This window comes from Labrus bergylta, chromosome 2 (genome assembly GCF_963930695.1).
Source record: "Labrus bergylta chromosome 2, fLabBer1.1, whole genome shotgun sequence".
In the NCBI taxonomy this organism is placed as follows: Eukaryota; Metazoa; Chordata; class Actinopteri; order Labriformes; family Labridae; genus Labrus; species Labrus bergylta.
In genome coordinates this window covers 526766-590000 of record NC_089196.1, presented here as the reverse complement: position 1 = coordinate 590000, position 63235 = coordinate 526766, and the positions used below count along the sequence as shown (strand labels likewise).

The following is a 63235-nucleotide window of genomic DNA, read 5'->3' as shown; positions in this document are numbered from 1 at the left end:
TGTTAGACTTAATGTGCTCTATATCTTAAGTGGCTCTTCAAATCAAACTGTGAAGAGACACTTTATAAAAGTTAATATTTGAGTAGCACTAAGTTTGATGTATTGTTTTTGTTTATCTTTTAGTATTGATGCATCCAAAGAAGATGGTTCCCTTGGAAGGTTAGTGAATGACAACCACAAATCTCCAAACTGCATCATGAAAAAAGTTGTAGTGAACAACAGGCCACATTTGTGTCTGTTTGCGGTGAAGAACATAGGAACTGAACTTGATTACAACTATGGTGATTCAAAATGGCCATGGCGTAAAAAGGTGAGCTTGTTAGATTATGCATTGGTCACCCTACATGATTTTTAAAGTTGTTAAGTTCACTTCACATAACGTGTCTCGTAATTGAGAATCTTTGAGTCATAGTCTTAGTCATAGACTAGACTAGAAAGTATTTTTTTCTAAGAAAAATAATGACATTGGAAGTGCCTAAAACTGGCCAATGGCTGTATTTGAAGACCATAAGATCTTATAGTACATTTGTGGGCAGTCCACATTAAACATCTTGGGTATGCAGATCATTCCTTTAGCAACTGCTGCATCACGCTTTCATTCTAATCAATGAAACTGTCTACACAAGGCTGAAACCAGCGCTTAATAAGTGGTGTGTTGGTGCTAAAGAGATCTGCTTTACGAACAAAAAAATAGGCCAGTCTTCTATTTCCATTTTTACATGAGTTTTTACATAGAAATGGATCATAAAGTCATGTCTCGTTTATATTAATTCTAGGCTGTAAGCAAGAAGGCTTCTGCTGTGGCAGTAGAAGCAAACACCTTCCCTACAGTGCTGACTTCCCATGAGGATTCAAAGGGAGATTATGCTGGGGTACAGGTAATGAAGTAATGTGGATAATGCCATTACAAAATATCTATGTTAACTTACTCAACACTATGCAGTTCCGAACTGTGTGGAAGGTATAAGCATTGTTTTTCTGGTGCAGGTTTTCAGTCAAAGTTGCAAGTTTTATCACTTTTTTTTTTTTTTTTTAACTTGATCAGTTGCAGTTGATTCATGTTGTCAGAGTTGCTGATATAGCTACAGTTGTAGGAAGTATTGAGAGAGGCGACATTTATCATTAATTCTTGATAAAGAGTAGTAACATGCTGTTTCAGAGATGGTTTTAATGTGAGCAAACTTTTGTGACCTGTAAATGTGTCTGGACTTATTATTTCTGTCAGAGCTCATTGCCATCTTGTTTTATATATCTTAACACCAGGTGACATACAAGCAGACTCCTGCAGTGGAAGAAGAGACCGATGTTCTTCCTGTTAATCTGTCTTCCCATGATGAGGATGAGGATGCTAGCCCAAAGGTAATTGAAAGAATGAATGTGGTTGAGTTCTGGTACAGGGTACACTATTTACTTGACTGACTAGTTTCTATTTGACTTCCATTTGGTCAGCTAACTCGTGATACACACTCACATGTTCCTGTGCATGTCTTCATGGGGCCCTCTATATTACTCTTCCTGCAAGAGTTTTTTCCAACTTTTCTCTTCCACACACACACACACACACACACACACACACACACACACACACACACACACACACACACACACAATGTCCTCATTGGGCCCTCCGTATGGACCTCTCTGTCAGTGACTGTTAACCTACAGGACAACACTTCTCACTATACAAACTAAGCGTTTCACAGTACAAATAATGCACTTTATGAGCAACTGCATGGTGACGAAAATATTTTGAAGTGAGATCCCTTTTTGGGCCTCTTTTTTGATGTCAAGATAGGGAGACCTATAAAAATGACCCTCATGGGGCCCACTGTGTGGAGCTTTCTTTCTGTGATTGTTTATCAATGGGTGACTCCTCTCACTTTTTTAAATTTACCATTAGTATTCCCAGTTCTAATTTTACACATTCTAAACTGCTGCATGATGAAGAAAACATTTAGGAATAAGAACTTTGCAGCCTCTTTTTTGAGGTTGTGAGAGTTTTTAAAGAATAATTCTACTTGGCTCAAAGTTTAATGCCCATCAGAAAAATGTCATCACATATGCAAACATTTCTAACTTGTGAATGTTTTTATGTCCAGGAATATATTCTGCTTTTTGTTTATACTGAGGGACTGTTGCACTGAAGTATTGTGCAACTTTTGCACTTTTTGAACCTGTGCAAAGGAGCCAAATCCACACCGTCTAATTCACAAAGCATGTGGGCTTTCATGTGGAGGGAAAAAAAAGGCTCTTTTCTAATTTCCTGAGCCTCATTACAAATAACCGCGAATTCACTAACACTGGTGCTACCAGCCCAGCACAGTTAGAGTGAAGTATGTACTGTCTGCTTATAGTAACTGCACCACAGTGTTTATAAGAGTTGTTATGCTCTAACACCCTGATTATTTCGTCTTTTATGATGTTTAGGAATTTACTGCCAGAGGACCATCCCTGGTAGATTATTCTGACAATGATGAAACTGATGAGAATTGTTTAAATGACCAGCCATTGGGTCCACATTATGATGAAGTTGTTCCAAAGTCCAGAAGGACAAAAAGCATTCTGGAAGGCCCTGACACTTTAAATACCAATCATTTATTGGTCAGTCATTTACCCCTTTAATCTTTTCCCTGTAATTGATTTTGATAAATTCAAACAAAACTGTATAACTGTACCATAATGTAACACTCTCCACAGATGAAAAAAGTTCCAGATTTTTCTGATTCCCTCTATGATTCAAGTGATGACAGTACAGAGGGCCCTTCTACTCAGTCTAAGTCTGAGACGGCTTCACAAAGGGTGAGTGGAGGCTGTTACCGTCCTGAAAGCCTTTTTGTTATTGCTCTGTGTTTTCACTTAAAGGTTAACCCCTGCCAAACTGAACACCTCTTTTAATAACTACACTGTTAGACATACATATCATTGGTCATATGGGCATCATTGCACATGTCTGTTGCTCTACTTGGTGAGCGTGGTGTTGATTTTTGTAGGTGCTGCCAATTTAGTAGTAATATTGTTATTGCATTCATTCATATTTTCTCAACAATTTCAGTACAGTTCTGCAAAGGGTTTGCCTTTTTAATTCTTACCTCCCCATTTGACGAACAAATTGGGATATATTTACTCCATTATTCTGACATAACCTTCGAGTATTTACTTCTAACATGTAGGTTTGTATATCTAAACAAAAAAGAGATAACTTACCCTAACATAACTCTTATTTGCAGTTGGATACATTACAAGATTTTCCTCAAACTCTCAGTGATTCAACTGAGAGTAATGTGGAAGAATTCAATGATGAGGATTCCACAAAGGACCATTCCGATGTGCAATCAGACATTGAAGTTGTTCCAAAGCTGAGAAGGACAGAAAGCATTCAGGTATGGCCCTGACACTTTGAATGCAAATAACTAAGTGACAGACCTTTCCCCTTTAAATCTGTCAACTGTAATTAATTGTAATAGTTTGCAAAAAAGGATAACTACACACTCTTTTTTTGTAGATGAAAAAAGTTCCAGATTTTTCTGATGCCCTCTATGATTCAAGTGATGACAGAGGGCCCATCTAAGTCTGAGATGGCTTCACAAAGGCCAAGGAGAGGCTGTTACTGTCCTGTAAGTCTCCTAATTACTTTTTTTGGGTAATCACTTTGAGGGTAGTGCCTCCCAAACTTAAAACAAAGTTCCTTTACTAAAGTTCCAGACATGCATATAGAGAGATGCAATCATAAAGACTATCATCATGAGCATGCCTGTTACTCTTGTAAGGAAGTTTAGTGTTTGAAGGTATTTTTATTAAATTTTTGAAGTCACTAAAGTTATCTACCCAGATATTGTAGTAGATTTGTGCTAGATCTTTTTTTAAATATAAATTTAATATTGATATAGTGAATTCTTTTTAAATGTGGGTCCCTTAGTCTGTTGTAACTTAACAGTATTTCTCTATAGATGTGAATTTATTTGACTGAAAGCACTCTGAATTTTACTCATCCTACTCTGAATGTACATAATTTTAGCATGTATTAAACCTCCTAGACTGTAATACATTTTAAACATATATAAGGTAGGGAGGAGGTTGAGTTATTAATTTAGGCTTTCTTTTTCTTCTTAAGATTCAAAAGATTCTTGTAGGATCAGATGCCTCAAGTGTAGACAGCGAAGAAGAGTATATTCCAGGTCCAATGGAGGAGAGCACAGACAGTGACTGCAGCTTGGAAATACCCATGACAATTAAATGAACGAAGTTTCTACTAGTCTTACAAGATGCAAGTCTTCCAGTCAGAGCCAGTCTGAGTCCTCCAGTCAGATCCAGTTTGTGTCTCCCAGTCAGAGCCAGTTTGAGTCTTCCAGTCAAAGCAGCAGCTTTGAAAAAAGCAACGGTCCTGCTGATGAGGATGCCCTTGAAAACCATGAAAACAATGCATCCATCTATGTGAATCCAGTTTTGAAGAAGGAGGATGGTTCAAGACTCTACAACAAGAAGCATCACTGCTTTTATTGTAAAAAAGTAGTTCAAAAAATGTTGAGACATTTGTTGCGTATGCACAATGATGAAATTGATGTCACAAAAGCGTTCAGTCTACCAAACAACTTCAAAGAAAGACGACTGCACTTAGATTTCATTAGAAACAAAGGAAACTTTGAACATAACACCAATGCTTTCGAGAGCCAGAAAGGAAAGCTCATTCCTTTCAAACAACCAAAGAAAAAGACTGAGGGACAAGAATTTCTACATTGTGTGTACTGCTATGGACTATTTACAAAAAGAGTGCTGTGGCGACACTTTCAGGTTTGCAAATTCAAGCCTCAGGAAAAAAAATCTAAACCAGGTAAAACAAGGGTCCAGGCACTGTGTGCTTTTGCTGAACGCGCTCCACCTGGATTTAGTGATGCATACTGGAAGTTCTTGAATGACATGAATCAAGACAAGATTGCATTAGCTGTAAGCAAGACAGCTGCATTCTGGAGTACGGCTACAGACTGTTCAAGAAGAACGAAAGAGTAATCAGCCAACATCAATATATCCGACAAAAGCTGAGGGAGCTTGGCAGGCTGATTGTGGCTGCAAAAAAAGTTGCACCAGTAAAGACTATAAAAGAACTCATAAAACCTGAGAAGTATGTTCATGTTGTAACTGCCGCAAGATGCTTAGCTGGCTTCAGTGATGAAACAGGCAAATATAAATGTCCATCACTGGCCAGAAAAGTTGGACACAGCTTACATGCTTTGGCCATGTTTGTGAAGTCAGAAGGATTGAAGGCCAGAGATAAAGAAATTGTCAAAGGTGCTGAGGAATTTGCTCAGCTCTACCAAGAAAGTTGGAAATTTGACATTGCAAGCCAAGCACTGATTCAGCTCCACCAGTCTAAGTGGAATTGTCCTCAGCTCTTACCATTCACACAGGATGTCCAAAGACTTCATTCCCAGCTGTCTGAAAAACAACAGCAACACTTGGATGCCTTGAAAGAAGAGGTTTCCCCCTCGAACTGGAAAGACCTGACAAAAGTGACCCTGTGGAGCAAGTAATTCTCTTCAACCGCCGGAGAGAAGGAGAAGTATCCAAAATGCCCTTGTCTGTGTACTTGTCCAGAGACCAATCAGAAACGCATGAAGATGTTAACTTGGCCCTTACAGAACTGGAGCAGAAGCTTTGCAAACATTTTGTCCGGATAACCATAGTTGGAAAGAGAGGAAGGAAAGTTCCTGTTCTCCTCACTACACTCATGAGGGAATCTCTTGATACTCTGGTTGAGAAGCGAGAAGAATGTGGGGTACTGACTGAAAATGGTTTCTTGTTTGCATTGCCTCATTCTGTCCACCACCTCAGGGGTTCTGACTGCATAAGACAGTTAGTGCATGAATGTAGTGATATCAAAAATCCCAAAGCTCTAACCTCAACAAAACTCAGGAAACAAATTGCAACGCTCTCTACTGTACTGAATCTGAAGAACACAGAACTTGACCAGCTGGCAGATTTCCTTGGGCATAACATTGATGTACACAGAAAGCACTACCGCCTTCCAGAGGGGACCCTACAGCTCGCCAAGATAAGCAAAGTTCTCCTGGCATTGGAACAGGGACAGCTCGGAAAATACAAAGGAAAGAGCCTGGATGAAATTCACATTGATCCAAACGGTACTTAGTCATAATATATTTTAATGCAAAGATAAAGGTTTGAACAGAGCAAGTTTGTAGTGGTTAGAGTTTGACTATAACAGCGCAATTTAAATTCAACTATTTATTTAATCAGTCCAGCTGTTTATGTTTCCCTTGTTGTACTCTTGATTGTCAGAGGTGAATCACTACACTTTCATCTGTCCAACTCATTCATACAGTATTTTGTCAATACACATTTCACAGACTGTTGAAATTGAGGCCTGTTCACAAGAGGTCATGGAAGGTATGTGTGAAGCATTGTTTTACACTGGTTATGAATGATCAATTATTGGATTGTAATATTTGTAACAGTTTTCTTTGGCTATGCAATGACAACAGGTTCCCCTACTTATTGTTAATTTTTGGGAATGCACATTTGGAAAAGTGACTATCTTATCACACAACATTTAGAGCATTCATATATTTGGTGACTTTTATAGAATCTTTAATTTTGAAAAAATGTATTTGTTATATTTTAAACTCCCCATCTGTCAAATTAGAAGAGTTTGCACAACTTTCTCAGTCACCTTAGTTTCACGTTATATACTAAATTATCATGAAAGAAAAGGATCAAATGCAGCCAGCTTATTGAAAGCTACTTCTGTCTCATTTATTTGTTTTAACTATTTTCTGTTACCAGATGCCAGTATGGCAGATGTCCAGGGGTCGGAAGATGAGACCAGCACCACAACACTACAAGAAAGCAGCTTTGCCCAAAACCAGAGGAGGAAGTTTGCGAAAAAGAGAGGTAAACATCTCAAGTCTGTTCAGTTAGTGCTATTTTATTTTCAATGAGGAACTTGGTTGACACAGTTTACAGACAAAACAAATTCAACAAACACAAACCAATTATGACTCAGGTCATCAATGGCATATGTTGTGTTTGTAAAATTCTTAAAGGACCTTAGAAAAACACTATTCATAAGAAATAAATGCACATTTCTACAACAGCCCTCCTGACAATAATGGTGTATAAGTAGGTGCAAAGGTTAGTGTGTTGTTAGCAGTGGGCTTAAGGGTAGAGGGGAGAAACCCTTTTAGTCTGAGTGACAAGGACCTATATAGATGTACAGAGGACATGGGGGCCTAGTGGGTGTTAGGTATGCGTTTTCTACTGCAATTTATAAGGTCTTCCTGTAAGTCTCTTGTGGATGCTGCTGAGAGGCTCCTGTCCCTGTCTGATGATCTTGTTCCTTGTCCTCACAATCTTGTTCAAGGGATTCAGTTCAGCACTTATTGCTCCAAACCACACTGGGTTGTTAAAGGTTCCTCAAAGCATCTGTAGAAAACTCAGAATACTTTTGGCTGGCCCAGAAACTCTAGAATAACAGTTTACTGCTGCTCTTCAAAATAAGCTTGTCGTTGATGGGGTTGCCAAGATATCTACACTCTTAAACATGCTTAGTTTTACTGCCTTTTACCGCCAGTGTCAGTTATAGTGGAGCTCCAAAAAGGCGTCTGCTTTAATGTCAGGCACAGGGGCTTTATTTGCATGTATTCTCTTGAGCACCCCCTCAATATCCCTTGGGCGAAAACTCTACATATATCAGTGTAAGGTTGGTACTCAGTTCCTCCCACTCCAGTTTGCAGCTGTGCGTAGGTTGGACTTCAGTGTTTGGAAAGCCAGCAAATGTCTTGACACCTTTCAAGACATCCCTGGTTTTGGCCTCTTGGAAAACCTTTGTCTTATAATTCCTGTCTTATTTCATTATTTAGCCTGCCTTGAATAAGTTCAGCCTCAGTCCTGTTGCCTGAAGCAAAGACTGATTTCCTTTTTGTGTCTTTCAAATTGTTAGTGGTCCTGGATTCTCACTTCCCAGTCAGTGTACTCATTGTCTTGCAAGGTCTCAGTGGCCTCATTGCACGGTTGCTTTTTAAAAATGGCCTCTCTTTGTACCTAGTTGCTAGCATTACAGAGGCACCGGAGTCAGAAGATGAGGACAGTGTGATGTCACTGCCAGACAGCACCTCTGCAGCATCTGCCCGAAACCAGAGAAGCTCTGCAAAAACTAGAGGTGAGCTGAGAAGAATAATGTACAAATTCTGTCCATTTATCTGTAAAAGACACAGGAACCATGTACAAATTATATAGTTGTATAAAATCTTTACTCTCTATTACTACAATTTTATAGTTGTCACTATGACCAATCAAGGTATACATGACAAAGATCAAAATGCAGCCAGCTTACTGAGAGCTACTTCATAGTCATATTTCATATTTTAATCAATAGCTGTCTCATTTATTTGTTTAAACTATTTTCTGTTACCAGATGCCAGGGTGGCAGAAGCCCAGGGGTCAGAAGATGAGGCCAGCACCGCATCACTACTAGAAAGCACCTCTACAGCGTCTGCCCAAAACCAGAGGAGGAAGTTTGAAAAAAAGAGAGGTAAGTACAGCACAATATACCACTGTTTTCTGTAAATGCATGGTTGTGACCTTGTGAGGGGGAAAAGATGTGAAAAAAGTCGCACAGCCAGCCTGGTCAGTGTCGCCGTCTTTTCCAGCACAGCGTGCACTCAGCTTTCAATACACACTGAATGGGGATGGGTTTTAAGCACGTCAGGTTGCAGTTAGTGGCTGCTGCACCCGCTGTAATGACAGCGCGTGTTTCAGTATTTTATACTGGTATATTGGTCGCACCGGTGTATAAGACACAGCCAACTTTTAAGACGAAAAAATAGGTATTAAAAGTGCGTCTTATACACCAGATTTTACGGTAATATTTTAAATCTAGGGTTGACTAAGCCATGGATAAGCTAACTTTAAAAGACCTCCATCACTTGGTCTTTATTAGGTTGTAGTTCTGTGACACTTGTGTGCAAAAGAGGTATAAGGCACCCATTTAGTTAATGTTTGGTTAAACTGTGTATATTTTTCTGACTGTGGGAGAGTCCTGTATGGTCTCTCAACCAAGTCAGTACTTCATTGGATGACCAGTTGAATCAATCTGATAGTATTTCAGTTCTAGTTATGATTTAAAGTTTTCAAAACTCTGTAACTTGTCCTTTTTATGCCCGTTTAGGTAAACAAACTGCTGTTAAAAGAAACTGGACACCAGAAGGATGTGCTGCAGTACAAAGACATTTAAAGAAATTCATTGTGATGAACCAAGTCCCAGGGAAGGAGGACTGCCAGCGCTGCATCGATGCAGAACCTCAAGCCCAGAAGAGCAGAGACTGGAGGGCAGTGAAATACTTTAAAAATTGAATTTCTGCTCTGCGAAGAAAAATAGAGTGAAAGTGTTTCAGTGAATGAGGAAATTATAACATTGTAAACTAAGCATGCAGCAGTTTTTTTTATGCTGTTTTCTCAAAATGACAACACTTTGGCTTACTTTATAATATAACTTTCTCATTATGTTGTAGCTTATTTCATCATGCACATTACACTGTTGTAATGTAATGCGTTCATTGTTTTGTAGTATGTTCAGGTTATAACATTATGAGCTTTTATTACATTAAAGTAATTACATCATGTGTAGTTACATTTTTAGTTTTAGTTGTTACATTACAATTTTTAGTAAAATATACTATGTGTAGTTGTAAAAGTCAAAAAACACACGCACATCACTTAGTTAGGTGCTGAGTCGGAAAAATACTACAGATGCAAAAAAGGACTCGCAAGACTAAAGCTCCCAAATATAAACATGTTTATTTGCTAAAAGTGCATTATCAGGGGCACAACGTTTCGAGCCGTCCGGGCTCTTCCTAAGGGGCTGTAAGGAAAAAAAGTGTGTGTGTGTGTGCCTGTGTGCCTGTGTGTGGGTGCCTGTGCGTGGGTCTCTGTGTATGTTTTTTGTGTGTGTGGGTGTCTGTGTGTTTGTGTGTGTGTGTCTGTGCATGTGTGTGTGTGTGTGTCTCTGTGTGCGTCTGTCTGTGTGTGTTGTGTGTCTGTGTTTTGTGTATATGTGATTCTGTATGTGTGTTTGTGTGCGTGTGTGCGTGTGTGTGTGTGTGTGTGTGTGGCTGTGTTTGTGTGTGGCTGTGTTTGTGTGTCTGTTTGTGTGTGTCTGTGTTTGTGTGTGTGTTGTGTGTGTCTCTGTGTCTGTTTGTGTGTGTGTGTGTGTGTGTCCGTTTGTGTGTCTCTGTGTTTGTGTTAGGGGTTAACCCTAACCCTAAAGACAACCCTACCCTACCCCTAAAAAAAACCCTCACATGGACTCTGCCTCGACGTGGCGTGAGGGCTTGAGTGCCTCCTGGGTCCTTGGGATTCTCCAGAATAGCTCTACCCAGTAGTGCTTACTCCTGTGTCGTAGGCAGGAGTAAACACTACTAGGTAGAGCTATTCTGGAGAATCCCAAGGATCCAAGAGACCAAACCAAAGAGTCCCCATACTTACCTTTCTGTCCCCATACTTACCTTTCTTCATAAGCCTTACCCTGACCTTTCTACTAAACCTGACCATTTCACCAAAACACTTGCACCTCCTCCTAGAACCGTCGGATCCAATGCAGGTAGGTCTGAAACACACACACACAAAAATTCAGGTTAATAACTATCACTGTTCAGGAGTTGGGAACTTCAATGTCAACATTTGTAATTCAATTGGTTTTAAGTTCATAACTTTGCCCAGGAAGGTGCTAGACACCTGGTTCTGACGGATCCAGAGTCGGACTGAGCCCAGCTACTCGTTTCTATAATTTGGCGGAGATAGCGCCACCTAGCGGGAAAAAAAGTATGGAAAATTTTTAATTGTATTACATATACTTATCGACTCCAAATGGCCTGAAACGTGCTCCTAAATACTTTCTGGGGGAACTTTTTTTTAACAAAACACTTAGTCATTCGGGTAAGACGTTTAAGGTCATAACTCCACAACGGTACGTCCAGACTCCATCTGCCATAATTCGGGTACACTGAACACGCATGACTTGTCCCTGAGTCTCTACGATCTTCCGTTCCCAAGATGTGGCCAAAACAAAGTCCGACCAATCAACTTTGAGCACTTCCCGACGTCATAGAGACTCGAGGGTGGTACCGTTGGCTAGGCCATGCCCCTTTTTGGGGGGTAGCATCTTGGTTCCAAATCTATGCGACCAACCAATCAAAAGTTATTAGAAATTTTCAACGTGCTAGGGGGTAGCACGTCGGTTAATACCCCCTTTTCCCTAACCCCCTACCCAATTTTCACTTACTATCATTTCACATGGGCGACCTTTTCACCTATAACTCCTGACCCTGATTACGGAGAGACTCCAAAAACACATCCGTCTGCCATAATTCGGGTACGCTGAACGCTGGTCTTATCCCTGAGACTCTACGACCTTCCGTTCCAAAGTTACAAATTTGGAAAAATTAAAAATAATTAAAATTTAGCCCCTACAGACCCAACCCGACGTCGTAGAGACTCGTGGGTGGTACCGTTGGAAAGCCCATGGTCGATATAGTGGCAACCACCAAGGTTTCCAGAACGCTACGACAGGTATTCACTGTAAGTATCACTTTATGTCTCAAAAACATGTTTTATGTCAATTTTGAGCTCAGCTTCACAAGATACGCTTAATTTGATTACTAAAGCTGTTAATAGCGTTGTGTTGCTCAGGGAATGTTGATTTTGATGTTATTTCATGTAACTGCGCTCATTTTTTACCAGCAAAGCTGTTTCATCTTATTTTGTCTGAATTACTCCTAACAGTATTTTTCCTTTGAAACGTCACTTTGAGTTAGAAAATTTAGTCAAGAACAGGTTTTCACTGCAAGTGTCACTTTATGTCTCAAAAACACATTTTATATCAATTTTGACCTCAGCTTCACAAGATACGCTTAATTTGATCACTATGTTGATTTTGATGTTGTTTAATGTAACTGCGCTCATTTTTTACAAGTACAGCTGTTTCATCTGATTTTATCTGAGTTACTCCTACTATCAGTATTTTTACTTTTGAAACAACAATTTGAGTTAGAAAATGTAGTCAGAACAGGTAAGTGTCACTTTATGTCTCAAAAACATGTTTAATGTCAATTTTTAGCTCAGAGTGTCACACAAAGACACAAAGCCACAACAAAAAGACAATGACAACACAGAGACATAAAGACACAACACAACAACACAAAGACACAACACAGATACACAAATACACAAAACAACACAACAGAGACAACACAACACAAAGACACAACAACACAGACACAACACAATGACACAAAGAAACAACAACACAACACAGAGACACAACAACATCACAGCAACACAACACAGATACACAACAACACAGTGACACAGAGACACAACAACGCAACACAGATACACAACAACAACAACACAGACACAACACAACGTCACAAAGACACAGCAACAGACACAACACAAAGACACAGACACAACACATCAGAGACACAGACACAACAACAACACAGTCAAAAAGACACAACAACACAGAGACACAACAACACAGACACAACACAACGACACAACACTGATACACAACAACACAAAGACACAACGACAACACAACAACACAGAGACAAAAAGTCACAACAACACAAAGACATAACAACAACACAGGCACAAAGACACAACAAGACAAAGACACAACAACAACACAACACGGAGACACAAAGACACAACAACACAGAGACACAAAGACACAACAAAAAGACACAACAACAACACAGAGACAAAAAGACACAACAACAACAACAACAACACAGAGACACAGACTCTGTGTGTGTATGTGTGTTGTGTGTGTGTGTGTGTGTGTGTGTGTGTGTGTGTGTGTGTGTGTGTGTGTGTGTGTGTGTGTGTGTGTCTGTTTTTGTGTCTCTGTGTGTGTGTGTGTCTCTATGTGTGTGTGTGTGTGTGTGTGTCTCTATGTGTGTGTGTGTGTGTCTGTTTTTGTGTCTCTATGTGTGTGTGTGTGTCTGTTTTTGTGTCTCTATGTGTGTGTGTGTGTCTGTTTGTGTTGTGTTTGTGTGTCTGTTTGTGTTGTGTTTGTGTGTCTGTTGTGGTATGGAAAGCCGATTGAAGATTTAATAGATATCCTTGATATCAAAACTCAGTTTCCTGTACTAGTGAAGTCTTTGGCCGCACTAGTTTACTAGTAGAACGTTGAAAGACTTACTAGTAAACTAGTAGAAGGCAAAAATTCCTACATGTTAACTAGTAAGGTGCAAAATATCTACTAGTACAAAAAATTGTGTGTCTACTAGTTAACTAGTGCACCTAAACATGTTTACTAGTTAACTAGTAAGAGCCAAAATGTCCACTGGTAAGATAGAAAGGAATATATATGGACCATACTAGGTAACTAGTTAGGATAAAAAGGTTTTACAAGTTAACTAGTAAGAGCAGAAAGGTCCACTAGTTGTACTAGAGATGGCTTTATTAGTCTTACTAGTTAACTAGTGCGGCTCTAAATGTTCACTAGTTAACTAGTAAGAGAACAAATGTCCACTAGTTGCACTAGTATCATTTTTACAAGTCGTACTACTTAACTAGTGAGACTTAAATATTTTACTAGTAAACTAGCGCAAACTAAGCAAATATGCATTTACATATTGCACACTAGTCAACTAGTTGGATTGCAGGATTAGAACTAGCTTACTAGTCGATATCTGTTTTCATTTTACTAGTTAACTAGTTAGACACTGTTGGGCCTCAGCCATGTGCATGGGACAAAGGACTCAGGCCTGTATTACAGTTCTCAAGCCTGACTAGAGTATTTTGGAGGGAACTGAACAAAGGGGTCTTAGCCCAGCAACCCCCCAACAGAAACCAATGAATAGGTGTGAAAAGTGGGGGGGGGTGTCTGAATTCTCTATCCTCATTGGAGGAGGCCTGAGGTAAATCCACAGGCAGCTCCAGTCTTTAAAAGCAATCGTAAGGCATTGTTTCCTTCTCTTCAAGTGTGGTCTGCCGACATCAGAGGATACCCTCTCCATATGATGGACTCCAGCATTCGAGACAAAGCCTTTCCTCCTCTTGGCTTACATAGGTTAAAACTCCAGAGCGGAGGTTGCTCAGTATAGGTAGCTCTTCACATGCTGAATTCAAGCATCAGAGGATTCAGTTGACTACTTCCACGGCATATTTTTAGGAGTTTTGGGCGCAATCAGATGCTATCAGGTTCGAGCAAAAAGAAGAGTTTCTTTCCTTTTTGATTTTTCGTAAGACGTCATTGAACCATCTAGACAGGAGTGCTGAAGGAAGCCCACTGATCCCTGAATCCACAAGGACACATAAAGAACTCGGCTCCTGCAACCAGAAGACCCTATAGAGCAGCACTCTGGTCGAAGATCTGAATCCTGCTACCCTCCTCCTACATCTGCCACGAAGGAAACCTGCCTGAATCTGTTGATTTAACATTCAACAGAGTGACGATTTAACCAACTTTGCAACAGTCACCAGGAGTTACCCCAAGTAAGAGCTTTGGTCTGGGCAGAAATAGTTTCAGAAATAGTTATGTTTCTTTTATAACCACTGACAATTATGCATCATTGTTGACGAGATGTCACATTCTGTTTATTATCTGTTGTAAGCTGCTGCATTTGTTTTATTGTAATGAACTGCTGTGTTCGTCTATGTATGTAATGCTATGCTAGTTTACCTTCAGTCAACGGCTTTCACAATCAGAAAGACCAGTGTACCCGCCGTTGAATCAAAGTCCGGCCACTGGCTTTCTGGTGTTTAAGTAACAGTTACTGAACTCAGCTCAGAGAGCTCAAACTATTTCAAAAGGTAGCCACACGGCTTCCTTTGTTGTCCACCATTTTGTCAACATGTGACGAAGCCACATGGTGCATTGTCTCTCTCCACCATCTCTCTCTCTCTCTCTCATCTACATACACACTCATCTACACACACACACACACACACACACACATTTACACCTCATCCACAAGCCTTGCTTGATAATGTTTGTTGCTTAGATTAGTTTATAATAGTTATTTGTTTAATTGAGTTCATTGATTTTGGTGTTGCTTTGTTTAAATAAATTCTGTTATAATTTAAGAGAGCAGTTGTTTGTGATTACTGGTGTATTTACATTGTGATGTAAGCTGGGTGCGAAGGCTTTGTATACGGATTTCACGCCTTCAATTTATTAAATATAGTTATTCATTATTAATAATATTAGTAATTAAATAACTAATTTGAGACTGATTTGAGTGATATTTTGGTTATATTTACCTGGTTACAGGTTGGTGTCCCAAAACGAGATTAAACATAGTTTAATGATATTTTATTTATATTATTAATAATTAAGTATAATTATTAAAGAATATAACCAAAGTTGACTTGATACAATCCCAACAAATGGTGCCCCGTGTGAGGCCTTCACTAAACCATCTTTATTGCACTGTAAATGCACAGTAATCCGAATTTTTAATCTTGAGAAAAATTGTCTTTTCTTTTGAAGATTTACTTTTCTTGCTTGTTGTTTTTTCAAAACAGACAGCAAGCTGTGGCTTAGTTTATGTTGTTATGTTGTTGAACATAATGATGCAGCCAGGGCGACTTTCTTAATGAACTAGTTTGTTGCTTTAATCCAGAGTTGTATCCTGAAGTAATTCTTCTAAAGAAATGTATTTGTCGTGAACATTCTCATTTTAAGCAAAGCAGACATCAAGTTGTGTTTTGGTGAGTTGAGTAGTTTTAATTTTTGTTTGCTCAACACAAATGCTAACTAGTTAATCTCATAATGGTAACTAGTAACACTAGTGAAGATGTATTTTACCTTTCTAGGTCACTAGTAAGATAAAATGTGTAAACTAGTAACACTAGTTGGAATATTTTTAAACCTACTAGTTAACTAGTGAGGCTCGGAAACGTTTACTAGTTAACATGTAGTAGCTAAAATGTCAACTAGTCACACTACTGAGGGTGGTTTTAACCTTATTAGTTCACTAGTAAAGCCATATACAGTTTTACGAGTAAACTAGTAAGTGCCTTTTTGTCCACTACTAAAACTAGCTGGTGTCTTTTTGGCCTCACTAGTAAACTAGTTGAAGACTTGGTGTGCCACTAGTAAACTAGTTGCAGACAAAACAGCATACTAGTGGACATTTACTTTCGACTAGTAAACTAGTTGAATGATATAATTTGACAAGTTTACATGCTGAACACTTAACCCTTTACTAGTTAACTAGTTGAACACAGATGTCAACTTATGGAAAGCTGATTGAAGATTTAATAGATATCCTTGATATCAAAGCTCAGTTTCCTGTACTAGTGAAGTCTTTGGCCGCACTAGTTTACTCGTAGAACGTTGAAAGACTGACTAGTAAACTAGTAGAAGGCAAAAAGTCCTACATGTTAACTAGTAAGGTGCAAAATATCTACTAGTTAACTAGTAAGATATATTTTGTGTCTATTAGTTAACTAGTGAGCCTAAAAATGTTTACTAGTTAACTAGTAAGACCCAAATGTCCACTAGTATCACTAGTGATGCAGTTACAAATTTTACTTGTTTACTAGTGAGGCTCTTACAGTCTACTAGTTAACTAGTTAGTGCAAAAAGCCAACTAGTAACACTAGTTCAGGACATTTTAGTCCTACTAGTGAGGCTCAAAATGGTTAACTAGTTATCTAGTAAGAGCCAAAATGTCACTAGTTACACTAGTAGTACTCTTTTTGGCATAACTAGTTAACTACTACGATTTTAAATGTTAACTAGTACTACTAGTGAAAGCCAAAATGCGTACTAGAAACACTGGTTGAAGTACATGCTAATGAGTGGGTGGGATCAGGGCATTCTCTGAACCTTACCATTGGTTCTCCATATAGACCTCCACCTTCCACAAATTTAACCCTTTGTAAGAAGGAGCAAGTGCTGTGAAGCAATGGCTTCTTCCCTACTTTCCATGGAGAGTAAAACATGAAAATGATATATGTATTAAATGTTAGAATTGTTTTTTTTAAACTTAAAATAAGATAGAAGATCATTTTAGAATTGTTCTCATGATTTTCTTTTTCCTTTTTTATCCCATCAAGACAGTATTTACAGAAAACACAAGAAAGAGTACGTCTTAAGGTCAGCAGAGTGATAAAAAACAGCCCAAGGTGCAATTGTAAGTTAAAAATGAATGTGTAAATATTTCATTTAAATTCATGCTGGAAAAAAGTTAATCAGATAAAATTATGGACTTTAAAACAACTGGAACTTGATACAGAATTTATGTTCTTGTACTTAATACGTTTTGATTTGGCCTAAAGTTGGTAAACTAAGAAAAATAAAGGGATTCAAGATTAGGGCCACGTAAAAGGAAAAAAAAAACTAAAATTTAGAGATTAAAATAGTTAATTTATGACAATAAAGTAAAATTTACGAGATTAATTTCTTGTTTAAGTCTATATCATAAGAGCAGCAGCCGCCTGTTCGAAAATGATAAACGTGGAGCATCTTGTTATAGTAAAGGTTTGACATATAAGGAAATAGGCTCCTTCCTTGTAGTCTGTAAAAACAGTTTGACAAATATATCCGATAAGTTGTTTTATCGGCACATCATCATCACATTGTCATAAAATATCAGGATCCTAAAAAGATACTGGAAGCAACTGTAATTTTCCGAAGAAAGAACCACACTGGCTTGGATGAAATTGTCTCTTTTGTGGCAGAGGAAAATGCTTTAGGGGTTCTCCTTTCATCATTTCTGCGCAGGCGGAAGGCTTCTCTATGATAGGCTGCAACCTAAAAATGTATATTTTCATAAATTTATGACTTTATTCTCCTAAATTTACATGTTTATTCTCGTACATATACAAGATTAATCTCAAATATTTTCTTTTTTTTCTTTACGATGGCTCTACTCCATCGTATAAATGAGCCCTAAAAATATTATTTTATTATGTAAAGTGAAGGTTAAAAATTGTACTACTTGCAAATGCCCCACAGATGGGGCTATACGTATATATACTGCTAATGTCTACAGTACTAGTACTACTAGTTGACATTTAGACTTTTACTAGTGCTACTAGTAGTACTAGTTGCACTAGTCGTACTAGTAGCACCAGTCGTACTAGTAGCACTAGTCGCACTAGTTGCACTAGTAGCCAGAGGTGTAAAGTAACGAATTACATTTACTCGCGTTACTGTAATTGAATAGTTTTTTGGTGTACTTAGACTACTACTTTTTAAGTCATTTTTAAAATCTGTACTTTTACTTTCACTTAAGTAGGTTTTCTGTTAAGTATTGTAATTCGCTACATTTTAAGAAAGTAAGAAAGAAAAATGATTTTCCTTCATTGCACCGGCGCGACGAGAGACAGAGACCCTTTTCTTGGCTCGGTGCCACTTCAGCTAGCACGGATAAGCACCTCCACTACAGCGGGTCTACGTGCTGAAGGTGTTTATAAACGGATGTCTCATTGTCTTTATTCCAAGATGATTAAAACAAGTTGGCTGTGGCTCTAACTCTTGGGCAATGAAGTGGCTGAGTGCTCTTTCTCACTACAGCATTCGCAACTACAATCGCCGCTGCAGCTCCGCGAAAGCTCCGAGTTGGGTGTTGTAAGCAGCTGCAACTTAACACATCTCAGATGTGTGAAAATAAATACTTAAAACCAAGAAGATTCAGTTAGAAGCTTCATAGGTAGCTAATAGGTAAACAAACAGTGACTAAAACATCTAATATTTAAGCTCATACGGGCTCATTTTAAAACAATAAATGGATTATCTTTCATCTCAGGTTTAGTTGCAGCTACATCAGCCTTTGAGGCTGCATTTGAAACTAAGAATGACAAAACTAAAAACACTAAAATACTCTACACTGTTTATGATTGAGACTAAGTCCCCTTTAGTATTTTCTTAAATAGTTTAAACATTTCCCTTCATAAAACAGCTGAATACTTGAACATATAATATATTATATAATATAATAGTAGAATATACCATATTGGTCCGAATATAAGACGGCCTTTTTCCCCATCGAAATAGGTCCCAAAAAGTCGGGTCGTCTTATATTCGGGGTCTAGTATTCAGAGCGCAGCTCTAATTGTTCGCCTGTCCCTTTAAATGTCAACACATATGACGCGCTCTGGGAGGAGCAGGGGAGTGATGACAGTGAGAGAGAACACAGCGGGGCGGAGGACGTGTGTGAGGAATAGGAGACATCGGAGGAGAAGTTTGACGAGCTTTAGTTTAGTTTAGTTAAAGATGTGGCCTGTATTTTCTGTTATTTAAAAATGTTGATAATATTGCTTGATTTTAATGTTGAATCATACTGTACATATTTTGACCTTGTGAAAAACTTTGTTTTGAAAAGTGCCGTAGCATATAATGATAAATAGGCCTACGTTTATTATTGTTATCATTATTACAACAACAGGTGTTTAATTCAATGTGTTTTTAATATTGGGGAGGTGAGGTGTGTGTGTGTGTGTGTGTGTGTGTGTGTGTGTGTGTGTGTGTGTGTGTGTGTGTGTGTGTGTGTGTGTGTGTGTGTGTGTGTGTGTGTGTGTGTGTGTGTGTGTGTGTGTGTGTGTGTGTGTGTGTGTGTGTGTGTGTGTGTGTGTGTGTGTGTGTGTGTGTGTGTGTGTGTGTGTGTGTGTGTGTGTGTGTGTGTGGAATAGAGAGGAGACATCGGAGGAGAAGTTTGGAGAGTTTTAGTTTAGCGGTAGTTTAGTTAAAAACGTTGCCTGTATTTCCTCTGTTATTTCAAAATGTTAAAAACATGTTGATAATATTGTTTGATTGTTAATCGATTTTAATGTTGAATCATACTGTACATAGTTCGCCCTTGTGAAACACTTTGTTTTGAAAAGTGCCGTAGGCCTATACCGATAAATATGGTATGTTAATTATTATTATAATTATTAATACAACAGGTGTTTAATTCAATGTGTTTTTAATATTGTTATTTTCAAATAAAATGAACTTCTTTAAAAAAAGTTCTTTATAAAAACAAGATCTGGTCTGTAAATCTTTTTTTTCTAAATATGAGTATTGAAAAACGGGGGTCGTCTTATAATCAGGGTCGTCTTATATTCGGACCAATACGGTATTAGTACTCTTTACACCTCTGCTAGTAGCACTAGTACTACTAGTTGACATTTTGGCGCCTACTAGTACTACTAGTTGACATTTTGGCTCTTACTAGTAGCACTAGTACTAGTGCACCTAGTGCTACTAGTAAGAGCTTAAATGTCCTCTAGTAGTACTAGTACTGTAGACATTAGCAGCGCATATTTGTATAGCACCATCTGGTGGGCATTTGCAAGTAGTATCTTAATTTTATGCTTTAAACATAAAAACATGACCCCTCATATGATAAAATAACTCTTAATGTGTGTTGCTTGTGCACTTATCTCAACTGTAAACATAAAAGGAAGACAGTCAAGTATGATCAATGGCTCTTATATCTGCTCACTGCCATATGTATCTTTACAGCTTGGCTTACTTGAAGCTAAACCAAGAAAAATTGAGCAAGTCCATAACATACCAATCCTGCAACTGACACCTAATGGCTGAAATGCATATCTCTCTGCAGCCACTTATTGTATAAGGTTAATTTATCCAGCTGTAAGAAGCTGACTTTATATTTATAAAAAATAAATCATTAAAACATTTATTTCAAGTTTCAGGCTTGTTACTTTTTTCCTATTATATTTTCTTATTTGTATTAGTTTTATAATTCAGTATACACTTGTCCTAAATCCTAAATATTTTATACAATATTTTGCATGATCGTCTAGCAGATAAACTAAATATAAACACATTTCTTTCATGTTTTTTAGTTTGCAAGGTTCAAACTAGTATATCTTTCATATTTTATATTGCCAAATTTTCAATGGCAAGAAAAAAGCAAGAATCCTTAACATTAATGTTGTGCGACATTTTATTTTATTCTATCATACTAATATATATAAATATTAAGTGACTCAGTATTGTTTATTTTTTGACAAATACTGCAATAATCAATACTCATTAGTGATTTTTAGAACAAATAAAATGTTTAAAAAACTAAAAAGTTGGACTAGAGATCAAAACGTCTCTGTAACATGAATAACAATGTAACATCAGATTTGGATTTAATCGGTGCATGGGTCATAAAATTCTACCAAAGGCATTCAGTGAGTTACCATTTAGTGATAATACATCATGAAACAAATGAACAAACCTTCAGAAATTAGTGCTGGTTTAACCCAAGGTACAATTCAGATCTGGCCCTTTAAGGCTGGCAAAATCGCAGGTTTGACATTGACCAATCAAAATCCTTGTCCCGCCTGCTTCATTATCATTCGGTCAACTAGTGCTACTAGTCCTACTAGTGGACTGCCAGTTGACCTTTACAAGTAAACTAGTAAGGACCGAATGTCCACTAGTTACACTTGTAAAACGCATTTCGACTTTACTAGTAAACGAATGTTGTTCAAAAAGCTTAACTAGTTTATTACTAAGGGCATAAATGTCACTAGTACCACTAGTTGCAGTCTAATTGAACTTACTAGTTAACAAGTAGGGCTCAAGATGTTTACTAGTAGTACTAGTAAAAGAAAAATGCACACTAGTATCACTACTTTGGTCCTCAAGGCCTTACTAGTAAACTAGTAAGGCTTTAAATGCATACTAGTTAACTAGAACGAGTCAAAATGTCCACTAGTTTACCAGTTATGGAAAGCCGATTGAAGATTTAATAAATATCCTTGATATCAAAGCTCAGTTTCCTGTACTAGTGAAGTCTTTGGCCGCACTAGTTTACTAGTAGAACGTTGAAAGACTTACTAGTAAACTAGTAGAAGGCAAAAAGTCCTACATGTTAACTAGTAAGGTGCAAAATATCTACTAGTTAACTAGTACAAAAAATTGTGTGTCTACTAGTTAACTAGTGCGCCTAAACATGTTTACTAGTTAACTAGTAAAATGTCAAAATGTTCACTCGTAAGCTAGAAAGGCATATATATGGACCATACTAGCTAACTAGTTAGGATAAAAAGTTTTTACAAGTTAACTAGTAAGAGCAGAAAGGTCCACTAGTTGTACTAGAGATGGCTTTATTAGTCTTACTAGTTAACTAGTGCGGCTCTAAATGTTCACTAGTTAACTAGTAAGAGAACAAATGTCCACTAGTTGCATTAGTATCATCTTTACAAGTCGTACTAGTTAACTAGTGAGACTTAAATATTTTACTAGTAAACTAGCTAGATCTAAAATGTCACTAGTAACACTTGTTGCACAAAATGGTAACGAGGAGGTGGGGGATAAGTGTGGATTGAGGCTTATGATAAGCTCTAAAAATCAAGAACAAAAATAACATCAAATCAGGACCCAGGATTTGGTTATAATCCCACCCACTGCATTTACATATTGCACATTAGTCAACTAGTTGGATTGCAGGATTAGAACTATCTTACTAGTTGAGATCTGTTTTCATTTTACTAGTTAACTAGTTAGACACAAATGCTAACTAGTTAATCTCATAATGGTAACTAGTAACACTAGTGAAGATGTATTTTACCTTTCTAGGTCACTAGTAAGATAAAATGTGTCAACTAGTAACACTAGTTGGAATATTTTTAAACCTACTAGTTAACTAGTGAGGCTCGGAAACATTTACTAGTTAACATGTAGTAGCTAAAATGTCAACTAGTCACACTACTGAGGGCGGTTTTAACCTTACTAGTTTACTAGTGTGGACATTTTGCAATTACTTATTAACTAGTTAACTGTGTTTGGCCTCACTAGTTAACTAGCAAGGTCACACATGGTCTAACTGGTAAACTAGTGGACATTTTGACTCGTTCTAGTTAACTAGTATGCATTTAAAGCCTCACTAGTTTACTAGTAAGGCCTTGAAGACCAAAGTAGTGATACTAGTGTGCATTTTTCGTTCACTAGTAATACTAGTAAACATCTTGAGCCCTACTTGTTAACTAGTAAGGTCAATTAGACTGCTATGGAAAGCCGATTGAAGATTTAATAGATATCCTTGATATCAAAGCTCAGTTTCCTGTACTAGTCAAGTCTTTGGCCGCACTAGTTTACTAGTAGAACGTTGAAAGACTTACTAGTAAACTAGTAGAAGGCAAAAACTCCTACATGTTAACTAGTAAGGTGCAAAATATCTACTAGTTAACTAGTAAGATATATTTTGTGTCTACTAGTTAACTAGTGAGCCTAAAAATGTTTACTAGTTAACTAGTAAGAGCCAAAATGTCCACTCGTAAGCTAGAAAGGCATATATATGGACCATACTAGCTAACTAGTTAGGATAAAAAGTTTTTACAAGTTAACTAGTAAGAGCAGAAAGGTCCACTAGTTGTACTAGAGATGGCTTTATTAGTCTTACTAGTTAACTAGTGCGGCTCTAAATGTTCACTAGTTAACTAGTAAGAGAACAAATGTCCACTAGTTGCACTAGTATCATCTTTACAAGTCGTACTAGTTAACTAGTGAGACTTAAATATTTTACTAGTAAACTAGCTAGATCTAAAATGTCACTAGTAACATTTGTTGCACAAAATGGTAACGAGGAGGTGGGGGATAAGTGTGGATTGAGGCTTATGATAGGCTCTAAAAATCAAGAACAAAAATAACATCAAATCAGGACCCAGGATTTGGTTATAATCCCACCCACTGCATTTACATATTGCACACTAGTCAACTAGTTGGATTGCAGGATTAGAACTATTTTACTAGTCGATATCTGTTTTCATTTTACTAGTTAACTAGTTAGACACAAATGCTAACTAGTTAACTAGTTAATCTCATAATGGTAACTAGTAACACTAGTGAAGATGCATTTTACCTTTCTAGGTCACTAGTAAGATAAAATGTGTCAACTAGTAACACTAGTTGGAATATTTTTAAACCTACTAGTTAACTAGTGAGGCTCGGAAACGTTTACTAGTTAACATGTAGTAGCTAAAATGTCAACTAGTCACACTACTGAGGGCAGTTTTAACCTTACTAGTTTACTAGTAAAGCCCTATACAGTTTACGAGTAAACTAGTAAGTGCCTTTTTGTCCACTAGTTAAACTAGCTAGTGTCTTTTTGGCCTCACTAGTAAACTAGTTGAAGACTTTGTGTGGCACTAGTAAACTAGTTGCAGACAAAACAGCATACTAGTGGATATTTGCTTTTGACTAGTAAACTAGTTGAATGATATAATTTGACAAGTTTACATGCTGAACAGTTAAAACCCTTTACTAGTTAACTAGTTGAACACAGATGTCAACTAGTAGTCTGATCTGTTGACTACTAGTTAACTTGTGACTGACAATTTATCTAACTAGTTAACTAGTACTGCCAAAAAGACCCTTACTAGTAAAACTAGTGGACATTTTGCAATCACTTATTAACTAGTTAACTGTGTTTGGCCTCACTAGTTAACTAGCAAGGTCACACATGGTCTAACTGGTAAACTAGTGGACATTTTGACTCGTTCTAGTTAACTAGTATGCATTTAAAGCCTCACTAGTTTACTAGTAAGGCCTTGAAGACCAAAGTAGTGATACTAGTGTGCATTTTTCTTTCACTAGTACTACTAGTAAACATCTTGAGCCCTACTTGTTAACTAGTAAGGTCAATTAGACTGCAACTAGTGGTACTAGTGACATTTATGCCCTTAGTAATAAACTAGTTAAGCTTTTTGAACATCATTAGTTTACTAGTAAAGTCGAAATGTGTTTTACAAGTGTAACTAGTGGACATTTGGTCCTTACTAGTTTACTTGTAAAGGTCAACTGGCAGTCCACTAGTAGTACTAGTAGCACTAGTTGACCGCATGATAATGAAGCAGGCGGGACAAGGATTTTGATTGGTCAATGTCAAACCTGCGATTTTGCCAGCCTTAAAGGGCCAGATCTGAATAGTACCTTCGGTTAAACCAGCACTAATTTCTGAAGGTTTGTTCATTTGTTTCATGTTATATTATCACTAAATGGTAACTCACTGAATGCCCTTTGATAGAATTTTATGACCCATGCACAGATTAAATCCAAATCTGATGTTACATTGTTATTCATCTTTTCAACTTTTTTGTTTTTTAAACTTAGTATTATTTGTTCTAAAAATCACTAATGATTATTCATTATTGCAGTATTTGTCAAGAAATAAACAATAACCCATCACTTAATATTTATATATAGTAGTATGATTGAATAAAATAAAATCTTGCACAACATTAATGTTCAAGGATTTTAGCTTTTTTCTTGCCATTGAAAATATGGCAATATAAAATATGAAAGATATACTAGTTTGAAACTTGCAAAGTGAAAAATTAAATATATTTTTTTTAAATCATGAAAGAAATGTGTTTATATTTAGTTTATCTGCTAGATGATCATGCAAAATATTGAATAAAATATTAGGATTTAGGACAAGTGTATACTGAATTATTAAACTAATGTGAATAAGATGTTTTAATGTTTTTTTTTTATAAATATAAAGTCAGCCTCTTACATCTGGAGAAATAACCCTTATACAATAAGTAGCTGCAGAGAGATATGCATTTCGGCCATTAGGTGTCAGTTGCAGGATCGGTATGTTATGGACTTGCTAAATTTTCTTGGTTTAGCTTCGAGTAAGCCCAGCAGAAAAGATACATGTGGCAGTGAGCAGATATAAGTGCACAAGCAACATACATTAAGATTTATTTTATCATATGAGGAGTCATGTTTTTATGATTAAAGCATAAAATTAAGATACTACTTGCAAATGCCCACCAGATGGTGCTATACTTATATATGCTGCTAATGTGTACAGTACTAGTACTACTAGTGGACATTTAGGCTCTTACTAGTAGCACTAGTAGTACTAGTAGCACTAGTACTACTAGTGGACATTTAGGCTCTTACTAGTAGCACTAGTAGCACTAGTAGTACTAGTAGCACTAGTAGCACTAGTTGTACTAGTAGCACTAGTACTACTAGTGGACATTAAGGCTCTTACTAGTAGCACTAGTAGCACTAGTAGTACTAGTAGCACTAGTAGCACTAGTTGTACTAGTAGCACTAGTACTACTAGTGGACATTAAGGCTCTTATGGAAAGCCGATTGAAGATTTAATAGATATCCTTGATATCAAAGCTCAGTTTCCTGTACTAGCCAAGTCTTTGGCCGCACTAGTTTACTAGTAGAACGTTGAAAGACTTACTAGTAAACTAGTAGAAGGCAAAAAGTCCTACATGTTAACTAGTAAGGTGCAAAATATCTACTAGTTAACTAGTAAGATATATTTTGTGTCTACTAGTTAACTAGTGAGCCTAAAAATGTTTACTAGTTAACTAGTAAGAGCCAAAATGTCCACTAGTAAGCTAGAAAGGCATATATATGGACCATACTAGCTAACTAGTTAGGATAAAAAGTTTTTACAAGTTAACTAGTAAGAGCAGAAAGGTCCACTAGTTGTACTAGAGATGGCTTTATTAGTCTTACTAGTTAACTAGTGCGGCTCTAAATGTTCACTAGTTAACTAGTAAGAGAACAAATGTCCACTAGTTGCACTAGTATCATCTTTACAAGTCGTACTAGTTAACTAGTGAGACTTAAATATTTTACTAGTAAACTAGCTAGATCTAAAATGTCACTAGTAACACTTGTTGCACAAAATGGTAACGAGGAGGTGGGGGATAAGTGTGGATTGAGGCTTATGATAGGCTCTAAAAATCAAGAACAAAAATAACATCAAATCAGGACCCAGGATTTGGTTATAATCCCACCCATTGCATTTACATATTGCACACTAGTCAACTAGTTGGATTGCAGGATTAGAACTAGCTTACTAGTCGATATCTGTTTTCATTTTACTAGTTAACTAGTTAGAAAAAAATGCTAACTAGTTAACTAGTTAATCTCATAATGGTAACTAGTAACACTAGTGAAGATGCATTTTACCTTTCTAGGTCACTAGTAAGATAAAATGTGTCAACTAGTAACACTAGTTGGAATATTTTTAAACCTACTAGTTAACTAGTGAGGCTCGGAAACGTTTACTAGTTAACATGTAGTAGCTAAAATGTCAACTAGTCACACTACTGAGGGCGGTTTTAACCTTACTAGTTTACTAGTAAACTAGTAAGTGCCTTTTTGTCCACTAGTTAAACTAGCTAGTGTCTTTTTGGCCTCACTAGTAAACTAGTTGAAGACTTTGTGTGGCACTAGTAAACTAGTTGCAGACAAAACAGCATACTAGTGGACATTTGCTTTTGACTAGTAAACTAGTTGAATGATATAATTTGACAAGTTTACATGCTGAACAGTTAAAACCCTTTACTAGTTAACTAGTTGAACACAGATGTCAACTAGTAGTCTGATCTGTTGACTACTAGTTAACTTGTGACTGACAATTTATCTAACTAGTTAACTAGTACTGCCAAAAAGACCCTTACTAGTACAACTAGTGGACATTTTGCAATTACTTATTAACTAGTTAACTGTGTTTGGCCTCACTAGTTAACTAGCAAGGTCACACATGGTCTAACTGGTAAACTAGTGGACATTTTGACTCGTTCTAGTTAACTAGTATGCATTTAAAGCCTCACTAGTTTACTAGTAAGGCCTTGAAGACCAAAGTAGTGATACTAGTGTGCATTTTTCTTTCACTAGTACTACTAGTAAACATCTTGAGCCCTACTTGTTAACTAGTAAGGTCAATTAGACTGCAACTAGTGGTACTAGTGACATTTATGCCCTTAGTAATAAACTAGTTAAGCTTTTTGAACATCATTAGTTTACTAGTAAAGTCGAAATGTGTTTTACAAGTGTAACTAGTGGACATTTGGTCCTTACTAGTTTACTTGTAAAGGTCAACTGGCAGTCCACTAGTAGTACTAGTAGCACTAGTTGACCGCATGATAATGAAGCAGGCGGGACAAGGATTTTGATTGGTCAATGTCAAACCTGCGATTTTGCCAGCCTTAAAGGGCCAGATCTGAATAGTACCTTCGGTTAAACCAGCACTAATTTCTGAAGGTTTGTTCATTTGTGTCATGTTATATTATCACTAAATGGTAACTCACTGAATGCCCTTTGATAGAATTTTATGACCCATGCACAGATTAAATCCAAATCTGATGTTACATTGTTATTCATCTTTTCAACTTTTTTGTTTTTTAAACTTAGTATTATTTGTTCTAAAAATCACTAATGATTATTCATTATTGCAGTATTTGTCAAGAAATAAACAATAACCCATCACTTAATATTTATATATAGTAGTATGATTGAATAAAATAAAATCTTGCACAACATTAATGTTCAAGGATTTTAGCTTTTTTCTTGCCATTGAAAATATGGCAATATAAAATATGAAAGATATACTAGTTTGAAACTTGCAAAGTGAAAAATTAAATATATTTTTTTTAAATCATGAAAGAAATGTGTTTATATTTAGTTTATCTGCTAGATGATCATGCAAAATATTGAATAAAATATTAGGATTTAGGACAAGTGTATACTGAATTATTAAACTAATGTGAATAAGATGTTTTAATGTTTTTTTTTTATAAATATAAAGTCAGCCTCTTACATCTGGAGAAATAACCCTTATACAATAAGTAGCTGCAGAGAGATATGCATTTCGGCCATTAGGTGTCAGTTGCAGGATCGGTATGTTATGGACTTGCTAAATTTTCTTGGTTTAGCTTCGAGTAAGCCCAGCAGAAAAGATACATGTGGCAGTGAGCAGATATAAGTGCACAAGCAACATACATTAAGATTTATTTTATCATATGAGGAGTCATGTTTTTATGATTAAAGCATAAAATTAAGATACTACTTGCAAATGCCCACCAGATGGTGCTATACTTATATATGCTGCTAATGTGTACAGTACTAGTACTACTAGTGGACATTTAGGCTCTTACTAGTAGCACTAGTAGTACTAGTAGCACTAGTACTACTAGTGGACATTTAGGCTCTTACTAGTAGCACTAGTAGCACTAGTAGTACTAGTAGCACTAGTAGCACTAGTTGTACTAGTAGCACTAGTACTACTAGTGGACATTAAGGCTCTTACTAGTAGCACTAGTAGCACTAGTAGTACTAGTAGCACTAGTAGCACTAGTTGTACTAGTAGCACTAGTACTACTAGTGGACATTAAGGCTCTTATGGAAAGCCGATTGAAGATTTAATAGATATCCTTGATATCAAAGCTCAGTTTCCTGTACTAGCCAAGTCTTTGGCCGCACTAGTTTACTAGTAGAACGTTGAAAGACTTACTAGTAAACTAGTAGAAGGCAAAAAGTCCTACATGTTAACTAGTAAGGTGCAAAATATCTACTAGTTAACTAGTAAGATATATTTTGTGTCTACTAGTTAACTAGTGAGCCTAAAAATGTTTACTAGTTAACTAGTAAGAGCCAAAATGTCCACTAGTAAGCTAGAAAGGCATATATATGGACCATACTAGCTAACTAGTTAGGATAAAAAGTTTTTACAAGTTAACTAGTAAGAGCAGAAAGGTCCACTAGTTGTACTAGAGATGGCTTTATTAGTCTTACTAGTTAACTAGTGCGGCTCTAAATGTTCACTAGTTAACTAGTAAGAGAACAAATGTCCACTAGTTGCACTAGTATCATCTTTACAAGTCGTACTAGTTAACTAGTGAGACTTAAATATTTTACTAGTAAACTAGCTAGATCTAAAATGTCACTAGTAACACTTGTTGCACAAAATGGTAACGAGGAGGTGGGGGATAAGTGTGGATTGAGGCTTATGATAGGCTCTAAAAATCAAGAACAAAAATAACATCAAATCAGGACCCAGGATTTGGTTATAATCCCACCCATTGCATTTACATATTGCACACTAGTCAACTAGTTGGATTGCAGGATTAGAACTAGCTTACTAGTCGATATCTGTTTTCATTTTACTAGTTAACTAGTTAGAAAAAAATGCTAACTAGTTAACTAGTTAATCTCATAATGGTAACTAGTAACACTAGTGAAGATGCATTTTACCTTTCTAGGTCACTAGTAAGATAAAATGTGTCAACTAGTAACACTAGTTGGAATATTTTTAAACCTACTAGTTAACTAGTGAGGCTCGGAAACGTTTACTAGTTAACATGTAGTAGCTAAAATGTCAACTAGTCACACTACTGAGGGCGGTTTTAACCTTACTAGTTTACTAGTAAACTAGTAAGTGCCTTTTTGTCCACTAGTTAAACTAGCTAGTGTCTTTTTGGCCTCACTAGTAAACTAGTTGAAGACTTTGTGTGGCACTAGTAAACTAGTTGCAGACAAAACAGCATACTAGTGGACATTTGCTTTTGACTAGTAAACTAGTTGAATGATATAATTTGACAAGTTTACATGCTGAACAGTTAAAACCCTTTACTAGTTAACTAGTTGAACACAGATGTCAACTAGTAGTCTGATCTGTTGACTACTAGTTAACTTGTGACTGACAATTTATCTAACTAGTTAACTAGTACTGCCAAAAAGACCCTTACTAGTACAACTAGTGGACATTTTGCAATTACTTATTAACTAGTTAACTGTGTTTGGCCTCACTAGTTAACTAGCAAGGTCACACATGGTCTAACTGGTAAACTAGTGGACATTTTGACTCGTTCTAGTTAACTAGTATGCATTTAAAGCCTCACTAGTTTACTAGTAAGGCCTTGAAGACCAAAGTAGTGATACTAGTGTGCATTTTTCTTTCACTAGTACTACTAGTAAACATCTTGAGCCCTACTTGTTAACTAGTAAGGTCAATTAGACTGCAACTAGTGGTACTAGTGACATTTATGCCCTTAGTAATAAACTAGTTAAGCTTTTTGAACATCATTAGTTTACTAGTAAAGTCGAAATGTGTTTTACAAGTGTAACTAGTGGACATTTGGTCCTTACTAGTTTACTTGTAAAGGTCAACTGGCAGTCCACTAGTAGTACTAGTAGCACTAGTTGACCGCATGATAATGAAGCAGGCGGGACAAGGATTTTGATTGGTCAATGTCAAACCTGCGATTTTGCCAGCCTTAAAGGGCCAGATCTGAATAGTACCTTCGGTTAAACCAGCACTAATTTCTGAAGGTTTGTTCATTTGTGTCATGTTATATTATCACTAAATGGTAACTCACTGAATGCCCTTTGATAGAATTTTATGACCCATGCACAGATTAAATCCAAATCTGATGTTACATTGTTATTCATCTTTTCAACTTTTTTGTTTTTTAAACTTATTATTATTTGTTCTAAAAATCACTAATGATTATTCATTATTGCAGTATTTGTCAAAAAATAAACAATAACCCATCACTTAATATTTATATATAGTAGTATGATTGAATAAAATAAAATCTTGCACAACATTAATGTTCAAGGATTTTAGCTTTTTTCTTGCCATTGAAAATATGGCAATATAAAATATGAAAGATATACTAGTTTGAAACTTGCAAAGTGAAAAATTAAATATATTTATTTTAAATCATGAAAGAAATGTGTTTATATTTAGTTTATCTGCTAGATGATCATGCAAAATATTGAATAAAATATTAGGATTTAGGACAAGTGTATACTGAATTATTAAACTAATGTGAATAAGATGTTTTAATGTTTTTTTTTATAAATATAAAGTCAGCCTCTTACATCTGGAGAAATAACCCTTATACAATAAGTAGCTGCAGAGAGATATGCATTTCGGCCATTAGGTGTCAGTTGCAGGATCGGTATGTTATGGACTTGCTAAATTTTCTTGGTTTAGCTTCGAGTAAGCCCAGCAGAAAAGATACATATGGCAGTGAGCAGATATAAGTGCACAAGCAACATACATTAAGATTTATTTTATCATATGAGGAGTCATGTTTTTATGATTAAAGCATAAAATTAAGATACTACTTGCAAATGCCCACCAGATGGTGCTATACTTATATATGCTGCTAATGTGTACAGTACTAGTACTACTAGTGGACATTTAGGCTCTTACTAGTAGCACTAGTAGTACTAGTAGCACTAGTACTACTAGTGGACATTTAGGCTCTTACTAGTAGCACTAGTAGCACTAGTAGTACTAGTAGCACTAGTAGCACTAGTTGTACTAGTAGCACTAGTACTACTAGTGGACATTAAGGCTCTTACTAGTAGCACTCGTAGCACTAGTAGTACTAGTAGCACTAGTTGCACTAGTTGCACTAGTACTACTAGTGGACATTTAGGCTCTTACTAGTAGCACTAGTAGCACTAGTAGCACTAGTAGTACTAGTAGCACTAGTTGCACTAGTTGCACTAGTACTACTAGTGGACATTTAGGCTCTTACTAGTAGTACTAGTAGCACTAGTAGCACTAGTAGTATGCATGCTGATGAAGCAGTCGGGACAAGGATTTTGATTGGTCAATGTCAAACCAATGATTTTGCCAGCCTTAAAGGACCAGCTCTGAATAGTACCTTGAGATAAACTGTGGCTAATTTTTTAAGCTTTGTTTATTTGTTTTACGTTATATTTTCACAAAATGGTAACACATTGAATGTCCTTTGGTAGAATTTTATGACCCATGCTCAAAACCACATCTGATATTACATTTTTATTTATGTTACAGAGAAGTATTGATCTCTAGTCCAATCTTTGTTTTTTAAACTTTGTTTTATTTGTTATAAAAATCACTAATGATTATTAGTGATTGCAGTATTTGTGGGAAATTAAAGCAATGACATGTCACTGAAATATATGCAAATATTTATACTTTTTAAATGTTTTTTTTCTTTTTTCTTTTTAACTATAGGATCAATTTATTTTGTGTTCTTTCAAATGACAGCATGTTTCTATGTGAACTGGAAATAAACCAACCAGGTCATAACGTGATTTAAAAAAGCAAAATAAAAGTCAGACAATGTCTTCTTTTAAGCAACATATTATTGTAATAAAAAATATTAATATTTTATTTAAAATACATTTATTTTCCATTGTAGGCCTATTCTAATGGTTGGAATACATATATTCAACCATAATCCTTTTTAAATAATATTGTTTCCAAAATGTAATTATAATTGTTATCATAGCAGAATTGTAAGGAAAACTATTGTAATCATAATAATAAAAACAACTATATAATTATAACAGAATGTGTGAAATAAAATATTAAGTTTTCACTGTAATCGAACTAACATTTTCTTAAACCCAGACACAGCCTACAACTGAAGCATTTTAATCTTTTTCAACAACATCTAAGACAGACACATAATTGCACGTTCAGAAGTAGACTACAGCTGCAGTGGGGTTCTTTGTGCTTTTTATGCTTTTTTTCACGGTCAAATATAACCAGAAGGTGGCGGCAGACATCAACTGCTAATCAAAGCTATCGGTGTCATGAGCCAGACTTCAGAAGAAGCTGCCACAGAAAGTGGTTTTAATAATATTATTAATCGCGTGTGGAATGCTCTGGATGTTGCAAGACAAGAACTGGCAATGCAAAGGAGTGAAAGCAACATTTTGAGTGCCACCAGAAATGCTTTCCGGAGACAAAGAAGAGCAGGTCCGATGACAGGTAAGTAGCATGTGTAAGCCCTCTTAAATTAGCATTAGCACCAAATGGTAAAGTTCGGTTTGATTAGTTTATTTCAGTATGTCCATTTTCAGTGTACTGAATTGCAAGGGGCTTTTAAACGAATCCTTTTTTTTCCCACTTCATAGTCAAGTCTAAGCAGAAGGCTTAGCTAGCTATGGCTGTCCTATGTGTAGCTAACAGAAACTATTGGAAAAATCCGGACCTAATTCTCAGTAGGAATGCGCGGCTTTTGCATCTGACAAACTGTGACACAGTCTAATTTATAAATCAAAAGCTAAGGGTTAAATTCTGCCTAAACTTCGCTGCAGAACAAATAGCCTCTCTGTGCTTTGCCGTTTTCAATGGTAACTGCACCGTTACTACAGTGTCTCTGATGACCCATTGACATTTTTCTGTGATCATGAAAACAGTTCCGCCTCGGGATAACCTATAACTATTTATTTGCAATAATGTAGCCTATGTTAATGTTACTTTGACATTACCGTTATCTTTATAATCTGGGGTGTAGCCCATACATATTAAAGTATCGCTCAACTTTCTAGTGAACTGGAAGGTGTACTCTGTGCACGCTGTTTTTCCTCTGTATGTAGACAGAATTGAGAACCATCAGTATGATAATGCATCCGAGACAGCGAGGAAGTGAGAGCAGGTTCGGATGGCTTAACTCCACAATCAGACATGAAACAAGAGAAAACGGCGTGAAGCAAAAGTCTTTATGCAGTATGCTTTGTGAATTGGACCTTAAGGGAGCAAAAAGCAGGCGCATATGATGCGCAATTCATAGAGCTATTTGAAGCCACAATACATTCCTAGGGTCAATTTTCCTCTTAATATGTAATGATAAGCTTAAGTACGGATGTTTTCTGACAATATTGAAAAAATAAATCTGGACATGATTTTCGTGCAGTATTGAGTGTAATGATGTTAAGAGAAGCCTCCAAAACTTTTCAATGCATGGATTGTATAAGTCGATCATCACTTTAAGGGGGGGCTGCCACTTTGATTTAGAGGGCTTCTCTGTAAAGATCTCAGTAATTTTAAATGAGATATTGCACAAATATATGTGCTGTACGAGAGTTAACAGCAGCGACTAAGGGAGAATTTAAGCTATGTTATGAACATTAAATATTAAAATGTTATGTCAATGACTGAGGACATAACATGAGAATGAATATAATGAGTATATAATGTACATAATAAGGTGATCCTTGCAATAATATGTAACACACTATATTTTTGATTTGAACACAAGCCCCTGCAAACAGGACACCTGGAGTTTGGAGAGTAAAGCTGTTCCTGCTACCAAATGCTGATGAAGTTGTCCTTCCATCTCATTCAGAATGCTGTAAACTAAGCCAAAAAGGCTTAGGTAAGATACACATGTATTAGTTTTGAAAGTGAGCATTCACTTGAGTTTTTATGGACACCACAAACACCACAGTTACATAATCTCATTCCAGTACCATTTGTCTGACATGTTTTGGAAGGTGGACTTGCCCTTACTGTGCTATATAAAATGATTGTAAGATTTTAAGCTTGCACCATAAATTTTTTTTTTAAAAATCATATTGTGCATAAGGCACAAATAGCCACATCATATGCTCACAACATAACAAATATAACAATATATGTTGTTAAAGGCTTATAAAGACACTGTAAGGCCTTAACTCCTAGTCGGTGGTTAGAAAGAAAAAATGAGTCAACATATCATTCTCGCTGACATAAATTTGTATTGTTTTTCAGGAATCCCAAGAAATGATTTACCAAGTGGGGTCTCAAATAGAGGTCACGTAGAACTTTCTTGGACTCTTTCAGAGTTTGATAATTACATCTGCCAGAGCTTTCCCATGGTTAGCCTGAATGTCATTGGATATCATCTTGCAAGAGCTGATAAGACCAGGGTTCTGACTAAAATTCAGGCTAATACATTGAAAGACCTGAAGAAAACAGTTGGAAGAAGCAGGGTTTATATTATTCCCCAGACCACTATTACACTGCCGTTACAGGTGAGTTTTTTTGTTTTATTTGTTCTATTAGGGCAGCACTCCTTTTGAATTTTAGCATACTGATGAGAATTATCAAACATTTCTTTTCCATTTAGATCCCCGAACCTGAAGGGGCTCATAGCCCACCAGAAACATCTCCACCAACTGGACCTGAGACAGCTTCACAGTCTCTAGCTTCTTCAGCATCCACACAACTGATGACCACACCAACTGCTGCATCGACAGCCATCAGACCTGCAGCCTCAACCACTGCCCCTGCAGCCATTGATGTATTTCCATCCCAATCCCCTTCATCACTGGCCCTCAGACCTCAAGCCTCAGGTTCTGCCCCCCAGGTTACACCCCCTGCTCCTACGGTTCCTATGAACATGCCAGCATTCACATCTAACAGTAATTCTCATATAGGTGCAGAGTCCCCTCCCCTTAATGCCATGTCACTCTCTTCAACTCTTGACATTGATGGAAGCTCACCAAGGACAGACTCAAACCCATCACTTGTAAGTTGCTGCAAAAAAAGAGTAAATTTTGTATCTAATTCTGATTATTCAGACTAAAGTAAACAGTAGGCTAATCTTAATGATTTCTAGCTGTATTAAAAGATAATCGTTATAATTTTTTAAAGCTAACCTCAGTAAAATGCAGTTAGATATACATTGTAACTCTTTTCTATCAATAGGAGGCAAGTTTGGATCCTGCACAGTGGCTGAATGCTGGTACCCCAGAGGTAAACTTTTACATGACAAAAGTTATTTTTTCTTGTTGTTTTCCATTTAATGTCTTCTATTAAATTTTTCAAATATATTGACTTTAACTGGAACATTCCACACAATATTTTTACTTTACAGGTCTTTTACAGAAGGGCACATGTGGAACCACCTAATAGGTATTTTTTATTTTAATAAAAACAGGAACCATGTGTGACACCTGGCTTTACATTAATTTACACTCATAATACCCAACTTTACATAGATTTTACTAATAATAATAACTGAATACACCAGATTATCCCCAAAACTGTACCAAAAATGTTTGGGTTCAGAAGAGTTTGAAATTATTTTTTGAAATGCCTTAAAGTTATATTGACACTTACAAAGAAATCTGTCTGCCGTTGTAGTACTTCTATCAATGACTTTGTCATTGATGATTCAGAGGAAGGGGAAGAGGACGATAACATTGCAGTTCCTTTTGAAAGTGACATGCCTACGTCTGTAAGTTTTATTTTTTTCCTAACAAAAACCGATGAGTGTAATTTTCAATAATTTTCAATAACTAGCCATTTCACGTACTCACAATAAAAATAATTGTATATTGCTGTTTTTAAAGATATTCTAAGATCATCAGTCCTATTTAGTGACCAACCTCTTTTGCCAGTCATTTTTATTGTATACTTTATACATTTATTATTCTTCAGGAGGAAGTGGAGCTTGCCATAATTCTGAGCGCTTTTCGAGAGGATCACCTTTCTGGGGGCGTCATATCCACTTGTTGTATCAGGAGGAAAAAGCTTCTGGAGAGTGCCATTAAAGCAATCTCCAGAGTCACTTTCTGTTGGACCGATTCACCACAGATTGAGTTTGTAGGAGAAGATGCAGATGATATGGGGGGACCACAGCGAGAGTTTTTCAGGTCTGTGTACCCTCAATATTTTTGAAATATTTTACTCAAAATGTGTTCATGTTTTCAAGTAATTGCATTGTTAGATCGTTTGATTTGTCTTTGCTGTTGCTCTACTCTAGACTCTTGATGATAGAGGTTCAGACCTCTCTTGGCATTTTCGAAGGAAAGGCTGGCCAGGTCTTTCTTAGTTACGACCAAGCAGCATTAGACCAAAATAAGTACTTCAAAGCTGGGAATCTTATCGCTTGGTCGATTGCACATGGAGGTCCATGCGTCAAAGCCCTGGATCCCAGCCTCTTCCAGCTGATGTGTGGCCAGGAGCCACAGCTTGAGCAGTTTGACTGGCAGTTGCTGCCTGACCCAGAGGTGCAAAGCAAAGTCAAAAGGGTACTTAATATTTATTATGTTATTCATTTTGGGGATTTTAAACAAACCATTTTTTAACTGGTAGACAATATATCAATTTGTTCAATTCTTGATAAACACTTTTTAACACAAGTTAAGAACATTGCTCTATAAATAAAGATTACTATTAAATCTCAGATCATATTATTGCTTAATTTGAAACTCCAGCTAAATTGTTCTCACTCAGATTTTGCTATTTAGATCCTAGAGTGCAAGACTGCAGGGGACCTGACAGCACTCCAGGAAGACTTGGGGGACTGGATTAATGAGTGTGGTGTCCCATTCATATTCACAGCTACAATTGAAGACATACCAAAAATCTATGCTTACGTGGTGAAGCACTACATCTTTCTCAGGTAAAAATGTATATACAACTGAAATAGGCCTAAAAAAACAACAACTACAAAACACTACAAAAATCTATAATATCAACTTGAAATTTTTTATGTAAATTTGGACAATGTTAAATTGTTTTTTTTTTAACAAATGTAAAAGTAAGTAAACCTTTAATCCATCTCCTACGAAAATTGACATTTCAACATTTAAATGTTTGGATTAACAGGACAAAAAGCTACCGTAAATCATCAATCTAGCAACACATTTATATAAAATATTGATGGTAGTGTCACAAATTACCAGGACAGAAAGAAATACTACCAGCTGTAGTGTTGTACAGGTGTTTTACTGTAATGGGTTGCCTCTGTTCTTTCTGTCCTGGTCATGGCTGCTAAAACCAAAAAGCTACTGTAAAGATACATTTAAGAAATTGTCATTTCATACTTGAATAGTATTTTGAAACATTTTTATTTTTGATCCAGTTTTCAGTCCCTTCCCAAAAAATAAGCGCATTTAAAAAAATATCTGTGATTCTAAACTTCTGAATGGTTTTATTCATGTTCTGTCTCTGTTGGTTTATAGAACGGCCAGAATGGTACACCAGTTCACAGAGGGAATGAACGCTTTTGGGAAGCTGTGGGACCTGGTAAAGGGGAACTGGATTGCCTTCCTACCATTGTTCACCAACATGCAGGAGCCTTTGTCAAAGGCAGCATTCAAGGCCATCTTCACTTACAGTTACAGCAGTAGAGGAACCAACCGACGTGAGGAAGAGGAGGACACTATCTACTGCTGGGAGCTGGTTCTGAACATGATTGAAGGTACATTTTATTCCTTTAAGAACACTATAAAATTTAATTAACGCCTACAAAGTCCATTTAAAATGTACTGTGACACAGGTCAAATAATGAAAGTGTAATTGTGGGATGTAATTTCAGTATAGAAAAATGTGGTCCAGAGAGTCATGTTTACAAACTATACATTTTTTAGCTGGGGTAGCTAAGTAGCTGGGGTGGAATATATACAGTCCTCATTTTTTCACGTTAGACTATTGATGTAGACATGAATGGTCATTTATTTTATTTATTTATTTTCCCTGGCAGACAAATTGACTGAACTCAGATTCGAAGACCTTCTGATATTCATCACTGGTGCAGATGAAGTCCCTGCCCTTGGGTTTCCAAATAAGCCCTGCATTGACTTCTTTGAACAGGAGTCAGGCCAGCGACGTTTGCCCTACGCCTCGACTTGCATGATGTGCTTGTTCCTTCCTAGAGGAATCACGCAGGAGGACGAATTACATTGGATGCTTTGTCAGGCCACTAAAGACTCTTTGGGATTTGGAAAGGTTTAGTCCTTACCAATTTAAGCTCAGAGTAGCAGAATCCTGGCAGGATTAGCTGATACTTTCAGTCAGTTTGCACCATCTTAACTAAAAAAAAACAATGTTAAAATATGGCTAGTCCCCCCTAACAAGTTCTAAAGTCTGTGTTCTTGTTTATGTAAAATCTACATTGCTGCTTGTAAAGCCTGCTACTTATGACCATTTTATTATTGACTAATGAGCCAATGATAAACTGTATTTGCATGACAGCCTTGTTTTTGTGATGTAAAGCTCAGGATCAGAGGCTAAATGTTATCATTTCTTACTGCTTTGTTCTAGGTTGTTCATCGCATAAATTATGCTTGATCTCACAGAAACATGGCATTCATGGAAATATATATATCATCTCCATCCCCATTGGCTGGTGAAAACACATCAGCTCCCCACGCAGAAATGTCCCAAGTCAAGTAAAACATCAAAATCCAGACAAAGGACAGGCTGTCTACAGACCAAGTCACCACCACACATTTACTGTATAGAGGCAATACGTAATGACTGAGTTGCATTGCTTCTGCACAAGTCTTTTTTTTTTTTTTGGATAAAGTTTCTGCCTCCATCATTTTATTGTCTTTTCAAAACAATAATTAGCAAGTTTATTGTGTTCTGAGAATAATGTTTTGAAGCTGTCTTGCACACACAAGATACCTGTCCTTTAAGTGTGTTATTCCAGCAATTGCATTTTGAAGAGCCTGGTGTTGATCAGAGCTTATGTTGAGTGGTTGTTGCACAATCACTGCTTGTTCCAAGTCTTCTCTGTTTGCTTGTAACTGGGTTAGCTGTATGCCATGTCTTGCCAAGCAAGCCTCAAGATTTTCTTCAATGTAAGGGTCAACTCCAAAAACATTGTTAAGAGCTGTTGACTCCTGCTCAATGTTGGCCAGCATGCCCTCCATCTATATTTGTGTTGGTGTACGGTTATTAGCCGTTCTAATTTTATGGTTGTTCCATGCTTGTCTAAATAAATCTAGACGTTTTTGGATTTCGGGCTTGTAAACTACTTGTAGAGCCATTTTCTGAAAGTTATCTTCAGGGTTCAGGATTTGTTCATCTTCGAAAGAATAGAAAAGTGTGTAGAAGTAGTGCACAACCTGCTGAAAAACATCTCTCCAAAGACGTTCAATACGTTGGTTGTGTACAGACTGACCGGCAATGTGACCTGCATGTCCTTGTCCCTGTAGAAGGTTCATCAAAAGAGCAACCAGAGTGTTCTCCCCTCCGTGGTCCGATCTGACTCTGGAGGGTAACCCATAAAGACAGGTGGCTCGAACAAAATTAGTTAACACTGTCAAAGCTGTGTTGTCTGTACTGCAGTTGATGTAAGTTATTAATCTGGAGTTCCCATCGATACCAGCATGCGTCACAAACCCCCACCTGTAAAACATATAAAATAAAAATGAACAATTGATTACTTCTTTACACATAAACACTTACAGATCATTCTATCACATTTAAACCACAAAATTCATTAATTTTAATATTGTTGATCAAAAAGATTGAGATAGAAAAGAGAAAGAAGATGATAATGAAATGTAGATTAAGATGGATTGGGGAGAGGTCATACCATACTAAAAAAATCTAGGCGGTAACAAAGACAATGAAAACAAATCAACTAAACCCATCTAATATGACTCAATAATACTCCCAGCAATAAAGATGTGCAATTACCGAATGAGACGCATATGGCCATCTATGTGCCACAAACTATTTGGAAATGGTACGTTCTCCTTGCCACAGTCTGACTCCATCTCTGGGCTGCAGCGGCTGGATCAATGCGGTTAAGGGTCTCTCGAACTCTTCTTCTTTGCACTACAATCCCTTCTGCACGCAGGTATGCCCGCATCATCTGAAATTAGTTCAAAATTGAAAGCTGTTACGATAAAGTTCATTTTTGTAAAAGGATACACAAGAATATGTTGCAGTATGCTTACTTCTGAGCCTGATCTTGGAAACTGGTTATGGAGTCTCCTGATGTGCTCCTCTAGGTGAATTTCGCTAATGGAAGTAAATCTCTTTCTTGCTGAAATCTGAAAAAATTTCATTTTCTTATGAAGGTAGGAAGAGGAACAGCCGAGCATCCTTGCCATGGCTCTGACTGTGAAACCTTGAGTAAGGAGCAGCTGAATTTGCTCCCTTGTAATGTCAAGCGCAGGTCTCCCTCGTCTCCCTAAAAATATTTAAATAAAATAATTCAGTAATATAGCAATCCAAATATTCCGGTGATTTCATGCAGCACAGTAGTAAAAAAGAAAACAGTTTTTTTGCCATACCACTTTTTCGTGCATATTTTCAGTATGCCAAATTAGTTGTCTTCCTAAACATACAGTATGTATGCCCAAAATTTGTCATTTAAGTTATTGGAGCAATGGACCAATGGGTAGCTCACTGAAATCAGAGTATGTGTTGAAACTGGATGGCTGGGAAGAAGACCTAAATAGATTTTCATGTTACAAAGCCTAATTGCAGTTACAAAAAATGACCAAATAATGACTGGTGCAAAGTAGTTTCATTGTTTCTGAAGTAACACAGTCAATTCTAAGTCTTTATAGTAACCCATCACACTGTTTCAATTTGGTTACCTAATGCGTCCCTGAATTAGTCTTGAATATCAAATCTGATAAGTAATATCAAACACGACAAAACCGACAAAAAACACAATAATTTACCAAACTTACCAGAATGCATACGGCCTGCTTGAAACCAGCAACTGTAGCTGCGGGTGCAGGGATTACAGATTTGAGATCTGTGAGACTTTGGATTAAATTCCTCAAAGTGTCGACGCTAATGGCATCCTCAACTCTTCTTAAATTAGCGATTGAAATATTGAGAGTGTGAACTTCTCTTGGACCTGCAGATCCTTGATGAAAGGCTCTTTCAATAGCTATACATCTCCTTCTAATGAGCCTAAGGACAGTGTCAGCCATGTCTGCGTTTAAAACTGTAGCATTTGGGAAATTTTCTTAACCAATAAACAAGCAACCACATTGACCAAAAGCTTAACCAATCAAATAGGCAGCTTCTTTGTATTCCCCTCCCCCATACCCATCCAATTTCATGGAAGCTGTGCGACTAGGGCGACTAGTAAAGGCCTAAATGTCAACTAGTAGTACTAGTACTGTAGACAGTATATGTACATATAGCACCATCTGTGGGGCATTTGCAAATCATACAATTTTTAACCTTTACTGTACATGATAAAATTAAATTTTTAGGGCTCATTTATACGATGGAGTAGAGCCATCTTAAAGACAAAAAGAGAAAATATTAATCTTGTATATGTACGAGAATAAACATGTAAATTTAGGAGAATAAAAAAATGATGAAAGGAGAACCCCTAAAGCATTTTCCTCTGCCACAAAAGAGACAGTTTCATCCAAGTCAGTGTGGTTCTTTCTTTGGAAAATTACAGTTGCTTCCAGTATCTTTTCAGGGTCCTGATATTTTATGACAATGTGATGATGATGTGCTGATAAAACAACTTATCGGATATATTTGTCAAACTGTTTTTACAGACTACACAAGGAAGGAGCCTATTTCCTTATTTGTCAAACCTTTACTATAACAAGATGCTCCACGTTTATCATTTTCGAACAGGCGGCTCCTGCTCTTCTGATATAGACTTAAACAAGAAATTAATCTAGTACATTTTACTTTATTGTCCTAAATTAACTATTTTAATCTCTAAATTTTAGGGTTTTTTTTCCTTTTACGTGGCCCTAATCTTGAATCCCTTTATTTTTCTTAGTTTACCGACTTTAGGCCAAATTAAAACGTATTAAGTACAAGAACATAAATTCTGTATCAAGTTCCAGTTGTTTTAAAGTCCATAATTTTATCTGATTAAATGTTTTACCTTTTTAAGAACAGCATGAATTTATATGAAATATTTACACATTCATTTTTAACTTACAATTGCACCTTGGGCTGTTTTTTATCACTCTACTGACCTTAAGACGTACTCTTTCTTATGTTTTCTGTAAATACTGTCTTGATGGGATAAAAAAGGAAAAAGAAAATCATGAGAACAGTTCTAAAATGATCTTCTATCTTATTTTAAGTTTCAAAAAACAATTCTAACATTTAATATATATATAATTTTCATGTTTTACTCTCCATGGAAAGTAGGGAAGAAGCCGTTGCTTCACAGCACTTGCTCCTTCTTACAAAGGGTTAAATTTGTGGAAGGTGGAGGTCTATATGGAGAACCAATGATAAGGTTCAGAGAATGCCCTGACCCCACCCACTCATTAGCATGTACTTCAACCAGTGTTTCTAGTATGCATTTTGGCTTTCACTAGTAGTACTAGTTAACATTTAAAACCGTAGTAGTTAACTAGTTATGCCAAAAAGAGTACTACTAGTGTAACTAGTGACATTTTGGCTCTTACTAGATAACTAGTTAACAATTTTGAGCCTCACTAGTTCACTAGTAGGACTAAAATGTCCTGAACTAGTGTTACTAGTTGGCTTTTTGCACTAACTAGTTAACTAGTGAACTTTAAGAGCCTCACTAGTAAACAAGTAAAATTTGTAACTGCATCACTAGTGATACTAGTGGACATTTGGGTCTTACTAGTTAACTAGTAAACATTTTGAACCTCACTAGTTTACAAGTAAGGTTAAGGAAGAGTCAAACTAGCTTACTAGTTGACATTGTTGCTCTTACTAGTTAACTAGTAAACATTTTTAGGCTCACTAGTTAACTAGTAGACACACAATGTTTTGTACTAGTTAACTAGTAGATATTTTGCACCTTACTAGTTAACATGTAGGACTTTTTGCCTTCTACTAGTTTACAAGTAAGTCTTTCAACGTTCTACTAGTAAACTAGTGCGGCCAAAGACTTGACTAGTACAGGAAACTGAGCTTTGATATCAAGGATATCTATTAAATCTTCAATCGGCTTTCCATACTTGACTAGTACAGGAAACTAAGCTTTGATATCAAGGATATCTATTAAATCTTCAATCGGCTTTCCATATATGCCTTTAAATCTTACGAGTGGACATTTTGGCTCTTACTAGTTAACTAGTAAACATGTTTAGGCGCACTAGTTAACTAGTAGACACACAATTTTTTGTACTAGTTAACTAGTAGATATTTTGCACCTTACTAGTTAACATGTAGGACTTTTTGCCTTCTACTAGTTTGCTAGTAAGTCTTTCAACATTCTACTAGTAAACTAGTGTGGCCAGAGACTTGACTAGTACAGGAAACTGAGCTTTGATATCAAGGATATCTATTAAATCTTCAATCGGCTTTCCATAGTGTGTCTGTGTGTCTGTGTGTGTGTGTGTGTGTTTGTCTGTGTGTGTGTGTTTGTGTGTGTGTGTGTGTGTTATGTGTCTGTGTTTGTTGTATGTATGTGTGTCAGTGTGTATGTGTGTGCGTGTCTGTTTGTTGTGTGTGTGTTTAATGTGTGTGTTAGTGTGTGTGTGTGTGTGTGTGTGTGTGTGTGTGTGTGTGTGTGTTTGTGCTTGTTGTGTGTGTGTGTGTTGTGTGTGTGTATGTCTGTGTGTATGTTTGTGTTGTGCTTGTGAATGTGTGTGTGTGTGTGTGTGTCTGTATTTGTTTTGTGAGTGTGTTTAATGTGTGTGTGTGTGTGTGTGTCTGTGTGTGTGTGTGTCCGTCTGTGTGTGTCTGTTTGTGTGTTTGGCTGTGTTTGTTGTATGTATGTGTGTCAGTGTGTATGTGTGTGCGTGTCTGTTTGTTGTGTGTGTGTTTAATGTGTGTGTTAGTGTGTGTGTGTGTGTGTGTGTGTGTGTGTGTGTGTGTGTGTGTGTGTGTGTGTTTGTGCTTGTTGTGTGTGTGTGTGTTTGTGTGTGTGTGTGTGTGTGTGTTATGTGTCTGTGTTTGTTGTATGTATGTGTGTCAGTGTGTATGTGTGTGCGTGTCTGTTTGTTGTGTGTGTGTTTAATGTGTGTGTTAGTGTGTGTGTGTGTGTGTGTGTGTGTGTGTGTGTGTGTTTGTGCTTGTTGTGTGTGTGTGTGTTGTGTGTGTGTATGTCTGTGTGTATGTTTGTGTTGTGCTTGTGAATGTGTGTGTGTGTGTGTGTGTCTGTATTTGTTTTGTGAGTGTGTTTAATGTGTGTGTGTGTGTGTGTGTGTGTGTGTGTCTGTGTATGTGTGTGTGTGTGTGTGTGTGTGTGTGTGTGTGTGTGTGTGTCTGTCTGTGTGTGTGTGTGTGTGTTGTGTGTCTGTGTTTGTTGTATGTATATGTGTGTCTGTGTGTGTTGTGTGTGTGTGTGTCTCTGTCTGTGTGTCTCTGTGTTTGTGTGTGTGTGTGTGCGTGTTTGTGTGTGTCTCTGTGTGCGTCTGTCTGTGTGTGTGTGTGTGTGTGTGTGTGTGTGTGTGTGTGTGTGTGTGTGTGTGTGTACAAACAACATTCAGTTACATAAAACCCCATAACACGATATGAGGATACATTAAAATACATGTTTAAATTAAAGTTTGAAGATTGTAATTAAAAGTGGGTACAGCTCTGGCTTGCTTTGAGCCAGCATTTCACCTGTTTTGTAAAAGATTTTAAGTCGGACATTAATTTTATTTCAGGTGGTAATGTGTTCCAGAGTTTGCAGCCTTTGATGGAGAAGGCTGATTGACCAAACGTAGATCTACGATGTTGTACGCTACAGTCTCCATTCACAGTGCTTCTCGTTACCCTGTTTCCGTCCTGTTTTCGAACATATCTGGAGAGAGGTTCAGGGGCCAGATTGTTGATACATTTAAAAACAAGTTTGAGGAAACATAACTGCATAAAGCTCTCAAAACTGAGTAGATTGTGTTTATTCAATATTTGGCAGTGATGCCAGCAGACAGGTTTTTTGTCCATTATTTTCAGAGCCTGGTTGTATAGTGATGAGAGGTTTCTGATTGTAGAGGGTGAAGCTTGTGACCAAACTGTCATACAGTATGAGAGAAAATAATTGAATGCATGAACACCTGTGCTGCTTGAGTTGGTATGTAGTGTCTTATTAATTTAAAGCAGTTCAGGTTGTTCTTGATTGTTTTTGTGATTTTATTTACGTGTTTATCAAACTTGAGTTGTGGATCTAAAATGATTCCTAAGAACTTAAACTCACTAACTTCCTCTATTTCTCTATTCTGTATCTCAACATTAAAACTTCCAGGTGAGCACTTTTTCCTAATGGAGAAACACATTTAAACTGTTTTACTCTGATTCAAAACAAGATGGTTGCATTCCAGCCACTGATGGACATTGCAAAGGTATTCAGTTAGGATCTCAGCTGCCTTGCTTGGTGACTTAGCAGGAGCATATATAACTGCATCATCTGCATAAAGCTGGAAGCCGGCTACTGGACAGGATTTAGGCAAATCATTTATAAACAGACTGAAAAGCAAACGGCCAAGAATTGACCCTTGGGGAATACCCATTTTATTGATTAAAGGAGAGGATTTTTCTTGGTCAACTTTCACACACTGCTCTCTATTCTGAAGGTAAGACTCAAACCAGTCAATTGATTTTTTCGAGAAATTGAAAGATGGTAACTTAGACAGGAGAATGTCATGGTTGACAGTGTCAAATGCCTTCTTTAAGTCAAGAAACACAGCTCCAACAACATAACCACCGTCAAGTGAATGCTTTACATACAAAACAATTTGCAGTTTGTTGAATATTTTGGTCTGAAACCAAATTGTTGACGATGTAAGAGTTGATTTGTCTCCAGATGGTCAAAAACCTGTGCCGCCACAACGTTTTCAAGTACCTTAGACATTACAGGGAGAATATAGATAGGGTGGTAGTTGCTCACCAAATCGCAGTCACCTGTTTTAAAGATTGATGACTGCCTTTTTCCAGTTATTTGGAAATTTACAAGTTCTAATTGATAAATTAATAAGATGAGTCAGAGGTGTAATCAGTATAGAGCTATATTTTTTTTATTGAATTGAGCATCCAAATTATAAACATCATTAGCCTTAGAATTTGATAGTTTCTTGATTACTTCTGCACATTTTATTTCAGTTATCTCTTTAATACAAAAGGAATCGGGTGATGTTATAGACTCTGTGTTATTTGTGATTGTTGAACAGTCAAAATTTTGTGTTAATTCCTCAGCTGATTTAATAAAATATTAGTTTTTAGTTCTTTGATTCCTTTTTGGCCATGTGATTTATTGGTTAAGTTGTTTAAGTGCTTCCAAAGGGATTTGCTATTGCCTTTGGCATTTTCTATAAGTTGTGTGTAATATGAAGATTTTGCTTTGCGTAACTCCAGGACTACTTTGTTCCTTAGACTCTTGTAAAGAAGATGGTCAGTGGTAAGTTTAGAAAATAGTGATGTTTTTAAAGCAAGATTTCGTTTTTTCATGAGTTTACGCATGTCATTATTTAACCATGGTGGAGATGCCTTCTTTTCTTTACATTGTATTTTGAATATAGTGTCATTAGAGCTGTAGTCATGGAGTCACAGCATGCATCCAGATTATCCATTTCTGATATTTGATCCCAATTAATATTCCTAAAGTCATTTTCAAATTGTGCAGTTTTGGATTTAGGAATGACCACCTTTACTGGGTCTGGATTACTGTTACCAAAATATTGAAGACACCTTTTTTGTCAATTTCCTGACTGTGAGAGTCATGTTATAGTCAGACAGACCGTTATTAAATTATAAGTTTTTGTTTTCCGATCAGTTTTGTTGGTAAATACCATATCAATCAGAGTTCTAGTGGTGCTAGTGATTCTTGTAGGCCCCTTAATTACTTGCTTAAGGTTAAACTTTGACATAATGACTTCTAATTTATTTTTGCTGTCTTTGTCTAACCAGTTAATGTTGAAGTCACCATAGAGAATTGTTTCTTTGCAAGTATCTAACCTCTTCAATACATCTTGAAGTTCATTGTAAAAGGAAACACTAGATGACGGTGGGTTATACAGAACAATTATATTAAAATTCATTTGAGGTGAAAGAATAACATTAAGAGCTAAACATTCAAGAGGAGTTTCTAATTGTATTTGATTGCATTTAAACCTATCTTTAATAAAAAGCAGTACTCCTCACCCCTACCTAAGTGTCTGTCCTTTCTATAGCATGCATAACCGGGGACATCAATTATGTTAGTTGGTATATTGCTATGCAGCCATGTTTCAGTAAGGCAAAGATAGTCCAAGTTTGGTTCTGATAACAAAGAGTGAATCTGATCTATTTTTGGAACTATACTTCAGATGTTTAAATGCCCACCAAGAATGCCTTATAAAGCAGATATTAAATTCCATAACACTTTGGCATGGTTTACTGTCTGAAAGAACAGCAATTGTTTTTGCTTTTGCAATTGTCTTTCCAAAGCCCGTTTGCTGACGTGCTTCAGCAGTTCCCTTGGCGGTGCACACTGACACAGATACGGCTTTCAGTTCCGACAGTTTGTATTTGTCCGTGTCAAGTCCACATGCATAATTGGGTTCCGTTTCAGTGCTGGATGGCGGGTCCGGCAATTCACTACAATCTAGGGGACTGACAGTGGCATGTTTTGTTTTAGCCCCTGCTTTCAGCTCTGACAGTTTGTTTGTGTAAGCGTCTGTGCTGACGTTTGTGTGTGTCAGATCCAGATCGAACAGACTCACCAGTGATGTTGCCCTCGGCTGCACTTGGGCTACAAAGTTCATGGGTTTCCAGGTGATCGCTCTCAGACAACGCCTCTGGCTCCTGACTCGGGTCCTGCCTCATTACCAGCAGGTGTAGTGCCTCATCTCCGAACACACCTAGCGCTTCCTCCGCCGCTGTTCTCGCGGTACTCTGCCGGACATGCTGAACCTTGGCTGGCAGGATATAGGGCACTTGTCCTGCATCCGAGTCGCATGATTTTCCAACAACTGGTGGTCCGGGATTAAGATGTATGTCACCGGCCAGGAGTAGTAGAAACAAGATAAGACTTTGCACGCGTCCCTTGCTGTGCCGTGTTGAAAGTTTTTTTTTTTTTTTTTTTGTTTTTTTAAAGCGTAAATCTTTTCTTGAAAATGTTCGACTTTTTGAAGCCGATATCTTTTTTAATGAAAATTTTCTGTTTTTTTGAAGCAGAAATAGTTCATGAAAATTTTAAACTTTTTTGAAGCCGAAATCTTTTCATGAAAATTTTAAACTTTTTTGAAGCAGAAATCTTTTCATGAAAATCTCAGACTTTTTTGAAGCCGAAATACTTCATGAAAATCTTGAACTTTTTTGAAGCCTAAATCTTTTCATGAAAATTATCAACTTTTTTGAAGCCTAAATCTTTTCATGAAAATGTTCAACTTTTTTGAAGCAGAAATCTTTTCATGAAAATTTTCAACTTTTTTGAAGCAGAAATCTTATCATGAAAATCTTCGGCATTTTTGAAGCAGAAATCTTTTCATGAAAATTTTCAACTTTTTTGAAGCTGAAATACTTCATTGAAAGTTTTCAACTTTTTTGAAGACGAAATACTAAATGAAAATCTTCAAATCTTTTGAAGCCGAAATCTTTTCATGGAAATTTTCAACTTTTTTGAAGCGAAATCTTTTCATGAAAATTTTCAACTTTTTTAAAACCGAAATCTTTTCATGAAAATGTTCAACTTTTTTGAAGCAGAAATAGTTAGTGAAAATTTTCAACTTTTTTGAAGCCGAAATCTTTTCATGAAAATTTTCAACTTTTTTGAAGCAGAAATCTTTTCATGAAAATCTCAGACTTTTTTGAAGCCGAAATCTTTTCATGAAAATTTTCACCTTTTTTAAGCTGAAATCTTTTCATGAAAATCTTCGACTTTTTTCAAGCCGAAATCTTTTCATGAAAATTTTCAACTTTTTTGAAGCCGAAATCTTTTCATGTAAATTTTCAACATTTTTGAAGCAGAAATCTTTTCATTAAAATCTTCATCTTTTTTGAAGCCGAAATATCTCATGAAATTTTTCAACTTTTTTGAAGCCGAAATACCTCATGAAAATTTTTACCTTTTTTAAAGCCAAAATCCTGTCATGAAAATTTTACACTTTTTTGAAGGCGAAATACCTCATGAAAATTTTTACCTTTTTTAAAGCCAAAATCCTGTCATGAAAATTTTTACCTTTTTTGAAGCCAAAATCTTTTCATGAAAATTTTAAACTTTTTTGAAGCCGAAATCTTTTCATGAAAATTTTCAACTTTTTCGAAGCAGAAATCTTTTCATGTAAATTTTCAACTTATTTGAAGCCGAAATACTTCATGAAAATGTTTACCTCTGTTAAAGCCAAAATCCTGTCATGAAAATTTTACACTTTTTTGAAGCAGAAATCTTTTCATGAAAATCTTCAACTTTTTTAAGCAGAAATCTTTTCATGAAAATCTTCAACTTTTTTGAAGACGAAATACTTCATGAAAATCTTCAAATCTTTTGAAGCCGAAATCTTTTCATGGAAATTTTCAACTTTTTTGAAGCCGAAATCTTTTCATGAAAAACTTTGACTTTTTTGAAGCCGAAATACTTGATGAAAAATTTTAACTTTTTTGAATCCGAAATCTTTTCATCAAAGTTTTCAACTTTTTTGAAGCCGAAATACCTCATGAAAATTTTAGACTTTTTTAAAGCCAAAATCCTGTCATGAAAATTTTACACTTTTTTGAAGCAGAAATCTTTTCATGAAAATCTTCCATTTTTTTGAAGCCGAAATACTTGATTTAAATTTTTAACTTTTTTGAAGCCTAAATCTTTTCATCAAAGTTTTCAACTTTTTTGAAGCCGAAATTTTTTCATGTAAATTTTCAACTTTTTTGAAGCCGAAATACTTCATGAAAATGTTTACCTCTGTTAAAGCCAAAATCCTGTCATGAAAATTTTACACTTTTTTGAAGCAGAAATCTTTTCATGAAAATCTTCAACTTTTTTAAGCAGAAATCTTTTCATGAAAATCTTCAACTTTTTTGAAGACGAAATACTTCATGAAAATCTTCAAATCTTTTGAAGCCGAATTACTTCATGAAAATTTTTAACTTTTTTGAAGCCGAAATCTTTTCATGAAAAACGTTGACTTTTTTGAAGCCGAAATACTTGATGAAAAATTTTAACTTTTTTGAATCCGAAATCTTTTCATCAAAGTTTTCAACTTTTTTGAAGCCGAAATACCTCATGAAAATTTTAGACTTTTTTAAAGCCAAAATCCTGTCATGAAAATTTTACACTTTTTTGAAGCAGAAATCTTTTCATGAAAATCTTCCACTTTTTTGAAGCCGAAATACTTGATTTAAATTTTTAACTTTTTTGAAGCCTAAATCTTTTCATCAAAGTTTTCAACTTTTTTGAAGCCGAAATTTTTTCATGTAAATTTTCAACTTTTTTGAAGCCGAAATACTTCATGAAAATGTTTACCTCTGTTAAAGCCAAAATCCTGTCATGAAAATTTTACACTTTTTTGAAGCAGAAATCTTTTCATGAAAATCTTCGACTTTTTTGAATCCGAAATACTTCATGAAAATCTTCGACTTTTTTGAAGCCAAAATCTTTTCATGAAAATCTTCGACTTCTTTGAAGCCGAATTACTTCATGAAAATTTTTAACTTTTTTAAAGCATAAATCTTTTCATGAAAATTTTCAACTTTTTTGAAGCAGAAATCTTTTCATGAAAATCTTCGACTTTTTTGAAGCAGAAATCTTTTCATGAAAACTTCAACTTTTTTGAAGCCGAAAAACTTCATGAAAGTTTTCAACTTTTTTGAAGCCGAAAGACTTCATGAAAATCTTCGACTTTATTGAAGCAGAAATCTTTTCATGAAAATCTTCGACTTTTTTGAAGCCGAAATACTTCATGAAAATTTTCAACTTTTTTGAAGCCTAAATCTTTTCATGAAAATTTTCAACTTTTTTGAAGTCTGAATCTTTTTATGAAAATTTTCAACTTTTTTGAAGCCGAAATACTTCATGAAAATTTTTGACTTTTTTGAAGCCGAAATCTTTTAATGTAAATTTTCAACTTTTTTGAAGCAGAAATCTTTTCATGAAAATTTTCAACTTTTTTGAAGCCGAAATCTTTTCATGAAAATTTTCAACTTTTTTGAAGCAGAAATCTTTTCATGAAAATCTCAGACTTTTTTGAAGCCGAAATCTTTTCATGAAAATTTTCACCTTTTTTAAGCTGAAATCTTTTCATGAAAATCTTCGACTTTTTTGAAGCCGAAATCTTTTCATGAAAATTTTCAACTTTTTTGAAGCCGAAATCTTTTCATGTAAATTTTCAAAATTTTTGAAGCAGAAATCTTTTCATTAAAATCTTCATCTTTTTTGAAGTCGAAATATCTCATGAAATTTTTCGACTTTTTTGAAGCCGAAATACCTCCTGAAAATTTTTACCTTTTTTAAAGCCAAAATCCTGTCATGAAAATTTTACACTTTTTTGAAGCCGAAATACCTCATGAAAATTTTTACCTTTTTTAAAGCCAAAATCCTGTCATGAAAATTTTCAACTTTTTTGAAGCCGAAATCTTTTCATGAAAATTTTCAACTTTTTTGAAGCCGAAATCTTTTCATGAAAATTTTCAACTTTTTTGAAGCCGAAATCTTTTCATGTAAATTTTCAACTTTTTTGAATCCGAAATACTTCAAGAAAATTTTTGACTTTTTTGAGCAGAAATCTTTTCATGTAAATTTTCAACTTTTTTGAAGCCGAAATACTTCATGAAAATGTTTACCTCTGTTAAAGCCAAAATCCTGTCATGAAAATTTTACACTTTTTTGAAGCAGAAATCTTTTCATGAAAATCTTCAACCTTTTTTAGCAGAAATCTTTTCATGAAAATCTTCAACTTTTTTGAAGACGAAATACTTCATGAAAGTTTTCAACCTTTTTGAAGCCGAAATACTTCATTAATTGTTTTACCTTTTTTAAAGCCAAAATCCTGTCATGAAAATTTTCAACTTTTTTGAAGCAGAAATCTTTTCATGAAAATTTTCAACTTTTTTGAAGCTGAAATCTGTTCATGAAAATCTTCGACCTTTTTGAAGCCGAAATACTTAATGAAATTCTTCGACTTTGTTGAAGCCGAAATCTTTTCATGAAAGTTTTCAACTTTTTTGAAGCCGAAATTTTTTCATGTAAATTTTCAACTTTTTTGATGCCGAAATACTTCATGAAAATGTTTACCTCTGTTAAAGCCAAAATCCTGTCATGAAAATTTTCAACTTTTTTGAAGCAGAAATCTTTTCATGAAAATCTTCAACTTTTTTGAAGCTGAAATCTTTTCATGAAAATCTTCGACTTTTTTGAAGCCGAAATACTTCATGAAAGTTTTCAACTTTTTCAATGCCGAAATCTTTTCATGAAAGTTTTCAACTTTTTTAAAAGCCGAAATTTTTTCATGTAAATTTTCAACTTTTTTGAAGCCGAAATACTTCATGAAAATGTTTACCTCTGTTAAAGCCAAAATCCTGTCATAACATTTTTTAAACTATTTTGAAGCAGAAATCTTTTCATGAAAATCTTCGACTTTTTTGAAGCCGAAATACTTCATGAAAGTTTTCAACTTTTTCAATGCCGAAATCTTTTCATGAAAGTTTTCAACTTTTTTGAAGCCGAAATTTTTTCATGTAAATTTTCAACTTTTTTGAAGCCGAAATACTTCATGAAATTTTTCAACTTTTTTGATGCCGAAATAGTTCATGAAAATTTTCAACTTTTTTGGAGCCGAAATCTTTTCATGAAAAACTTTGACTTTTTTGAAGCCGAAATACTTGATGAAAATTTTCAACCTTTTTGAAGCCGAAATACTTCATGAAAGTTTTCAACCTTTTTGAAGCCGAGATACTTCATAATTTTTTTTACCTTTTTTAAAGCCAAAATCCTGTCATGAAAATTTTACACTTTTTTGAAGCAGAAATCTTTTCATGAAAATCTTCCACTTTTTTGAAGCCGAAATACTTGATTTAAATTTTTAACTTTTTTGAAGCCGAAATTTTTTCATGTAAATTTTCAACTTTTTTGAAGCCGAAATACTTCATGAAAGTTTTCAACTTTTTTGAAGCCGAAAGACTTCATGAAAATCTTCGACTTTATTGAAGCAGAAATCTTTTCATGAAAATCTTCGACTTTTTTGAAGCCGAAATACTTCATGAAAATTTTCAACTTTTTTGAAGCCTAAATCTTTTCATGAAAATTTTCAACTTTTTGAAGCCGAAATCTTTTCATGAAAATTTTCAACTTTTTTGAAGCAGAAATCTTTTCATGAAAATTTTCAACTTTTTTGATGCCGAAATAGTTCATGAAAATTTTCAACATTTTTGAAGCCGAAATCTTTTCATGAAAATTTTCAACTTTCTTGAAGCCGAAATCTTTTCATGAAAATTTTCAACTTTTTGAAGCCGAAATCTTTTCATGAAAACTTTCAACTTTTTTGAAGCCGAAATAGTTCATGAAAATTTTCAACATTTTTCATGCCGAAATAGTTCATGAAAATTTTCATCTTTTTTGAAGCATAAATCTTTTCATGAAAATCTTAGACTTTTTTGAAGTCGAAAAAATTCATGAACATTTTCAACTTTTTTGAAGTCTAAATCTTTTCATGAAAATTTTCAACTTTTTTGAAGCCGAAATCTTTTCATGAAAATTTTCAACTTTTTTGAAGCAGAAATCTTTTCATGAAAATCGTTGACTTTTTTGAAGCCGAAATACTTCAAGAAAATTTTTGACTTTTTTGAAGCCGAAATAGTTCATGAAAATTTTGAACTTTTTTGAAGCCGAAATCTTTTCATGAAAATTTTCAACTTTTTGAAGCCGAAATCTTTTCATGAAAATTTTCAACTTTTTTGAAGCAGAAATCTTTTCATGAAAATTTTCAACTTTTTTGATGCCGAAATAGTTCATGAAAATTTTCAACATTTTTGAAGCCGAAATCTTTTCATGAAAATCTTCAACTTTTTGAAGCCGAAATCTTTTCATGAAAATCTTCGACTTTTTTGAAGCCGAAATACTTCATGAAAATCTTCGATTTTTTTGAAGCCGAATTACTTCATGAAAATTTTCAAAATTTTTGAAGCAGAAATCTTTTCATTAAAATCTTCATCTTTTTTGAAGTCGAAATATCTCATGAAATTTTTCGACTTTTTTGAAGCCGAAATACCTCCTGAAAATTTTTACCTTTTTTAAAGCCAAAATCCTGTCATGAAAATTTTACACTTTTTTGAAGCCGAAATACCTCATGAAAATTTTTACCTTTTTTAAAGCCAAAATCCTGTCATGAAAATTTTAAACTTTTTTGAAGCCGAAATCTTTTCATGAAAATTTTCAACTTTTTTGAAGCCGAAATCTTTTCATGAAAATTTTCAACTTTTTTGAAGCCGAAATCTTTTCATGTAAATTTTCAACTTTTTTGAATCCGAAATACTTCATGAAAATTTTTGACTTTTTTGAGCAGAAATCTTTTCATGTAAATTTTCAACTTTTTTGAAGCCGAAATACTTCATGAAAATGTTTACCTCTGTTAAAGCCAAAATCCTGTCATGAAAATTTTACACTTTTTTGAAGCAGAAATCTTTTCATGAAAATCTTCAACCTTTTTTAGCAGAAATCTTTTCATGAAAATCTTCAACTTTTTTGAAGACGAAATACTTCATGAAAGTTTTCAACCTTTTTGAAGCCGAAATACTTCATTAATTGTTTTACCTTTTTTAAAGCCAAAATCCTGTCATGAAAATTTTCAACTTTTTTGAAGCAGAAATCTTTTCATGAAAATTTTCAACTTTTTTGAAGCTGAAATCTGTTCATGAAAATCTTCGACCTTTTTGAAGCCGAAATACTTAATGAAATTCTTCGACTTTGTTGAAGCCGAAATCTTTTCATGAAAGTTTTCAACTTTTTTGAAGCCGAAATTTTTTCATGTAAATTTTCAACTTTTTTGATGCCGAAATACTTCATGAAAATGTTTACCTCTGTTAAAGCCAAAATCCTGTCATGAAAATTTTCAACTTTTTTGAAGCAGAAATCTTTTCATGAAAATCTTCAACTTTTTTGAAGCTGAAATCTTTTCATGAAAATCTTCGACTTTTTTGAAGACGAAATACTTCATGAAAGTTTTCAACTTTTTCAATGCCGAAATCTTTTCATGAAAGTTTTCAACTTTTTTAAAAGCCGAAATTTTTTCATGTAAATTTTCAACTTTTTTGAAGCCGAAATACTTCATGAAAATGTTTACCTCTGTTAAAGCCAAAATCCTGTCATAACATTTTTTAAACTATTTTGAAGCAGAAATCTTTTCATGAAAATCTTCGACTTTTTTGAAGCCGAAATACTTCATGAAAGTTTTCAACTTTTTCAATGCCGAAATCTTTTCATGAAAGTTTTCAACTTTTTTGAAGCCGAAATTTTTTCATGTAAATTTTCAACTTTTTTGAAGCCGAAATACTTCATGAAATTTTTCAACTTTTTTGATGCCGAAATAGTTCATGAAAATTTTCAACTTTTTTGGAGCCGAAATCTTTTCATGAAAAACTTTGACTTTTTTGAAGCCGAAATACTTGATGAAAATTTTCAACCTTTTTGAAGCCGAAATACTTCATGAAAGTTTTCAACCTTTTTGAAGCCGAGATACTTCATAATTTTTTTTACCTTTTTTAAAGCCAAAATCCTGTCATGAAAATTTTACACTTTTTTGAAGCAGAAATCTTTTCATGAAAATCTTCCACTTTTTTGAAGCCGAAATACTTCATGAAAGTTTTCAACTTTTTTGAAGCCGAAAGACTTCATGAAAATCTTCGACTTTATTGAAGCAGAAATCTTTTCATGAAAATCTTCGACTTTTTTGAAGCCGAAATACTTCATGAAAATTTTCAACTTTTTTGAAGCCTAAATCTTTTCATGAAAATTTTCAACTTTTTGAAGCCGAAATCTTTTCATGAAAATTTTCAACTTTTTTGAAGCAGAAATCTTTTCATGAAAATTTTCAACTTTTTTGATGCCGAAATAGTTCATGAAAATTTTCAACATTTTTGAAGCCGAAATCTTTTCATGAAAATTTTCAACTTTCTTGAAGCCGAAATCTTTTCATGAAAATTTTCAACTTTTTGAAGCCGAAATCTTTTCATGAAAACTTTCAACTTTTTTGAAGCCGAAATAGTTCATGAAAATTTTCAACATTTTTCATGCCGAAATAGTTCATGAAAATTTTCATCTTTTTTGAAGCATAAATCTTTTCATGAAAATCTTAGACTTTTTTGAAGTCGAAAAAATTCATGAACATTTTCAACTTTTTTGAAGTCTAAATCTTTTCATGAAAATTTTCAACTTTTTTGAAGCCGAAATCTTTTCATGAAAATTTTCAACTTTTTTGAAGCAGAAATCTTTTCATGAAAATCGTTGACTTTTTTGAAGCCGAAATACTTCAAGAAAATTTTTGACTTTTTTGAAGCCGAAATAGTTCATGAAAATTTTGAACTTTTTTGAAGCCGAAATCTTTTCATGAAAATTTTCAACTTTTTGAAGCCGAAATCTTTTCATGAAAATTTTCAACTTTTTTGAAGCAGAAATCTTTTCATGAAAATTTTCAACTTTTTTGATGCCGAAATAGTTCATGAAAATTTTCAACATTTTTGAAGCCGAAATCTTTTCATGAAAATCTTCAACTTTTTGAAGCCGAAATCTTTTCATGAAAATCTTCGACTTTTTTGAAGCCGAAATACTTCATGAAAATCTTCGATTTTTTTGAAGCCGAATAACTTCATGAAAATTTTTAACTTTTTTGAAGCATAAATCTTTTCATGAAAATTTTCAACTTTTTTGAAGCAGAAATCTTTTCATGAAAATCTTCGACTTTTTTGAAGCAGAAATCTTTTCATGAAAACTTCAACTTTTTTGAAGCCGAAAGACTTCATGAAAATCTTCGACTTTATTGAAGCAGAAATCTTTTCATGAAAATCTTCGACTTTTTTGAAGCCGAAATACTTCATGAAAATTTTCAACGTTTTTGAAGCCTAAATCTTTTCATGAAAACTTTCAACTTTTTTGAAGCCGAAATACTTCATGAAAATTTTTGACTTTTTTGAAGCCGAAATCTTTTAATGTAAATTTTCAACTTTTTTGAAGCAGAAATCTTTTCATGAAAATTTTCAACTTTTTTGAAGCCGAAATCTTTTCATGAAAATTTTCAACTTTTTTGAAGCCGAAATCTTTTCATGAAAATCTCAGACTTTTTTGAAGCCGAAATCTTTTCATGAAAATTTTCACCTTTTTTAAGCTGAAATCTTTTCATGAAAATCTTCGACTTTTTTGAAGCCGAAATCTTTTCATGAAAATTTTCAACTTTTTTGAAGCCGAAATCTTTTCATGTAAATTTTCAAAATTTTTGAAGCAGAAATCTTTTCATTAAAATCTTCATCTTTTTTGAAGTCGAAATATCTCATGAAATTTTTCGACTTTTTTGAAGCCGAAATACCTCCTGAAAATTTTTACCTTTTTTAAAGCCAAAATCCTGTCATGAAAATTTTACACTTTTTTGAAGCCGAAATACCTCATGAAAATTTTTACCTTTTTTAAAGCCAAAATCCTGTCATGAAAATTTTCAACTTTTTTGAATCCGAAATCTTTTCATGAAAATTTTAAACTTTTTTGAAGCCGAAATCTTTTCATGAAAATTTTCAACTTTTTTGAAGCCGAAATCTTTTCATGTAAATTTTCAACTTTTTTGAATCCGAAATACTTCATGAAAATTTTTGACTTTTTTGAGCAGAAATCTTTTCATGTAAATTTTCAACTTTTTTGAAGCCGAAATACTTCATGAAAATGTTTACCTCTGTTAAAGCCAAAATCCTGTCATGAAAATTTTAGACTTTTTTGAAGCAGAAATCTTTTCATGAAAATCTTCAACTTTTTTAAGCAGAAATCTTTTCATGAAAATCTTCAACTTTTTTGAAGACGAAATACTTCATGAAAGTTTTCAACCTTTTTGAAGCCGAAATACTTCATTAATTGTTTTACCTTTTTTAAAGCCAAAATCCTGTCATGAAAATTTTCAACTTTTGTGAAGCAGAAATCTTTTCATGAAAATGTTCAACTTTTTTGAAGCAGAAATCTTTTCATGAAAGTTTTCAACCTTTTTGAAGCCAAAATCCTGTCATGAAAATTTTCAACTTTTTTGAAGCAGAAATCTTTTCATGAAAATTTTCAACTTTTTTGAAACCGAAATCTTTTCATGAAAATGTTCAACTTTTTTGAAGCCGAAATCTTTCAATGAAAATTTTAGACTTTTTTGAAGCCGAAATCTTTTCATGAAAATTTTCAACTTTTTAAGCCGAAATCTTTTCATGAAAATTTTCATCTTTTTTGAAGCATAAATCTTTTCATGAAAATTTTAGACTTTTTTGCAGCCGAAATACTTCATGAAAATTTTCAACTTTTTTGAAGCCGAAATCTTTTCATGAAAATCTTCGACTTTTTTGAAGTCGAAATAGTTCATGAAAATGTTCAACTTTTTTGAAGCAGAAATCTTTTCATGAAAATGTTCAACTTTTTTGAAGCCGAAATCTTTCAATGAAAATTTTAGACTTTTTTGAAGCCGAAATCTTTTCATGAAAATTTTCAACTTTTTAAGCCGAAATCTTTTCATGAAAATTTTCATCTTTTTTAAAGCATAAATCTTTTCATGAAAATTTTAGACTTTTTTGCAGCCGAAATACTTCATGAAAATTTTCAACTTTTTTGAAGCCGAAATCTTTTCATGAAAATCTTCGACTTTTTTGAAGTCGAAATAGTTCATGAAAGTTTTCAACTTTTTGAAGCTGAAATCTTTTCATGAAAATTTTCAACTTTTTGAAACCAAAATCTTTTCATGAAAATTTTCAACTTTTTGAAACCAAAATCTTTTCATAAAAATTTTCAACTTTTTTGAAGCCGAAATCTTTCAATGAAAATTTTAGACTTTTTTGAAGCCGAAATCTTTTCATGAAAATTTTCAACTTTTTAAGCCGAAATCTTTTCATGAAAATTTTCATCTTTTTTGAAGCCGAAATCTTTTCATGAAAATCTTCGACTTTTTTGAAGTCGAAATAGTTCATGAAAGTTTTCAACTTTTTGAAGCTGAAATCTTTTCATGAAAATTTTCAACTTTTTGAAACCAAAATCTTTTCATGAAAATTTTCAACTTTTTGAAACCAAAATCTTTTCATAAAAATTTTCAACTTTTTGAAGCCGAAATCTTTCAATGAAAATTTTAGACTTTTTTGAAGCCGAAATCTTTTCATGAAAATTTTCAACTTTTTAAGCCGAAATCTTTTCATGAAAATTTTCATCTTTTTTGAAGCCGAAATCTTTTCATGAAAATTTTCATCTTTTTTGAAGCCGAAATCTTTTCATGAAAATCTTCGACTTTTTTGAAGTCGAAATAGTTCATGAAAGTTTTCAACTTTTTGAAGCTGAAATCTTTTCATGAAAATTTTCAACTTTTTGAAACCAAAATCTTTTCATGAAAATTTTCAACTTTTTGAAACCAAAATCTTTTCATAAAAATTTTCAACTTTTTGAAGCCGAAATCTTTTCATGAAAATTTTCAACTTTTTTGAAGCAGAAATCTTTTCATGAAAATGTTCAACTTTTTTGAAGCAGAAATCTTTTCATGAAAATGTTCCATTTTTTTGAAGCCGAAATACTTCATGAAAATTTTCAACTTTTTTGAAGTCGAAATCTTTTCATGTAAATTTTCAAATTTTTTGAAGCAGAAATCCTGTCATGAAAATTTTCAACTTTTTTGAAGCAGAAATCTTTTCATGAATATCTTAGACTTTTTTGAAGTCGAAATCTTTTCATGTAAATTTTCAACTTTTTTGAAGCAGAAATCTTTTCATGAAAATGTTCAAATTTTTTGAAGCAGAAATCCTGTCATGAAAATTTTCAACTTTTTTGAAGCAGAAATCTTTTCATGAATATCTTAGACTTTTTTGAAGTCTAAATCTTTTCATGTAAATTTTCAACTTTTTTGAAGCAGAAATCTTTTCATGAAAATTTTCAACTTTTTAAGCCGAAATCTTTTCATGAAAATTTTCATCTTTTTTGAAGCATAAATATTTTCATGAAAATTTTAGACTTTTTTGCAGCCGAAATACTTCATGAAAATTTTAAACTTTTTTGAAGCCGAAATCTTTTCATGAAAATCTTCGACTTTTTTGATGTCGAAATAGTTCATGAAAGTTTTCAACTTTTTGAAGCTGAAATCTTTTCATGAAAATTTTAAACTTTTTTGAAACCAAAATCTTTTCATGAAAATTTTCAACTTTTTTGAAGCAGAAATCTTTTCATGAAAATGTTCAACTTTTTTGAAGCAGAAATCTTTTCATGAAAATGTTCCATTTTTTTGAAGCCGAAATCTTTTCATGAAAATCTTCGACTTTTTTGAAGCAGAAATCTTTTCATGAAAACTTCAACTTTTTTGAAGCCGAAAGACTTCATGAAAATCTTCGACTTTATTGAAACAGAAATCTTTTCATGAAAATCTTCGACTTTTTTGAAGCCGAAATACTTCATGAAAATTTTCAACTTTTTTGAAGCCTAAATCTTTTCATGAAAATTTTCAACTTTTTTGAAGTCTGAATCTTTTCATGAAAATCTTCGACTTTTTTGAAGCCGAAATACTTCATGAAAATCTTCGATTTTTTTGAAGCCGAATAACTTCATGAAAATTTTTAACTTTTTTGAAGCATAAATCTTTTCATGAAAATTTTCAACTTTTTTGAAGCAGAAATCTTTTCATGAAAATCTTCGACTTTTTTGAAGCAGAAATCTTTTCATGAAAACTTCAACTTTTTTGAAGCCGAAAGACTTCATGAAAATCTTCGACTTTATTGAAGCAGAAATCTTTTCATGAAAATCTTCGACTTTTTTGAAGCCGAAATACTTCATGAAAATTTTCAACGTTTTTGAAGCCTAAATCTTTTCATGAAAACTTTCAACTTTTTTGAAGCCGAAATACTTCATGAAAATTTTTGACTTTTTTGAAGCCGAAATCTTTTAATGTAAATTTTCAACTTTTTTGAAGCAGAAATCTTTTCATGAAAATTTTCAACTTTTTTGAAGCCGAAATCTTTTCATGAAAATCTCAGACTTTTTTGAAGCCGAAATCTTTTCATGAAAATTTTCACCTTTTTTAAGCTGAAATCTTTTCATGAAAATCTTCGACTTTTTTGAAGCCGAAATCTTTTCATGAAAATTTTCAACTTTTTTGAAGCCGAAATCTTTTCATGTAAATTTTCAAAATTTTTGAAGCAGAAATCTTTTCATTAAAATCTTCATCTTTTTTGAAGTCGAAATATCTCATGAAATTTTTCGACTTTTTTGAAGCCGAAATACCTCCTGAAAATTTTTACCTTTTTTAAAGCCAAAATCCTGTCATGAAAATTTTACACTTTTTTGAAGCCGAAATACCTCATGAAAATTTTTACCTTTTTTAAAGCCAAAATCCTGTCATGAAAATTTTAAACTTTTTTGAATCCGAAATCTTTTCATGAAAATTTTAAACTTTTTTGAAGCCGAAATCTTTTCATGAAAATTTTCAACTTTTTTGAAGCCGAAATCTTTTCATGTAAATTTTCAACTTTTTTGAATCCGAAATACTTCATGAAAATTTTTGACTTTTTTGAGCAGAAATCTTTTCATGTAAATTTTCAACTTTTTTGAAGCCGAAATACTTCATGAAAATGTTTACCTCTGTTAAAGCCAAAATCCTGTCATGAAAATTTTAGACTTTTTTGAAGCAGAAATCTTTTCATGAAAATCTTCAACTTTTTTAAGCAGAAATCTTTTCATGAAAATCTTCAACTTTTTTGAAGACGAAATACTTCATGAAAGTTTTCAACCTTTTTGAAGCCGAAATACTTCATTAATTGTTTTACCTTTTTTAAAGCCAAAATCCTGTCATGAAAATTTTCAACTTTTGTGAAGCAGAAATCTTTTCATGAAAATGTTCAACTTTTTTGAAGCAGAAATCTTTTCATGAAAGTTTTCAACCTTTTTGAAGCCAAAATCCTGTCATGAAAAT

At 34.7% G+C, this 63235-nt stretch overlaps 2 protein-coding genes across 3 annotated transcripts; both read left to right on the top strand.

The window, feature by feature from the left end:
* Positions 1–3218: 3218 nt before the first annotated feature.
* On the top strand, positions 3219–10287 carry LOC136181332 (G patch domain-containing protein 4-like). Of its 2 annotated transcripts, none has more exons than XM_065962605.1 (6): positions 3219–3614; positions 4112–6134; positions 6796–6903; positions 8057–8170; positions 8426–8542; positions 9179–10287. In XM_065962605.1, the coding sequence occupies exons 2-6, from the start codon at positions 5564–5566 to the stop codon at positions 9361–9363; spliced, it is 1095 nt and encodes a 364-aa protein (XP_065818677.1). In that variant the 5' UTR covers positions 3219–3614; positions 4112–5563; the 3' UTR covers positions 9364–10287. The 2 variants fall into 2 exon arrangements, with proteins under 2 accessions (XP_065818677.1, XP_065818681.1); XM_065962609.1 differs by lacking the exon at positions 3219–3614 and adding an exon at positions 6360–6399 and having other exon boundaries at positions 5972–6134.
* Positions 10288–34475: 24188 nt separating this feature from the next.
* On the top strand, positions 34476–39909 carry LOC110002804 (G2/M phase-specific E3 ubiquitin-protein ligase-like). Its single transcript, XM_029282300.2, has 11 exons — positions 34476–34908; positions 35283–35545; positions 35641–36042; positions 36222–36269; positions 36391–36428; positions 36660–36753; positions 36957–37171; positions 37282–37549; positions 37769–37923; positions 38486–38724; positions 39007–39909. The coding sequence occupies exons 2-11, from the start codon at positions 35387–35389 to the stop codon at positions 39255–39257; spliced, it is 1869 nt and encodes a 622-aa protein (XP_029138133.2). The 5' UTR covers positions 34476–34908; positions 35283–35386; the 3' UTR covers positions 39258–39909.
* The last annotated feature ends 23326 nt before the right edge of the window (positions 39910–63235 follow it).

Bases quoted from the DNA above. Each gene is read 5' to 3' on its own strand.
- LOC136181332 (XM_065962605.1), top strand. From the start codon at position 5,564: ATGCCCTTGTCTGTGTACTTGTCCAGAGACCAATCAGAAACGCATGAA. The intron at 6,904-8,056 runs GTAAACATCTCA...CTTTGTACCTAG, and splicing joins GAAGTTTGCGAAAAAGAGAG to TTGCTAGCATTACAGAGGCA. The intron at 8,543-9,178 runs GTAAGTACAGCA...ATGCCCGTTTAG, and splicing joins GAAGTTTGAAAAAAAGAGAG to GTAAACAAACTGCTGTTAAA.
- LOC110002804 (XM_029282300.2), top strand. From the start codon at position 35,387: ATGGTTAGCCTGAATGTCATTGGATATCATCTTGCAAGAGCTGATAAG. The intron at 36,043-36,221 runs GTAAGTTGCTGC...TTCTATCAATAG, and splicing joins CAGACTCAAACCCATCACTT to GAGGCAAGTTTGGATCCTGC. The intron at 36,754-36,956 runs GTAAGTTTTATT...ATTATTCTTCAG, and splicing joins AAAGTGACATGCCTACGTCT to GAGGAAGTGGAGCTTGCCAT.